We start from the raw sequence: 72,089 nt of genomic DNA, 5'->3' as shown, positions 1-72,089 counted from the left end.
GATCTTTCATTTGTTTTACTTTGTTAACAACATATCTTAACTCTTAACAGAAAAATATAATTAATTAGCTGTTGTCTATGTTAACCCCAAAAATGTTTTAACTGATTTTTTTCCATGAAATTATTCAAATTATCTGGATTTTCTTGACGTTATGTAGGCACAACCCCACAAACCAAAAGAAATATTTAAAGCCTAAATTTAACCTTGAGGTTTGTTCTATAGCAATCATTCTATGAAAGGAATAGTAAATTTTGATTTGTTAAGAGTGTAAAAGTAAAACCCTGAAAATGGGTGTGGTTTGGTTCTGAATTCAGGAAATAAATACAAGTTTTTTTTGTTGTTGTTAATATAATAATTACATTTGAGGACAGTACTTAAAAGAAAAAGAAGTTTTTTTTCCTTTAAATCAAATGTCAATTGCACAGAAATTTCAAAACAGGGATCATTTTGAATGCAGGGCAAAGAATATGATCATTTCTATGCTTAGCTAGTAAGATATTTGTTAATAACTCTTACAAATGGCTAAAGGAGAAAACCCCAGACAGTAAGGGAAAATGTGCCCATTAGTCAGCTAGCCCACAAGGAGTTTGAACACAGCCTTGCAGACATTCGGCAAATACACATTGCCTGCCCGATCCCCCTGCCCACTCCCCATTGAGACAATGTGTTCCAGGCATGGCAATCAGCACCACACTTAACCCAGTTGCGGCGGGGGTAGGGGTGGGGGATAAAACTGCAAAAAGATGTAATTTACTTAAAGCCACATCTACATGATACCAAAGCAACAAATCATTGCAATCAATCCAGTCAAAAGAATCAATCAAGTTAGAGAAAACAAATAAGTCAGATTTATTATTTAACAATGCTGACAAATCTAGTGAATTATCTGAGATATGGACTCCTCTTTGATGTTCTTTTTGCACTGTGTAAAGACAGAGATCCTTGATATACACGATGACTTCACTTATTCTCTTTATCATGCAAAGCACTACTTTCCCTCCTCCCTTTTTTATCCAGTATAACTTTTCCTAACTTTCAGGTAGACAAAATAACAGTAATGGAAATGACTTGATGATCTCTTTAATTTCTTAGGCTCTTTCAACCTCTGTAGACCCCACTTTAATGCAAATCAAACTTGGGTGGGTTGCACGTTACCTACTGAAAAATACTTTCAATTAGAAATTTAATTACACTGTCCTGAGGAAATGGAAACGACAGTTTCTTTGAATTTTATACATTGTGGAAACCTCCAAAGTGCTATAAGTCTGCTAATTGATTTCTGTACCTGTAATGTTTGATTAGGTGTATCTTATTGTCTTCTTGGTTTTAATTCACCCTGGGCTTGTCAAAATGCTTCCAACTACAAAGGATATATGATGAAGTGTGATAAACTCTATTAACAGAGGCTGACTTTTGTCAGTAATTGCTCTCATGCACAAGAGTTATTAGAAATTAACACACAGAAAAAAAGAAATTGTACTTTTGGTAGCAACTTTTATTGGCAGCCGTAAATCTGTGGATTGACCCCATGTGCCGATGATAAGCAAATGTGAATGACCATAGGGTCCTACAGAAGATCAATCACTCACTAGATATCATATAAATATTAAGAGTGACAAAATACAAAGACTTATGAAGTCTGAGTGATAAGAGCTAAAATTATATCAACATCCCTAACTGTTCAGATTAAGAAACTTGATCCAGAGGGTGGACATAAGTGTTAAGTCCAAGCTATTACCACTGCAGCAGACCCAAAGCAGATACTCAACAGGTATCTGTGCAGTTGATGTCACAATAAATTAATCAATGAATTTCCCAGGGCAATCAGCATAGTTTTTCATTCCAAAACTGTTTTAACCATAACTTCCTATCAAGGTGGTCAATACAGATCTTTCTGTTGAAAATGGAAATAAAAACAATTATATTCCACTAGCTACTGCTTTAGAAACATTAAAGAGGAGTAAGAGTTGATTTGTTTGTCTAAATGTTATGGGTAACTTCTGTATTTTTTACAATTTGCCATGGTAGTCCAGTAGTTTTTTTTTGCTTTTAATCTCTAAGAAACTAACAAAGGCACTCCTTCAGAAAAATATCTTATTAAAACTCTATTCTATGCTGATATCATGTCAGAGCCCTGAGCACCTGGATGTGTGACATAATTTAATGTAATCAGATAACTGCCCGGTCCGATTAGACAATTACTCATGCCATCTGGATCTTGGAAACAAGCTCTGGATTGAAAATCATTGTAGTAGGGATCCTGGTGTTGAAGATAATGTGGAGGGGAATGATCATAGGAGAAGAACTGCCTGATTACGCTGTCTTTAGGGAGCTTAGTCTTCCTGTAGAATGAACCCACAAGGGAAAGAACAGAGTGAACATGAACAAGTGGTGTTGGGACCATCTGGTCTCCCCAGCTCCTGAAAAACTGCAGAAGTATCTGGCATCTAAATTTAAAGAGCACTAGCCTTTGGAGCTGAGAGATGGAGAGCTGACTTGCTGGCCATTGTACTCCTGGTCCTGGTCCATAGGGATAGACATAACTATTTTAACATCATGACCAACACTGACCCCATGGAGAGTGCATAGTGGCTGAACCTGAGCCCCAAGATCTAAAAGAGCAATGACATAAAAGGAAATGGGATAAAAACAAATATTCAAAGAGAAGAATAACAAGCCAAGCACCCACACAAACTCCTTCCTAGTGAAGAAGAACTCTTGGAGGTGAGAGATGGCAATTTGAACATAATTTGAAAATAATGGTAAAATAATACTATGAACACTTAAGGAAAGTAAATTAAATCACAGACACTTCCTAGAACTTGAAATGTAAGTTGTGAATTTTAAAAGTTAGTAGATGCAACCCAAGAATTCTATACCCAGCCAAGATAGCAATCATCTATCTATCAGAATAAGAGAAAGATATATAAGAATTTAGAAAATATACCATTCACATACCCTCCCTGAGAGAAACATAAATGAAAGGGACTTTAAACTATGAATGAATCCCAAGAAAGAAGTTAAGTCAGGGGAAGACAAAAAGGAGAGGAAAACGAAGTGAGGGATGAAACTTGCAATGTGTATAATTGAATCTAAAAGAATAATGACAGAGTGATGATAATGAGCAGCATCACTGTGAAGCTAAAATTCTTATAATAAAAGGCACATGCTGAAAGGGAAAACCTAAATATAGCTTGAACTTAAAGGTATAACACTACTTCAGTAATACCTGTGGGTTATAGACTAGGGGGATGGGTTGAATGAATTAATAAGATATTATTCCCTTTTGGGGAAAGAGAGGAAGAAAATAGTCTGAAGGTCTAATTATACTGGAGTGGGAGAATCAGTGGATGAATCCTGTATGGAAGGAGGAAATAGTTGGCATTTTATTTTCAAAGAATAGTAAAGAAATACACTCAACAACTAATTGTAGGCATTTATTAATATTTGATGAAGTAATAAATTGCAGGTGTTGAGAAAGAGAAAAACACCATGAGTTGAATAGAAAATTATTTTAGAACTTCCAAACAAGAGAATAAGTGAATAAATAGTAACTTGATTCAACTAACATAAAAAATAAAATGCTAGGGCTCCCCTGGTGGCGCAGTTGTTGAGAGTCCACTTGCCAATGCAGGGGACACGGGTTCTTCCCCCGGCCCGGGAGGATCCCACATGCCGCGGAGCGGCTGGGCCCGTGAGCCATGGCCGCTGAGCCTGCGTGTCTGGAGCCTGTGCTCCACAACGGGAGAGGCCACAGCAGTGAGAGACCCACATACCGCAAAAATAAATAAATTAATTAATTAAATAAAATGCTAAATTATGCTAAATAAAGTAGAATGAAAAGATTAAAACCAAATATATTCCTTGTTTTTGTTAAATGTGAATATGCTGAAGTCCCTTGTTAAAATACAGAGACTGAGGTTTTCTTGGTTAAAAAAACGAAGCTCAAAGGAAAAATACAACAAAAAAACAAAGCTCAGTTGTAACAACCTTGTTACCTCAAGTGTGTAGAACCAGCAACATCAACATCGCCTGGACTAAAAATGCAAAATCCCAGGTCCCACCCTAGACCCACTGAACAAAAGCTGTAGTTTAAAAAGAATCTCCATGTAATTCACATGCACATTAAAGTTTGAGAAATATTATGTTACAAGACACATGTTTAAAACAATTTTATAAAAGGACATTGAAAATAGAGAGTTAGGCAAAGAGGTACCAGGCAAATGCAAACAAACAAAACAAGTTAGTATCAAGATTAATATCAGATGGGGTACTGTTTAAAGTTAATTAACAAATCAAAGAGTTGTTAACAAATTAACAAATCAAAGTTGATTTTTTAAAAGCCCAGTTTATTATTTTTATTTGAACCTGGGCTCACAAAAGTGGATTATTCATAATTCCTAGTTCATGATATATTCTCATCACCATTGGTCCATTCATAGCTTACTCTTATTTAGTTAGTTGAATGTTTTGTTCATTATTTTTAATTATGTTACAAACACCTGAGAAACCCTACCTAAAATAACTGGCAAGAAAGCAACCGGAACCTACATCTAACCACATCATCCTTTCCCTATCCTACCCTCCTGTCTTCCCCAGCCTGATATATAAATATCACTCTATGTAACTACCGTAAAACAAACTTTAACAATTCTCAGAGAACAGATTTTATAATCTATTTCAATACAAATAGAAATAAAGATGGCATAAAAATTTTAACTCATTAGAAATTAATAAAAGTAGTTCTATTGATACAAAGCCATTGATCCAAAAGGAAGTAAAAATTGAAATTACAATCTCTAGAAAGAAAGAATGTCATATTGTAACTTGTGAGAAATAGCTAGATTTCTACTCAAAGGAAAATTTCAGTAAATGTTATTTATTTAAAATTTATTAAAAATAAAATGTTCTTTTTAAAATATATAATAGTCACAAAGGAGCTTAGTACACAATTTAAGAACTTTATAAAGAAACAAATGGGTTCAAAAGAAAGTAGTAGAAGAGAATTAGTAAAGATAAATGCCACAATTAAACCCCAAAATGTTAAAGAATATTAATAACTCCAAAAGCTGTTTGAAAGAACAATTTTTTTAAAAATTCCACACAATCTTGTTTAAGGGGAAAAGAAAGAATGAGTAAAAATATAAAACTTAAAAAAAGAAGAAGAAATGAGGAAGAAATTTTGAAAATTGAAATAGAATATAACATGCACCTCTGTGGAGCCATGTTTGAAAACCTAGAGAAAATGTATAATTTACTAATAAAATGTAAATGAATAAAAATGACCTGTGAAGAAATAGAAAACTTGAAAAGGCCCAGATACCACAGAAAAATTTGGAAAATAATTAAAATTCTATCATTTATATTTGATATTGTTTAAACTGTTTTAAACCATAAAAAAAATTGGGGAAGTTCTATAATTTATATTATGGAGAAAGTATAACTTTAATACTAAAATCTGAAAAAAAATTATAGAAATCAAGACCTCAATATATTGTGGTAACTTTTTGAATTTAATGAAGAAATAACCCCATGAGTATCCAGTCAGGGGAAAAAAAGGCAAACACCTATAACCACAACAAAAAAAGTAAAGAAAAGCCAACAAACACAGGATCTCTCCTTCTAACAGTAAATGCCAGAAGACTAGAAGACAAGAGATCAGCAACTACTACATACAAAGGAAATAGCTATAACTCAGGATTCCATATTCAGTGAAGTTGTAATACCTGTGTTAAGAAAAAGATACTCTCAAATATATGAGGACTAAGAAAAGATACCATTTATGTACTGATCCTGAAAATGTGTAAGTCATTTGCTATTTTTTAAATTAATTTTTATTGGAGTATAGTTGATTTACAATGTTGTATTAGTTTCCGCTGTACAGCAAAGTGAATAAGTTATACATATATATGTGCTATTAATTGAGGAATGAATCAACATAAAATGAAAAAAGACGAGAAGGCTGTGAGCATATACTGATCTAAATGGTTATCAAAAATATGTTTTCAAAAAGAAAGGAGAAGAGAAATTTTTCTCATACAATTAAAAAAAAATTTGGGCAACAAGGAGAAAAGCTTTTTATGGCAATTTTACTTTCTTAGATAGTGAGGTTGTCAATTCTAACTACCGTGAGGATATAACACTAAAGAACCAAAGGTTTAGTCTTTGGACTCCTTTTCTTTTTGATCTATTCTCATTTCTTTGGTGATCTTATCCAGTCCAGTAGTTTTAAAAAATATCAATGTATTGCTGACTTCCAAGTTTATATCTCTAGCCCTGATCTCTCCCCTGACTTTTAGACTCATATATGCCATTACCTAATCTACATCTCCACTTGGATTTCTAGTAGGCATCTCAAACTTAGCAAGATCAAACGAAACTCAGGTCTCCTCATTCACAAGCTACATTCTCAATAAGTGACAACACCATTTGAACTGTTGCTTAAGCCAAAAACCCCACAAGTGATGGCTGACTCTTGAATTTCTGACACCCCAAAACTAATCCATTAGCAAATCCTGGCTGTCTCTATATTGAATATATCTAGAATCCTGCCATTTCCCACTATGTGTGCCATTACCTAGTTATGTCTTGCATCTATATTTTTACAAAAGACTTCTAACAATCTTCCTTCCTCCTATGATATTCACCACACAAGAACCAGTGACCTTTCTAAAATAAATCACATCATATCCCTGCTCTGCTCAATACCTTCACATCTCCCTCAGAGTTAAATTCAAGGCTCTCAGCAGAACCTTCAAGGTCCTGCACAACATCATGCCCCTCCTCCCACCTTCTCTGACCTCATCACCCACCATTTTCCCTGGCAGTCCTCTTGCTATCGCTATACTCAATTCTTTGCCAAATGAGTTCTCACCCCAGGGACTTAGCCCTTGCTCTTTGCTCTCAGGAATTCTCTTCCCCAGATAGCAGCACTGCTTACTCATCTTGGGTCTTCATTCAAATGTCACCTTACAGAAGATGTCTTCTCTGCCCACCTTTATAAATCAAAGTCCCATACCCTGTCCTCTTATCCTGCTCCATTCATTCTCTTCACACACTCATTACCACTTGACATACTGTTTACTTTTAGACATTTATTGGCTGGCTGGCCCCATCAAAAGGTAAATGACATGGGTACAGAAACTTTGCTGAATCCTCAGTGCTTCTAATCCCTATTCCAGGAAGATCCCACATGCCACGGAACAACTAAGCCCATGCACCACAACTCCTGAGCCTGCACTCTAGAGCCCACGAGCCACAACTATTGAGCCCACATGCCACAACTACTGAAGCCCACGTGCCACAACTACTGATGCCTGCGTGCCTAGAGCCCATGCTCTGTAACAAGAGAAGCCACCACAATGAGAAGCCCACACACCGCAACGAAGAGTAGACCCCGCTCGACACAACTTGAGAAAGCTCACATGCAGCAACAAAGACCCAATGCAGCCAAAAATAAATAAATAAAAAATAAGTTAAAAAACGCTAATATGAATTGTAAATATTTAAGAAGAAGCATTTCCTCAGTTTATTTGATTATGAAAACTACTTTTTGTAAAGCTTCTCAATAGGACTATTTATTCTACAGTACATATTTTGGGAAATGTTACACCAGAAAGAAAAAATTATCAGGAAAAACATTTAAGTAGAAAAATGAAAAGAAAGCATATAAAAACAAAATAACGTGAGACTATATAGTTCAGTTGGGACCATAAATACATATGGATTAAATTCTATTGTTATAAAGAAAAATGTACACATTGTTCCAAAGCCAAAATCTAAGTTTGTGCTGTCTATAAAGATTAATCTAATATAGCTACCTTAGGATTCAGTCTTTCACTCTTAATTATTTACCCTAAAGGAAATAAAACATATGTCCACACAAACACTTGTACACAGAAGTTCATAGCAACTTTATCTATCATAGAAAAAACTGTAAATAATCCAAATGTCCACTAACAGGTGAATCAATAAGCAAACTGTGGTATATCCGTACAATAGAATATCACATAGCATTAAATAGGAATGAACTATCGACATATAGAGAAACTTAGATAAATCTCAAAAATCATTATGCAGCTTGAAAGGAGACAAACACAAAACGGTGTATACTGTATGAGCCCATTTATAGAAAACTCTAAAAGATGCAAAATAACCTATAGTGACAGAATAGAGATCACTGGTTGCCTGGGACCAGGAGGATGAGATGGATTGCAAAGAGGCACAAGAAAACTTAGAGAAGGATGAAAATGTCGTGTATGATGACTGTGATTGTGGTTTCATGAGCATACACACCTGCCAAAACTCATGTAATTGTGTGCTTTGAGTGGGAACAGTTTATTTTATGTAAAATTTACCTCATTAAAATCTGAAACAGGAAGGATGTCTATTTTGGTTTCCACTATGAACCTGGAACTTCATACAGTGCCCAACACGTGGTAGATGCTCAATAAATAAGGAAATAACTTGATTAACACAAATAATGCATTGTTTTAGTGGATATATAGAAATTTGTATCTAACCGAAGGAGAATACACATTTATGCACACAAAGAAAGTAGACTCCAAAATTCTCTTAAGAATGATGCAATAAAACTAGAAAATAACAAAAAGACAATGACAAAGCTGTAACAACTTGAAAAATATATATAAACACATTTCAAAGAGGAAATAAAAGACAAGAAAAGGAGGGGAACAAAAATATACAAATTCAGAAAACAAAGTTGTTACAATTACAAATACAGTTAAATAAAAAAGAATTATTTAAAAATATAAAGCATAATAATTAATTTGAAAACTCTATATGACATAGACATATTTCTAAGAAAATAAATTACCCGAAACTTATTTCAGGTGAGATAGAAATTTGAATAGACCAGTAATAAGAGAGGATATTGTATACAATATCAAAGATTAGAAAAGGTGGAAGCAAACACAAAATAGAAATTAGAGACCAATAACATTTATGAATTTAGATACAAAAAATTCCAAATAAAACATTAGCAATGTCTTGCAATGCGTTAAAAAATTATTCATGACCAAGCTGAACTTATTCTGAGAAGGTTCAGTAAGAGCAAAAAGTAGCAATAAATGATATTACTTGTGTATTTTTATTAAATGCTTTAAAAAAATCTTAGTGTTCAGTGGTTTTTCACTTTAAATATGTTTGTTATTTAACAGAAAAAAACATTGAAAAATGACTGTTAAAAATGTACTTAATAAAAATAAACATCAATTCATTAAAAAAATCATAAGCAAAATAGTGATACAATGAAAATTTTTAAAAACAACAAAGAGCATGTAATAGAAATCAATAACAAACGTAAAATTACATAGTGAAACTGTGGATATATTTCCTTAAAGCCAAAAATGAGAGAAATGCCTACTGTCTTCACCAGTTAAACAGTATTTTGGAGTTAATAACTAATGAAATAAATGAAATAAAATGAGATATGTATATATTCCAAGAGATTTACCCAAAATAAAAATAACTTAGAACTAAGAGAATTTAGAAAGTGGCTGGGTATAAGATTAACATTAAACAGCTATCCTTGATATTAACAAATCAGGTGGTGGGACTTCCCCAGTGGCCCAGTGCTTAAGACTCGCCTTCTAATTCCGGGGGTGTGGGTTCAATCCCTGGTCGTGGAGTTAAGATCCCACATGCCTCACGGCCAAAAACCAAAACATAACGCGGAAGCAATATTGTAATAAATTCAATAAAGACTTTAAAAATGGTCCACATCAAAAAAATCTTTAGGGCTTCCCTGGTGGCGCAGTGGTTGCTAGTCCGCCTGCCGATGCAGGGAACACGGGTTCGTGCCCCGATGTGGAAGTATCCCACATGCCGCAGAGCGGCTGGACCCGTGGGCCATGGCCGCTGAGCCTTTGCGTCCGGAGCCTGTGCTCCGCAACGGGAGAGGCCACGACAGTGAGAGGCCCGCGTACCGCAAAAAAAAAAAAAAATCTTTAATAATCAGATGGAAAGTATAATTGAAAAGGGTATCCCATCAGCAGAAAAAAGATAAAGTATCCAGAAATAAATATGTAAGGCAATGTGCAGGATTAATGAAGAACACAGCTCGAGATTTGTAATTTTTTTTTTAATTCTGACTTTCAATGCTTTGTTCTTTTGACATTTACTTTTATGCAAGGTACAAGACAGGAATTTGGCTTTTCTGTCCTCAAAATAGATAAGTAGCCTCTGGTATCTACACCAGCCATTGCCCATCATTTTGAAATGTCACACTGATCATCTAATAAATTCATATATATTTCAATATCTTTTCTACGCTATTTATTTATACTATAGTATAATATCAGCTCAGAAGTATGCAACTAGATCAGCTCAATGGTATACCACTAAGCTGATCTAGTTGCATATTTCTGAGCTGATATTATATTCATTTTTAAGAGAAAAAGGTATTTGCTAAAGGATTCCGATCTACTGATTAATAACCCTGCTGTAAAACATAGAAAAAAAATGATTGGAGTATCATTAAACAGGCTTCAGAATTTTGGAGCCAGGTGGTCTTTTCCATTTGAGAAATCCTATGTGCATGCCCTCCCACCTTGTTTTTGAAACTCTTATTAAATATAATGAGAAGTTGATCTTAACAGAAAGTTCCCACCTTCTATGTTCCCTGACCTAGTTTGGAGCCCAGCAAGTTGTTGCTCAGCTTTTAAAAAACTGGTGACTCTCTCCAGGGGGTTTTAAAATACTAGTGCCAGGTGCTGCACATTTCTACAAAGGCACAGCTCAGCATTTCCAGGCTATTCAAACCCCTCCCTAGGCTGAAGCTAGCAGTTCTGTCAATCTATCCCCAAGGTTGCTAAACATCCCACCAGGAAAGAAAAGAGTGTTGCTTATTTAATTTTGATTTGCTTTAGAAAGCATATACACACAAATTTTAGTAAGCGCCTATGAGAACTCATTTGTTAACCTAGTAACTATTTCATTGTATAAATATATATGGCATCATCCTTCCTGTTTCCAAGGAGATTTCACTGTACCCACAGACAATATGTGTGCAGATTGGAAAGGCTCTCTTTTATGAATCTGATCAGAAACTTTTCTATTTTGACCAAGGATTTCGAAGAACTTTCACAGAAATAACAGGTATAATCTGGCATTCAGAAAAGTTACAAAGTCCAAAATTGGGCCAATTTAGGGTGAATTTAAAATTTAAAAGCAGTGGAATCATGCACAGTTTTTAAGTTGGTACTGTAAAACAAATCATCAGTTCAGTGTATCATTATGTTAGCTTAATATCTTCTTAAACATAGTTTGGGGTCTTATTTTCAAAGTGACCGATATATGAAAAAGACCATAAAAGTTGTGCACAGATCTTGTATTCAGTAACTATGTTTTGTTTTTTCCAGAACTATTTTTCAAGGAATAGTCGGATTGACTACTAACGATTTTTAAGGAGAAGGGGTAAAGTTACCACCAATGTACTTTTGACCAAATTCCAGTCATATGGAAGAGGATTGAGGAGTATTGTGAATGATTTTCTACCTCAGGTGATTTGGGATCGTAGACATTTGGGGAATGCTAAAACCCAATGTTATTTGCTTTCAATCATGATTATAGACTGTGGATCCGGCATCATTTGCTACCTGATTCTGGGAAAAATAAATTGACTAAGTAAAATGATCTAATGTAATCAGCCTGCTAATTTTATAATATCTGGTTGGGGATGAGAGAATTCTAATATATTTAATAGCCTATTAGACAAAGACTCTGGCCATCAAGTATCAGTGCCAATGTGAGAGCAAACCATTTAGTTTAACAAATATTTATGGAATGTATATTATGTCCAGGGACCATGTTAGGTGCAGTGGCTTTAAAGATATGATTCCAACCACAAGAAGTTTACAGTATAGTGGGAAAGACAGATGAACTTGTAAAGAGATAATCTCTATGTAATATCATAGCTGACAAGTTAGGACCAAAAAAAAAAAAATTCTTGCAAAATTGTGATGAACAAAGTGAAGTAGCAGTGTCTAAAGGTAGAAGTCAGACTCTAGAACCTGGATCTTCTATGTATAATCTTGGGCAAGATACTAAATTTCTCCAGCCTCACTTTTCCCATCTGTAAAAAAGGAAAATACTAGAATTTACCTTGAAAAGATTTTTGTGAGAATTTAGATGAGATACTTTATATGAAGTGTTTGCTTCTTCATAGTCATGAAATAAATAGTAGTAATTGGTAATATATGCTATTAATATATGGAGCGTACAAATCAATACAAAAAAGAAGAAAAATGAACAATGTGCATGAAGAGACCACTCACAAAAGAATAAATACAAATAGCTAATTAAAAAAAAGAACTTCAATCCAACTTCACTTATAAAATAATTTTTTAAATATAATTTAATGCATCTCTTGGCCATGAAAATTTACAATTTATTTAAAAGTAATATTTGACTGTGGCAAGATCATAGTAAGATGAGCTGTCTCTGGCAGCATCAGTGACTGTGTAGATAGTTGTAATCTTTCTGGAAAAAAATTACTCAATGTGTTTCAAGGGCTTTCAAAATGTTCATATGGCTTTTAGCCCAGTAATTCTACTTCTACCTTAAAGTTGTCCATTAAACTGCTAGCTATTATAAAAATAAAAAAATATATAGATACAGAATAATAGAAAAATGTAAGGTTTTATATGTTGCATTCAAAAAATAGACTATCATATAGTGATAAATATAATCCTTGGCAAGATTTTTTTAATGGTATGGTTTTAATGCAAATGTTCAGGGAGAGCGGGATACAAATTTGTTGTAATTGCTGTACTCTCTACTATGTAAATGTATATATGTATACATATGTATGTATGTATCAGTAAACTACTGTTGCATATATAGGTCCCTGTCCATATATATGTATTAGTAAGCTATTGCTGCATAACAAACTACTCCCCAAACTTAGTGGCTTAAAATAACCATTTATTTAGTTCATAATTCTGCAGTCACTTTAGGCTGGGCTCACCGAGGCGATTTTCATCTAGGTTTATCTCAGCTAGGCTTGTTTGGGCATCTTTGATTAGCTGGTCAGTTGGGAGCTGGCTGATGTAGGATGGCCTCAGCTCGAATGACTCATCTACTCTCCAAATGTTCTTTTAGCCTTCATCAGGCTAGCCTGGGGTTGTTCTCATGGTGAATCAGGATTCCGAGAGACAGTGGAAGTGTACAAGACTCAGAACTGGCACACTGTCACTTCTGTCATATTCTATTTTCCAAATAAAGTCAGGAGATCAGCCTAAACAGAACTGAGGGAAAATAGACCTCACCTCTTGACAGAAGGACCCTCAAAGTCACATTGCAAATGACAAGAATGCATGCAGGAGGGGAAGAATTGGGGAAATGTTTGTAATTAATGCATCACAAGGTACGTGGAGAGGAGTCCAAAAGGTAATACATCCAAATATTAATGCTGTTATTTCTGAATGGCAGAATTACTGGTGATTCTTAGTTTTTTATACTTTTCCATTTTCCATTTTCTACAAGCAAACTTTACTTTTAGAAGCAGATAAAAATAAATATTTTAAAATGTGAATCTAGTGTACATGCACCTAGTGATACAGACACATCAAAGCGATTGTGGGGTCACAGAGGAAGAGCACTTGGTACAGTCTGAGGGGGAAGATAGAGCCGGCTTCAGGAGGTGGTGCCCTCTGAGCTGGAGATTGACAGAAGTATAAAGGCCATTTGGCTAAACAAAGGAAAGTGAGGACATTCTAGGCAGGAGAACGGGTCAAGGGGAGAAGCCCTGTGCAGTTTGGGGGAAGAGTACCGAAATGAGGAGGGGCGTCAGTCTGGGAAGGTGGTACCAGGAGGGGTCTTATATTTAACTGATTGAAAGTGAGCTATGAAAATTTGAACCCAGTCTTTATAAACTCCAAGCTGGATAATTTTAAGAGGGGACTCTTTTTTAAGTCTTTAAAAATATTAAATGATGTTTATATGAACACATGTGCTAAAGAGGGTAGTTTGCCTTCAGCTGAGATCAAAACTCCCAGAGAACGAGGGAGCAAAAATAAAAGGATGACCATCTATGTTTTTAGCACTGACCACCCCCCATCCACCCACCCCCGCTTCTCCTTTTGAAGCACAGAGAATCTGGGCAACTGCCTTGCTATGGAAGAGTTTTAGAGCAGGATTAATCAGCACCTGCTGATTAAATTTGGGGTTATAAAACTGCAATATAGCTGTCACAGTTCTAGAGACTATAGTCTATGTTATGCGTTTTCCAATGAAGGGTTTAATTATAATGAATGCCTATATATTTAAATTCCTGGGACCAATCAATCAGCTAGTTGTTTATGATTTATCAAAGGGCCCCTCTTTTTTCCACTGTAATGTAACTGAGGTCCCTAAACTAAGAGAATGAGTCACCTTATACTCTTGAAAATTGAGTCCACAGCTTCATCAGTACCTGGCTTTTATCAAAGGAGATAAATGCTACAAAACACACCAATCTGCTTTGCCAACAGAGATACGAACAATGAAAAACCACGTGTGGAAATCGAGTCACCAGCTTCACAAATGCCACCTCCCTCAGTAGATTCTTAACTCTTCTCCCTTCCTAAGAAGTCCATGTAATGTAACATTTATGCTTCATGTGACAGCAATAGGCACTTAGTAAGAGCTCAAAGAACCTTCATTCACTTCCTTCTCTAACTTTCTGCGGTTTCATGTGGTTATGGGTAGAAAGAACTAAGAGGAACGGTATTTTCCTTTTAATGATGAATGAATTTTAATTAGGATTTCCTAGCAAATAAAAACAAGAGAATGTCCAGTTAAATTTGAATTTCAGATAAACAATAAATATAAATATGGAACATACTTACATTAAAAAATTACTCCTTGTTGGGCTTCCCTGGTGGCGCAGTGGTTGAGAGTCCGCTTGCCGATGCAGGGAACATGGGTTCGTGCCCCGGTCCGGGAAGATCCCACATGCCACGGAGCGGCTAGGCCTGTGAGCCATGGCCACTGAACCTGCGCGTCCGGAGCCTGTGCTCCGCAACGGGAGAGGCCACAACAGTGAGAGGCCCGTGTACCACCAAAAAAAAAAAAAAAAAATTCTTTGTTTACCTGAAATTCAAATTTAACTGGGCACCCTATATTTTATCTGTCAACCCTAATTTTAAGGTTTTTCTGGGATGGCAAAGGCTCTTCTTTAGAGAAGCTACAGGACTATTAATAGGCATAGGAGAACACGGAGGTGAGAGGTTGTGTCTGAATTATGCAGTTAGGGCAGAATTCCTGTTCTCGAGCCCCAGCTGCATTTTCTTTCATCAGTACACCTTAGAATGCTTTGGTTGGGCAAGTCATTTGATGGATTTCATTATCTACCAAATGATTCCACTGAATTTTATGTAGCTTACTCAGAGAGAAATAAGCTTGTTTAAGCAAAACTACAAATTACCTCATTTGCTCACTTGAGAGCCAGCATTTTGACTGGTAGAGTCACAGTAGCAGCTACCTGGTCTAAATGTACAACGGTATTGGAGTTTTTAAAAACTATGAAGATGTTATTTAAAAAAAAAGTATGAACTGCAAATGAAAATATTCACTTTAAGGAATATGACCAATTTAGGAAGAATTCTCTGTACATCAACCAGTGCAAACATAAAATAGGATTGGAACACTCCTCTTCAATTTGTTCCTCATTAAGGAATTAGAAAAAAATTATTTAGCTTGGTGTGGCCAAGAGAAGAAAAATAGCTCTGTTCTAGTGACAGCCAGATTCCTCCTCTTCTGCCTAGTTCTAATTTTGGAGATTCTGCCATCTATTACACTCTGTTCTTGTCCTACAAGTCTTTCTGGAATGATGCCTTCAAACAATAAGGCTCTTATTATTATGTGAAGATTTTTCTTAGTGTCTGTCTGCAATTGGTCATTGTTTGTTCTCAGCTTTAAGTTCTGAGCATTTTCCAAGAGTACTGCTAAGGATGTTTGCTCCTTCCAATACACTCTGCCAAGTGTATGCTAATCACTTACCACCCTAGGAATAGCTTCTCTATCTGTCTGCTTGGTGCTGCAGCTTTCTAATCTGAGTTGCCTGTGCAATCAGCATTCTGCCCAGTGGACTGTCTGCATGCTGGGATGACAGGAGAATATTCATCCACCCTCCTGGGAGGAAGCAGTGCTTTCTCTTTGGGATCTGATCTGAAAACACGGAGTAGAAACATAGATTTCATTCATGCATTCTTCCAGTCCCGTTATTACTGAGAGCCTATTATGTGCCAGGTACTATACTAGGCTCTAGGAATAGGACTGTGAACAACATAAATATGCCCCTTATAGTCTAGTGTGGAAGGCAGTTAATTCTTCAATTATCTCAATAGCGTTGAATGTCTTCAATAGGAAAAGTATAGTATGTGTGAGGATGCCACAGGGGGCCTTACCTAGGTTTGGAAAGTCTTCCTAGAGGAAATAATGTTTTTACTTTATTTTTTCTTCCACTTTTATTGAGATATAATTGACATACAGCACTGTATAAGCTTAAGGTGTACAGTATAGTGATTTGACTTACCCACATCATGAAATGATTACGACACGTTTAGTGAACATCATCATCTCATATAGATACAAAAATAAACAGAAAAAAAAATTTTCCTTGTTATGAGAACTCTTAGGATTTACCCTTTGAATAACTTTCATATATAACATACAGCAGTGTTAACTATGTTTATCATATTGTACATTATGTACATTATCCCTAGTACTTATTTATATAACTGGAAGTTTGTACCTTTTGACTGCCTTTATCTAATTCCCCCTCCACCTAGCCCCCGCCTCTGGTAACCACAAATCTGATCTCTTCTTCTATGAGTTGTTTGTTTGTTTGTTTTTGACATATAATTGACCTACAACACTGTTAGTTCCTGTTACATGACATAGTGATTCAGTATTTCTGTACATTTCAAAATGACCACCACCATAAGTCTACTTATGATATGTCACCATACAAAGATATTACTTAGTGATTAACTATATTCCCCACATTGTACATTTCATACCCGTGACTCATTTATTTTGCAGCTAGAAGTTTGTACCTCTTAATATCCCCCTTTCCCTCCACCCCCCGCAACTTCCTGTTTGTATCTATAACTCTGTTTCTGTTTTGTTATGTTTGCTCATTTGTTTTGTCTTTTAGATTCCACATATAAGTGATGTCATACAGTATCTGTCTTTCTCTTCCTGACTTATTTCACTTACCGTAATGCCCTCTAGGTCCATCCATGTTGTTACAAATGGCAAGATTTCATTCTTTTAATGGCTGAGTGATATTCCATTGTATATACATACCACACCTTCTCTTAACTTACTTCCATATCTTGTATATTGTAAATAATGCAGCTAGCAAGCTTAAAAGAAAAATGGGTGTTAGGCATGGGGTAGGGGGGTGAAATAGCATGTATAAAGGCCCCTAATGAGAGAGACAGAGTATGATGTGTCGTGGAAATAACCAGAACATAAAGCCGGCTTCAGAGAATCTACAAATATTTACAAAGTGTCTACTACGTGCCGGCACTGTTCTAGAATCTAGAGGTGCAGCTTTGAGTATGACAGGCATTGAAGAGGAGCTTAAATCCTAGTAGAAGACAAACAACAAACAGGGAAACATTAATAAGATAACCTCATGTACTGATAAGTTCATCAAAGGAAAAAATAATACAATAATGGAGACAGAGTTTGAGTGGGTTAGGGGCAGGGCTGCTTTAGCCAGGGTGGTCAGGGAGTATATCTTTGAGGAGATGACATTTGTGTCGAGATCTGCACACTGAGAGGAAGCGACCGCTTAAAGCTTGGGGAAGGCAAGAAGATCATGAGACAAAGAAGATCACCAAGGGCTCTGAAAGCCATGTTTGGGAGTTTAGGCTTTATCCCAAAGGCAATGGGAAAACATCGGAGCGTTTTAAGGAGATGAGTAATTTTTTTAAAAACAATGATTATTTTGGCTTTGCCGTAGGATGTGAAATGGAGAAGAGCAAGACAGAATGTGGCAGATGGGCCCAAGGGATGGGAAAAAAATATCAGGTTGGAAAAGAGAGTTGGTTGGTTTGTTGATTGGTTTGTTGTGGGGCATGAGGGAGAGAAAGGAATGAGGGAAGGCTTTTTTCTCCCTTGTCTTGTGCAACTGGGTGGCTGGTGGTACTGCTTGCTAAGAAGGGGGGATGAAAATGATGAGTTATATTTCAGGTGTGTTGGATTGAGGCCCCTAGGACATCCAAGTGCCCAGCAGGAAGTTGCATACATGGGCCTGGGGCTCAGAAGAAAGGTCTGGGTTGGACATGTGAAATTGGGAGTTATCAGAAGAGCAGACAAAGCCTAGGGAAAGTGCAGGGCATGAAATGAGGGCCTCAGACGCAGCCCTGAGGAGTGCCAGGCTGCGGCCACACAGGAGCATGGCGGTTTTTCATGTCCAATGTTATGTACTCTAGACAACCTCTAAACATATCTCCTGGTGGATGTTAAAAGGCCTGCCATGGTGCAGGATGACTTTCATTCTGCAAAATTTATTAAATACCCAGCATGAGAAAAGTCCTGTGCTAGGCATGGTATAATGCATTCAACATACCTCTTGATGAGAACTGTGTATAGGAAGACAAGGACGTGAATAGGATGCCACGGAGGCCAAGGATGTGGAACCCCTCTATTCCCTATTGGTTAATAACGACAGTGAACAGTAATCGAGTGTCTCTATGCCAGGCACTGTACTGGATGTTGGAGATTAAACAGTGAATAAGCACAAGAGCTCATAGACGGTGGTGAAGTTATTCATACAGGGAAATAATAATAAGCTACTGTGAGACATGAAGAGGTAGGTAAAGGAATTGCAGGACACAGAAGAGAGAAGTGGTAGTAATGGTCTGGAACACCATGGAGAGGAGGTGGTGAGTTTCATCCTAGGTTGCAGCCCAAATGCCTAACCCTGGGACAGGTTATATCAAGTAATTCTACTAACCCTTATCAGTACTTGCAAAGATAAAGCCCTTAAAACTCCTAACAGTTCAAAAAACACTTGTGTACTGGCGGGTAATTTGAACCTATTCTCAAACACTACAGTAATGAGAGCCATATACGGTACTGATGCAAAATAATTTGGTTAAATATCAGCTCACCATTACCTGGTGCAGGACAGCTGACTGAATGGGGTCTAAGTTTTAATGTAGGAAAGCCAGAGACTGCTACTAGGAACTGCTGATAATTTGCTCCTTGTACCTGGGCTAAATGTGTGATATTAAGCTGCTCTGACCCTAAGGTCCCCAGTCAGTAATCTAGTTAACGGCATGTGACACTCTGAATGTTTTGAGGATGAATGTCATGATGTCTTAGAAGCAGACCAAGCACTCAGGGGATGGCCCAAGATACCCTAAGTATTCTTGTTACACCTGGTGACACTAATATGTCTTTTAGATGTATCTTCAGGACAGGCATTACATTTGAAGTACATGGGACTAGGCTTTGCATCTTGGCATGTCCCTTGATATACCCAATTAATTAGCAACATTATCTGAACCACCCATGAATGAACTTACAGAATAGCAAGTAAAACCAAAATCACATTATTGGTGGAGCAGGTCAGAATCCTCATCTGATTGCTGTGGATTAAGACAAACAATATGTAGGAGGAGGGACTAAAATTGAAATTAATTAACAGAGATTATCCAGAATCAGGTGATAAGTTTGAAACTACTGGAGGGTAAAGAGCTGTTTCTAATGCTAACACTGTAATATTATTTAAATTCCATATCCATTCTGGCTGATGCCATGATTTCAACACTAAATATGCCTCCAGATGAATTTTCCAGTCCAGACTTTCCAAATAAATCAGGACATTTGTTGATTAACCTCAACATTACATTTTAGTTATTAGTTGCACCAATATCCTGCTCGAGTCAATGATCTTAGTCACAAAGACAAGGAGATATTGCCAGCTTTGAGCACATTGAAAGGGTTGATGAGGCACCAGCCAATCTTCATGGTGTCAGGCAATGAGCCAAGAGAAGAAATGTGAGACTGAAAGTTGTGGCATTAGGTGAAAAGTCTACAAAGCATTTGGGACCTAAGTTCTGGACCTGCTCTAGCAGTACCTACCTAGAAGATGTCCATAAACAGAGATTGCCCAGCAGAGACAGGAATCTTCTGCAACTTTTAAGGCAGAGGGAGTTCAGATCCATCTGTACCATCCTATGGAGTGACTAATAATGACCACCCATGTTCCACACCTAACTTAAAAGAAAACATTAGCAATACAATTGAAACACTTTCTGTAACCCTCCAAGATGACAAGCTCCCCCACCGCTCTCAGGTAAACTTTACTATGAAATTAAAGTTTGAAACAGGAAAGAGGGTCACCGGTCTCTGCGGGGGTAGGATGTGGTATGAAAACTTGACAGCAGCCATAGTGCAGGGGCATAGTTTTCCCTGAACCCAGGCCCCCCGAAGGCTGGTGGGATCCCCTCCCACCTCTGTGTAAATCCCTGTTGCTAAGTAATGCCAATGAATTTCAAAAATCTGGAGCAAGCAACTGTAGTTTAGTACATTTTAAAAAATTCAAATTCATTACCATAAAAATGAGCCTCTTCTCTGTCACAGCTTGCAATTCTCTCTGACATTCAATTGACTGATCAGCAGACCTGGGCTTTATAGTAGGAGACTTTTTGCAATCCTCTTTGATCTGATTTCCCCCTATTTAATAGACAATTATAGGCTCTTTAAATCCCAAAGGTTCAGAGACAGCAAATAATTACCAGTAGCAATTTTAGAATAAAGCCAATCTAAATGAGTTCAGTTAAATTATGCAATACTAAGCAGTGGCGTTTTTTATTTTAAACAAGGACAGCAAACCAAAACCCCAAACAATCGTTATACTGCCTCAAATTCCTCCTGACAGCTGCCTGTTAAACTTCTGACCTGTTTGTAAAAATCTGCACACCATCTACCAAAGGGATACACACATGATTGCAAACTTCTGTTATAAGGACATTAAATAAATTATTTCTTTAAGATCGTATAGCAGATCTATAATTAATTAAACCCACCATGATATTATGGCAAAATAATTTAGCTTTTCTAAAAAGGTAAATGTAATTTGCCGATCTGGTATTTGGAAGAATGCTTTGCCCAAAATCAATTCCTTTAGTTTCTAGAGAATAGAAACTAGAGGCAATCTCGTTTTAATTATATCTCTTTATTGCTAACAAAGGAATGATTTATGCAATTAAATTAACTGGCTAGAAAATTATTCTCAGCTGGGCTGTCCTAATTCTTTGCTTTCTGAATTGCAGGCTCTTACACTTTCCTATGTAGATTAATTTTTCTGATATGCAAACAATGCCTCTTGTGTTCGTCTTTTCCATTTTTTTTTATTCAAAAGTCCCCTTTTCTTCTTGCCATGACATGAGTAATATTTGTTGAACTGCTGGGCTTTGACTAGTTTTTTTTTTTTTAATGTTAAAAAGATGAAAAAGATCTTTTCTTTCCAATCTCATTATTCAAGAACAGAGCAAGGTTTGAGGGTTTCTTATCTGTGGTACTAGAACAGCAGCAAAGACATGGAAAAATTGCAAAAATGTCAAAGGCTGCAAAATTTGAAAGTGGTTTCAGCAGCTCCAGGAGTTGTAAATTAGCAAATGCTTTTAGGACTTTCTCCATTGCTTCCCTCTGTCACTTTGCCTGCCCGACACCCATCCTACACCTTGTCTGTCTGCCACAATTATTTCTTACAAAGCACAACAAGGTAAATAACCCACTGTAACATCACCAGTCACAAGTCAACATTTATGGACTGACCTCAGGGACCAGAACACTGAATGAGGTGCCAGGAGAGCAGGACAGGGGGAAGGTGGATTACAAAGGAATCCAAAGACATTCCCTCTGTCCTTGAGTAGTTGACGATCCAGGAGGCAATTTTTGGTAAAGATTCTTATGAAATAAGATCCATCTCTGTAATGATGGATTAAAGATAGAATGATGACATTATTTGGGGGCTGATGGCATTATTTGGGACCTACATTAATCCAGATTATTTTAAACTATTCTATATAATTTGTTATTCATTCTTTTAAGGTAGGATGAGGTAAGAAGTTGCAACATACATAGTCTGGCAATGTAAAGAAAGCAACAGAAAAGAGATGAGGTGTACTTTTTCTTCTGAAGCCATAAATATGTGATGTAAGCATGCTTCCCAGTGCATCCACCTTTATCTACTAGACCAGGCTCACAACCTTCCTCTGTGAAGGGCCAAATAGTAAATATTTTTGGAACTGTGGGTCATATGCTGTCTGTCACAACTACTGCACTCTGCCATCTTGGCATGATCGCAGCCATAGACAATATGTTAGCAATGAGCTTGGCTGTGTTCTAATAAACCTTTCTTTACAAAAGCAGGGAGCAGGCTGGTTTGGCCCATGGGCTCTGGTTTACCAAACCCAGCACTACCCCTACCAGCTACTTTTCACCTTGTCTGAGGAAAAAGAGCCTTATTCATTTCAAAAATCAAAACTCAAAATCAAAAAGCATTGATTGTGTCCCAGTAAGTACAAGGCATGGTGCAAGGTCCTCAATCATAATTGATAAATAGTTGGCTTTCAAGGATCTCACAGTCTAGTGGAGTAAACTTTTAATGGATTTAATAGATGTAGTGAATGAAAAAATTACAATTCAGTGGAACAAGTAAAACAGTGAAAGTTTTTAAAAAGTGTGTGGGGCTTCCCTGGTGGCGCAGTGGTTGAGAGTCCGCCTGCCGATGCAGTGGACACGGGTTCATGCCCCGGTCCGGGAAGATCCCACATGCCGCGGAGCGGCTGGGCCCGTGAGCCATGGCCGCTGAGCCTGCGCGTCCGGAGCCTGTGCTCCGCGACGGGAGAGGCCACAGCAGTGAGAGGCCCGCGTACCGCAAAAAAAAAAAAAAAAGTGCTGTGGGGAGAAGAACATGAAAGACCAGCCACAAATGGAAGACATTTGCAAAGCATACAACAGACAAGATGTAGTATCCAGAATGTAAGAATATGTATCCTTGAAAGCAATAAGGAAAAAACTAAGTAACCAAATAGAAAAATGACCAAAATACATGAACAGGTAGTTCACCAAAGAGGAAACTTGAATGGTCAATAAATATATGAAAGGACGTTCATCCTCACTAGTAAACAGGAAAATGGAAAATGAGTGCTAAAATGAAATGCCATCTCACATTCATCTCATTGGCAAACATTGGGAAGTCTGATTATACCAAGTGGTGATGAAGACATGAAATCTCTGGCAGACACAAATGCTGCGAGTACTCATGAAAAATGGCAAACCACTTTGGAGACCCTGGAATTCTGCTCTCTGGTATATATCCCAGAGAGATGTCACCATGAGTGCATAAAGAAATATGTAAACAAATTTTCTTAGTGCTTAGCATATTTACAATAGCCAAAAAAAAAAAAAAAATGTAGGAAGTAATCAAACTCCTGTCCCTCAACAGGAGTGTGTGATATAGCCATGCAATGAAATACTATACAGAAGTGGAAAATGAAACAAAAATAGCTACATATATAAGTACGAACATAGCTCAAAAATAGAACGCTTATTCATTCAAAGAATATTTGCAGGCTTCCTACGTGTCAGGCACTGTTCTAGGAGCTATGGATATGGACAGCATTGAACAAAAAAGTCATCACTCTCAAGTTGTTCCCTTTAAGTGACGAGTGAGTTACAGGAGAATATAGAGTATGCCATTCAACAATATGCCTACATATTGTTAGGGATGCTTCATCTAGGCTGTAAAAGTATAAAGAAATTCATGGAAATAATAAATATCAATTTCAGGATAATAGTTACCTGAGAGCAGTGACTGGGGCTTGTCATCATGGCGGGCTATGGAAAGGGCTTCAATTATATTGCTAATATCTTTAAGTTGGGCGATGGTCCATGGATGTTCATTATTATTCACAATATAGTAGCCTTGTATGTTTCTGAAATATAAAACCTTTCTTAAAGGAAAACAAAAACATCTTTATGCTCAGTCGTTATGTAAAGATTTTGATTATTAAATGTTACAACCAAATTTTTAAAAAACAAACTAAAGAGTCTGCCTGACATTCTGAATATCCAGAATAGATTCCGCCTGCTGATGACAAATTAAGCACATTAGAGATTTTTCGTTACATTGAGAACAGTGCTGGTGACTGTGATTTGGTGAAGTATGAATTAAAACATAGCCTTCATTGATGTTGTGTCAGGGTTTCTGGGCTAGGGCCCCGTGTCAGATGATTATAATTTCTTAGTAGAAATTCACTTTTAACCAGGAAAAAAAAAAGATGGTGACCTTAGGGAAAATAGAAAATTAAAACTAATTTTGTCCGGAAGAGTTAGGGAAAACTTCTCAGTGGATACTTACAAATGTGACTATGATTCCTCGTCTTCTTCCACTATAGCAGTGCCACCTAACCTCGCATGGCGATGACCTTTTCTAAAGACTTTGAGGGGACACGTCTCCTGGGGTGGATGAAGGCAGGACTACATTGGAGGAACTAGTTTACTCTGCGATCACCTTTGGGAGGAGTCACTCTTTGGGACCTGGTATGTAGCTATCAAATCATTGGGACTAGTGTAGGGCAGGCTGGTCTGGAGTCCTCAAGGAAAAAGTGCAGACAACCAAGACATATATGGGACATGGTAATCCCAGACTGCCACAATAGAAACAAGGGTGGGAAAATATCCATATTTGTATCTTATAAAGGCATCAAACTGGGCATCCCCAAACCATATTTGTGTTTCTTATATAGGCACCCCAGCTAAAGAGCCAAACAGAGCTTCCCAAAGTTTTCAGATCTAAAATTTCTGGAATTTCACCTGGTTTGTAGAGTTCAGGCTATGGGTTCCTAAATTCTAGAAATATGGCTAATATGAGTTTGCTTTTATTAAAAGTTCAAAGAAGATCAGATCCTATCTGGAAGCAAGTTTTTTAAATAACTAAATAAATCTTTAATATTTCTAAGTGCAAGTATAGAGAATGTACAGTCACAGAGGGCCTTAGAACATCAACTATTTCCTCCATACATTGTTACATAGTTAAAAGTCACAACTGGGGGAACTCAAGCCCAAACCCCATGGTTTGCTTTGTTTTTCCTTTTCATATACCTACAAAAGGGGAGGGCTAAGTGTGACTTTGGGGCTAAGTTTTCCCTGGCTTCTGCAGATGGCTGGGGAGTGAGGGAAGGAAGCATACCTCTGGGCAGATGCCCTGCAGAGGCATACCTCTGGGTGGGTAAGGCATGTGGAGCTCTGGCTTTTGTTCCCCACCTGCCTTTCTGAGCAGCTGGAAAAATAATCTTCGCTTATAGAAAGTTTGGTAGTTTCCTTCACCCTGAACATAAAAAGTAAGCAAAAGAAGAAGAAAAAAAAATGTCAGCCTTCTCTGTACTGGTAGAGGATGGGAGACATTTCTCCAGAAGTGTCTGGGACCTGGTAACCTAATTTGTTACACAGCAATGGATAATTAAGGATTTGGGCAGAAAAAGACTAATAACATTTGGATGGAGAGAAAGTCCTTAAGAGAAAGTCCTTAAGAGTTGACAATGTCCACGGACACTTCTTGAGAGCAGGAATTATCTTTTTCACTTGACTTCTTCCAGTGTACATACTCATATGGCGTCTGGTATAAAGTGGACTCTTAGTAAATGACCATTGAGATATTGATTGAAGATGAGACCTAAATTCTGTGAAAGTAAAGGGAGTCCAACCATGGATACGAGTAAGGGAGCAAATAGGGCTTCATGTAATATATATGTCTAGGGAGACCAACCATCTGGGTTCTCTCAGAAGCCGGTTTCCTGGAATGTGGGGCATTCAGAGCTAAAACTGGGACAGTGAGAGAACTAAAGGAACCCTTCTAAGAAAAATTGAAAATTAATAGGAGAACTTAACAAGGGACAGCCTTAGCACCTTTGAATACAGTGGGGTTTCTTCATTCGTTTCTTCACCAAATATTATTTTGCTTCCATTGTATGCTAAATTCTGTAGATTAAAGATAAATTACGGGGCTTCCCTGGTGGCACAATGGTTGAGAGTCCGCCTGCCGATGCAGGGGACACGGGTTCGTGCCCCGGTCCGGGAGGATCCCACATGCCGCAGAGCAACTAGGCCCATGAGCTATGGCCGCTGAGCCTGCGCGTCCAGAGACTGTGCTCCACAAAGGGTGAGGCCACAACAGTGAGAGGCCCACGTACCGAAAAAAAAAAAAAAAAAAAAGATAGTCTCTGGCTTGAAAGAGCACTGATATAAAGTTGCCTTGATTACATGAGCACAAATTTGCCTCTGAGATAAAATGCAATTGATTTCTGAGAACTTTAAAAAAGATATTAATATTTCTATAACATTTTCTTCTTCAAGTCTAGTCTAAAAGATGGTTTTAAGCATCTCAGTGTTTTCTGAATCCTTTCTGAGGTATGCCTGGTGACATACCTGAGAGCAATAAATAAACATTACTAGTGGGTAGGTCATAATCATGAGTATATTGTGTTTTTTTTCTGATTAGATTATATTTGTTTCAAATCTCACCTAGCATCTGCTGCAGCCATTTTTGTCACATCCATTTCTTGGACTTCACTCGTAATAATAGCCATTTACAAAGAGTGCTAAGTAGCTCACAATTATTCTCTGATTTAATTCTTACAAGAACTTTGTGGAATAAAGACTACTATAATCCCTAATTTATAGTTGAGGAACTCAAGGCTCAATGCCATTCTGTAACATGACCCAGTTTACACAGCTGGTAAGTTGCAAACATGGAATTGAAAGTCTCTCCAAAACGCACATTCTTCACCACTGCACTAAATACCTCATCCTAATAATTGCTAACACAATGTAAAGTGCTGGGCTATGCACTGGGTGCTGTGTCAAGGATTTTACATATACCATCTCTTTTGAAGGGCAAAGAACTTGGTGATATGAATGTGGAATCAATGAGGAGAGACAGGAGGGCTATTGACTTCGGTATTCAAAGTGTGGTCTGTGGTTCAGCAGCATCGGTATCACCCAGGAGCTTTTCAGAAATGCAGGCTCTCAGATCCCACCCAAACCAGCTGAACGAGAATCTGTATTTTAACAAGATCTCTAGGTGACTTGTAAGCACATCAATGTGCTCCTACTGCTGTGGAAGACCTATGAAAAAAACCTATCCCCAACTGTGGGTGGATTTCTTTACTGCAGTGGTTCTCTAAGTGGGATCCCCAAACCAGAAGTGTCAGCTTCACCTGGGCTGACACTTCATTTGATTGAAATGAACATTCTAGAATCCCACCCCAGACCTTTTGAATGAGAAACTGGGGCAGCAATCTGTCTTAGCCCTCCATGTGATTCTGATGAAACCTGAGCTTTGAGAACCCTCCTCCAAACGCCACACAGTCCTCACTCACACTTATGCTCAACCTGGAAAGAGGAGTCAGCAGTGACACCCTGTGGAGCCAAGGGAAGCTTGCACGTTTTCTGTGAGTGTACCTGCTATCTTCCCCTGGTAAGATAAAACCGTCATGATCTGTGTTTTTTGCACTGAAAATACAAAGCTGATTTCTTTCCCTGTAAACTATTTGCTTCAGGATTCTGCATTCATTTTGGTGAAGCAGACTACAGTTTTTAATTCAGCAAACATTTATTCATTCATCACCAAGTAGGTGTAAAGGACTGCCAATAGAGGTTGTGCAGAAAACATATCAGATTGGCCCCTGGAGCAATCTACTACCAGTTATGTTTATAACAGCACCAGCTACCATGTGAGTATTCGCTGTGTAGCAGGCGGTGTGCTGTTTCATAAAACTCACTCAATCCTTACGAGCTATAGATGTATTTATTATCCTCATTTTATAAGAAATGTACATACTGACTCTGAAGTGTATGCTTTTAATCAAACAGCAGAGCTTCTTAAAGTGATCTCCAAAGATCATTGTTACAAGAACTTAGTGCACTTGTTTCAAGTGTAGATTCCCAGAGACCCACCAAATCAAGGCATGTTTAACAAGTATCCCAGGCAAGTACTACACACACTACAGTTTGGGAACTACTATACCACACCACACTGCCTCCATCAAAGTATTGGCCTTCAAAGTATTACGGATCTTACCCTGAAATGGGTTAGCATCAAAGATTTGTAAAGCAGTGGCAAAGAGATGATTAAATTTGTATTTTAGGGAGATCTATGGAGTGGCAGTATGAATGGATTAGAGGAGGATGGTGGTAGTAGAGACTGACTTTATCATCTTATCAGAAAAAAAGCGTGTCACACTGAGACATCAATGCCAGGTGGTGGTCTAGGGTTCATTCCCTAAGTATCTCAAATTCTTGTCTCAGGAAAGTTCAGTTTTAAGAGTTGCATGGAATCTGAGCTAGATATCCTGAACGAGTACTAGGAAGATAACTTAGACAGGATAATCTAAAAAAGATAACAAAATAGGGTCAGGGATGGAGCTTTGGCCTAAGGAACATCCTTTTAGCAAACTTTTAAAATAATTTTAAGATACTGTTTAGAACCTATTTCAATTCTATAGATTTCAACAATCCAATAGATTGTCTTTAAGTTCCTTTTGACAATTTTTTAAGTTACTATCACTTTAAAATTTTTCAGCTTTGATGCTTCAAATATTAAGATCGAGTTATTCTAGCATTGGTTATACAAGTTGTGTTATGCCCCCTGGTGGCAATATAGATAGGAAGATGAGAAACATATTTCAATCAAGAGAGCCAACTTAATTAAAATACGTGGCAGGCCCTGAACCTGAAATGGAATTTCATATAAAACTTTTCTGGTCTTACTAAAAATAGGAAACATCCCGTTAAACTAAAATCAGATGTATTAACTTCAGTCTTATGAAGGTGCATATTTCAATTTCCCTTGCTTTGTCATAAAATGGATTAGCTCCTTGAAATATGTCAGTTGAACTTGAAATTAAATATTTGCTCTACATATAGCTAATAAGTAGCTGGACTCATAAAAGATAACTAAAGTCTATATAGACAAAGAATTTCCTTCAAGATCAGGCCTCAGCGTATGTCGCATATACACGATGCCACTGCCTTCTTTCGGAGCATTCATTTCCCTATATTAATAAACTTTTAAAGGTTACATAGCCCAAATAGTCATTTCCAAGAAGGTGTTAGAAAAAAAGTTCTAAATTTTGTCATTTGTTCTCCAATCAAAACAGCCAAATATAGGTTTTAATGTGGATTATACTGAGGGCTTCTTAAGGCTTTTATCTGTTTGGGGGCAAAAAAAGATGAGTGAAGATACTGAACTACTAGAAGGTCTGTTGATGTTTGATGTGAAAAAAAATGCATGAAAGATAAGTATTTCTTCTTGGATTAAGATAACTTGGCCTCAATGGCTATATTATTTGGTCACAGTAGAGAAAAATGGCTATTCCTTAAGTAAACAAAGTGGCTAACCAGGTGCCTGGCACTATGCTATACTATTAGTACTAAAAAAAGAGACACAGTCACTGGCCTCAAGAAACATGAAGCCTAGCACAGTGGAGGATGTGTAAAAAATTATAGTATAATGATACAAGTTATAGTGAAAATAATAACAGAAGAAAAGGAAAACCTGACATTTAAAAAGGTATTACACCTGTAGTTCGGGTGGAGACTTGAAAAATGCATATTTTCCAGTTGGACATACAAAAGAAAAACCGTGAGAAGAAATGTGAAAACACACACAAAAGTGTGAGGTGCTAAGGAAGCTAAAACAGTTCAGTATTACTTGAGGATAAAGTTCAAATGAGAACTGGCAAGAGAAAAGACATGAGAGTGTAGAGCATGAAGGGTCTTGAAACTCATGCAAATTTCTCCTGTAAGTGACAGGTCCCAAGACTTCCTCAGTTCATAAAACCCTTAATGTATCAGAAATTCTTTTACTGTGCCCCTTGGCCAAAAATATCAAAAAACAAGAAACTTAACAGTTCCATTATCAAGCAGTTTCAAGTATCAAGTTGAACCTAAGTTCAAACAACTTAGTAGGCATTTATACCCTAGCAACGTGTATTTAAGAAAGAAAAACACACAAACTGAAAGAATATTTTTATTCTACTCTTAGATAGCCGATTATTAATTGAATGTACACGTCTATCCGGCACTGTACAAATTCTCAAACCCTGAAATCAGATGGATATTGCCACCCTCATTTCTTATTCCATAATGATTGTCATGTGATATGTGATTTGTATCACAGCAAATGCCAAAAACCCAGCTTCATAAAGATATATCATTGAAAGGAAGGTAGTGTGATCTAACATTGAAACGGTGAACTGCCTTGAGCTAGTAGTTTGCATTGGTGTCCAACAGATAGCAACTATCACTGTTTTCTTTGCAAATTTAAATATTGCACGGTTTCTCTGTGAGTTCACTACGGCACCTAAGCAGCACAATTTGAAAATCTAAAAATCTTTGTAAAAATGACTGACACAATCTAATTTCCTTGTTTGGAATAACTTAATATCTTTGTAGAGGTGGGTTAGAGACTGGAAGCCTGGTAACAAAGATTACTGCAAGTATACCAGCTGAGAAATGACGACGATGTAAACTGCAACATGGGCAAAGATGTGAGAGAAGGAGACTTGGGTACATCAATGGAGCGCTTGCTAACTAAATGGATATAAAGGAGTGAGGGTAGTGGCATAAGAAGGAAAGTGGGTGAGTTCCTTTTCCATAACATGTTTTTAAGTATTTCGATAATCATACTTGAATCTAATCGCTTGCAGTCCTGTGTTTTATTTCATGCATGAAAAACATGACCCTGAGAAGGCCCATTAGGCTTCACCAGAATGCCAAAAGGTTAAAACCATTTACAGTCCCTCAGTGTCTGCTGGAGATTGGTCCCAGGACCCACCTCAGATTTTGTCAACTTATGCTCTGGTCCTCTGTATCTGTGGTTCTGCATCCAGATCCAACCAACCGTGGATCATGTAGTTCTATTGAAACAAATTCACGTAAAAGTGGACCCTTGCAGTTCAAAGCAGGGTTGTCAAGGGTAAACTGTACTGGCTATTGGATACCCAAGTCTGAAATTCCGGAAAAATATGACAAGTGTAACTAAATGTATATAATGCAGTAAAAGTTGCATGGATGTTTAATTCGTGATTGAAGTGGTGGGTGTTGATAAAAGTTTTCAAGGAGGGGTACAGAGGTTGAGAAGAGAAGGACGGTCAAGGGCAGAAGTCTAGAGAACACAAACACTTCAGAGAAGAACAGAGAATGAGGCCCTCATGGAAAAACATTTAAAAGGAACAGACAGAATTAAGAGAACCAAGAGAGCAGTGTTACTGAGACAAAGGGAAAAAAGTACTGGACAGGTAGAATGTAAGGACGATAAAGATTAAAACACATCCAGGGAATCTTGATAACTATTAATGTGATCTTAGAAAATTCAGTGAATTAGTATGGAGAGAAGTAAGAATGCGATGATGGGCAGGGAATGAAGTAGAAGAACATGTATAGATTAGGTTTTCTAGAAATTTGGTTGTGGAAAAAGAAAAGAGCAAGAGCTGAAGGTGGAGATGGGTCCAGGGGAGTTAAACTTTTTTAAATATAAAATGAGAGACATGGTCCTGTTTACACCCGTTACCTAGCCTCATAAACAGACCTTTCTATGGATTAAAATTCTATTTTAAAAAAGCAAGAAAAGGATAGAGCAATAGCTTAATTTTTTTGTCCCAACTCTTCCTCCCTGGACACCTAGCTCTTTCCACTCCTCCTATTCCAAGGCTTTTCCTGTCACTGAAAGCCTACTCTCTACTTACCGTAGTATTTTAGTATTTCTGACAAAGAGAAAAGTACCTGGAACTCCAAATACCATACTTAACATACACATATGTCTACCAGACATATATATGTCTACCGTGGCACTGTTCTAAGCAGTTTGCACATTGTAACTTATTTTCCTCATAAAAATGCCATGGCATCAGTGAAGAATTAGACTACCACACTCATACTTTCTCTTTTAAATAATTACATTAGAAAGTGTGGTACAGTAGAAACATTCCAGACCTCAGTCTCATACAGAGCACGGTTCAAATTTTGGCTCAGGACCTTCATAGTTACTTCATCTATAAAGTAGTTACAAAAATGTCTACCTAGATTTGCTTGAGTGAAGATCAAATGAGATCCCACAATGCTTAGTGCAAAGTCAGGGCTCAATAATACTATACCTCTGTATGTCGACAAACAAAGCAGCACCAGCCATGATAATAAGAGAGAAACATTATATATTTCAAATGCAATTATTTCTGTTTTACTCCAACCACCACTTACAACAAGGAGCAGAGTAGAGACATGAATGGCTGCACAAGCCATTTTAATTGTAAGTTCACAAAAGTCTACATTAAATGCATTATCTTACAAAATAATAACCTATGAGAGTATATAAAAAATAACTGAGCCAACATTATTTGGTACTTTTGATGCTTCCATTAACTTAACTATTCCCTTTCCGAATATAAAATTAAAAATTGGCAAGCTATTTACAAAAAGACGTTTAATTCTGTTAATCAGGTTGATATTCTGAACATCTTTTTCTTCAGTTCAGCTGTTTTCTCATCTATTTTAGTGTGACAGTCCTCTGTTGCCTTTTCAATGCCTTCATGGTATTTCTCCAAAGCAGCTTTCAAGCTGAGAAATATTTCCTAAGTAGAAAATGAAATATAATAAGAATTATTCCATGCAACGACCTAAACTAAAAATGAGTTACAAGAATTCCAACAGTCTCATTCATATTTATTAATAATATTTTAAAGCCTAAAGTACCCTATGCACATGTACACACTCGTATGCCTACTCTTATTAAGCTGTGCAGATGCATCAGAAACTCGGCTACTTAGAAAGGACAAAGCAGAGACATTAACAATGGCTTGAATCCCAAGACATTAAGAACATATTTTTAATCATCAAAGAAAAATTTTTACTTTGGAGCTTTTCAGGTTTACTTGGCAAATACCTAGATTACTGTACTCTGCACTTAACCCTGATCATTATTTAAATGATATGTAAACAGATTTAATAGGTAATCTACAGGACTGAGAAATATAGGAATACCTTTTAGAATTGTTTTAACAAACTGATCAGGCAGTCCTACTATAAGCAATAGTGAGTTTTCATATAAACCTATATGGATGTGTTAAGAATTAAGAAAAAATTACAAAACAATTTCTGTAGACTGAATGAAATAATAAATGAACCACTTTGCATACATTTTATTCTATCTCATACTCATCAAATGCAATTTTGATCCGCTTATTATTGATTTTTCTTAAACAAAACAATTCTCAAACCTTGATACAAGAAAAAGTAGTATTCTGAAAGATTATAAAAGGTGTTTCACCACTGAAATAGAATAGCAGGCCTTTTCCAATGGAAGGAAAAAGCAATAAATGGGTATAATGGGTATAAATGTTCTCAATTTTAAATGCTGCTCCCATTAAACTTTTCTTAAACCCACAGTTTGGCTACTATTTATCTTAGTTTAAATTCTAGTGTAGATACTGTCTGATTTTGAGCAAATTATATAGATTATAATTTAATATAGTATGGATTCAAAATGTTCCAAAAAAGAACAACACTATTTCCAGAGACTGCCACCTATGCAAGTTTGAGAACTACTGCTCTAGATTAAGTGAATATAAATGTTTAGCTTAAGGCTAAACATTTTCCCAAAATCTAAACATAGATCATTAAATCCTAATACAAAAATAGAAGAGGGTATTTAGATTCCCAAGATCTAAATCAGGCATCAAATTACTACAACTATGATGGAATATTAATCATTAGGAAAATAAATCAAAAGTTTTTGATACCTTTATTTCTTAAATCTTGTAGGAAAAATAAGGTGAATTAGTTGCTATCTTATGTAAACACCATTTTTTAAAAAAAATCAGCACATTTCAGCAGCCACAGATCAATTTAATTTCCTGGCTCTACAGAGATATGTATTTATTCATTCCAAAAAGAAAGCTGAATAAATTTGGTAGAAAGACATTACTCATGAGAAACTATTAAAATGAAGTGTGGTTAAATAAAGATATACAATCTGTAAATACCTGAACCAACCATTTCAACACACTCAAAGGAACAATTTTCTCCTGAGAACACCTACATTCTCAAGGAGGAACCAAATCCTACAGGTAGAGCCACAATAAATGAATGAAACATTAAAGCCCAATTCCACTGGCACATCCACAGAAGCAAACAAACATTTGAAGTTCTAAGCCAACCGTCACAGGATATTAATAGCAATAGATCACAGCCCTCATGAAAGCTATATATTTCAATTTCCAATTAAATTCTGTATCCAAGTGGAACTTTATCATATTCATTCAAATAATAAGTAAGTCTTACTGTGATAGCTTGGCTGAAGTTAAATATTTTTAAACTCAAACTCTAGCTCTACAGTGCCTAACATGACAACCACTAGGGACACGTGATTATTTAAATTTACATTTAAACAGCTACATGTTCCTCAGTTGCACTGGCCACACTTCAAGTGCTCAGCAGCTACGTGTACCTAATGGCTACTGTACTGAGCAGTACAGAACATTCCCAGCAGTAAGTTCTTTGGATAGCATTGGTCTAGGTAGTTATCTCACTTTTCAAATCAGAGAAATTCAAGATGACATAACAGCCATGGAATTTTATGGCCAGTGTAGCCATTTACCCACCAAGTCTGTATTAATTTATCAACCACTATATTACTGAGTACCTTCTACAAGTAGCACCGTAAATAGTACAACAGTACGATGGAACATGCAATTATGCTTTCTACCCGAAAAAACCATACAATCCAGACCAGACTGGATACTGAGCACTTAAAATAGAGCTGGTATAAACAAGAAACTAAATCTTAAATTTTATTTCATTTTAATTAATTTAAAAGTAAATGTAAATAGCCACATGTTGCTAGTAGCTACCCCATTGGACAGCACAGATCAGAATAAGACTAAAAATGCTATAGTACTTGAGAAGGAGAGAAATCAAAGATATCTGAAAGGAGCCAGAGAAAGTTATATTGAGAATACACTTTTCATTAAACCTTAAACAATGAAAATGATTAGCTTAGATACAAAACTTTAAAAATCCTAGAAGGTAGGAATCATGCCTTCCTTGTTCATACTTACTCCCTGAATCAAATATAAAGGCTGGCACCTAGTAGGTGCATAGACCATTTGTTGAATGACTGACTAAATGCATGAATAACTACAGGAGAACAGGGAGTTCCTGTTTTAAACGAGAAAGTGTAGTAATAAGAGTGATATTTTAGCAGGTTAAATTTGGCAATACTTAGGATTCAGGGCAGATTTGATGCAAGAGGATCTTAAGTCAAGGAAGAAATATAGCCAGTTTTTGCTGGAATTCATGAGTATTAGAAAGTTATGTGATAGAAGTATGATTAGAAAGGGGTTGTTATGAACAGTATCAATGACATTATCTTGGTGATTGGATATCAGGATTATCTAAAGAAAATCCAAAAGTGCAATTCTTTGTGATATTTTGAAAATGATGATGCCGCTGAAGAATATGAAGAAACTAAGTGAAAGAGAGAGGGAAAGGGAAGGGGAAAGAGAGACAGAGGGGGAAGGAGAAAGTGAGGAAGTGGAAAGACACTAGAGATGTTGAATGTAATTTAATAATTGTTTATTTTTGTTGTGATAAGCTAATCCATTGAAAATATCCATCAGGCAGGTAAAATAAGGAGTAGAGTTGAGGAAGACAGAACAGGAAACAGATTTTTGAAAGCTATCTAAATAAAGATGATGATTGAAACTAGAAGAGATGAAATATCTATGGAAAAGAATAATTAGTGAAAAAAAGGATATGATGATCATTAGGGTCCAACAGAATTACACAAAGAACAGTTTGGCAATCTTAACATAGCCTTCTTTCCTTTTCATGAAAGATGATTATGAAGTAAGTTAAGGAGGCTTCTTTGACAAAATATATTTTGATTTCACCAGGGGACTTACAGACTCTCCCAAGCTATTTTGGAACAAATGGATACCACAGTGTTGTCTGGGTAAAGGTATGGTTAGAACAACTTAGGAAATTGAACAACTGTATCCAAAGTTTTGATCAGTAGTTCTATGCCATTCTGAAGGAAGAAATACAACACAGCAAAGGGCCCAGTTCTACTCAACATTTATCTCCCCTGGAGCAAAAGGCATGCTGGTCAAATTTGTAGGTGATGCTAAGCCATGAGAAATAGTTAATGTGAATGATACAGAGATTTAAACTGACCTTGACATTTTGGAAATCAAGGTGGAAATAAATAACATGAAACCTAAAATAAATAACAGTAAAATCCAGAATTAAAATTTCAAAAAACTAGTTGCATTAAAGTGTGGTGAAAAAATTTTAAGTTGGCAGAACCTCATATGAAAAAGACAGAGGTCCTTTAATTGATCACAAGCACAGTATGAGCCAAGGGCAAGATGCTGCTGTTAAAAATCCAACCCAATATTACGCTTCATTAACAGCAGCCTTGTGCTCTGGGGCTGGTCACACCATTACTTGGAAGACTATGTTTTGTACTGGGTTCTACATTTTAAACAGAATAAAAAAAGCAGGAAACAGAGTAGAGAGGACAGAAAACAGAATAATGAATCTGAAAATTAAACTATATAAAGAAAGGCTGGAAAACTAGGGCTAATTAACCTGGATGAGAAGGCTGAAAGAACCCATGATCTTTACCCTCAAATGTCTTAAGTACAGTTTTATTCAGTAGAAGAGGATACAGATTTGTTCCAGAGAGGTGATCTTGGTTCACCAGAGTACAGAAATGAACATTTTTAAACTCAAAATAAGTAACATTTTAATAACTATAGCTGTCCTAGTAGAACAGCTTGGGTAGTGATGAGCTCTGTAATATTGAAAACAATGAAGCAGAACACATCAGTGGTTCTCAAGAGCCATGCTAAAAAATTTAGGCTCATGGGCCCCACTGCTGGTAATTCTAACTCAATATATTTTCGTGGGGGGTTGCTCATCTTTAAATTCCTCATTGAGTTCTACTACATGGCTAATTTTAAGAAACAGCATGCTAGATGGCTTTCCAATTTTACAAATATTTATGGAAAGCATACTACATATAAGGCAGCATTCTAGGCATGGTTTGACAAGACATACTAAGGTAAAAAATAAGATTGCTATTGTTGAGAAACTTAAAATGTTATTGGCAAGACATATATGCACAAAACTAAAAGGAATTTAAGGCAGGCACGGGCACCTTTTATGACCTATAGACAAAAGGTACTTACATTAGTAACTGGTTCATTAATTGTATCTGACCATGTGATAACAAATAAATATCTGCTCATTTGATTTGGTTAAGAAGTAGGATTAAATATCTCCTAAGGTCTTTCTAACCCCCATTCTAGAGATAAACAGAGGGCCAAAGGCTTGGTAGATATCCAGTTAAGGGACAGAAAAAAAAAAAAAAGTGGTTGGAATGTAGAAAGAAAAGGAAGAATAGAAAAAATCAGGACAGTGTACTGGGCAGACCATGGGAGGGGAAACCCAGCCATTTTCTTTTTCTTTGTTCCCTTCCTTTTAAAGTAGCCTTGAGACAATCCTCACTATGTATATATACACTTACATGTGCACGTGCTAACAATCTAATATTTCAGAGGATAAAAGCTCCTGAGAACAAGAGAGGGGATTGACTACTGTGGTTCTTGTAGTATTAAGAATCCTTGCAAATTAAATGTGAATGGTGAAAGGTAATGATAGCACGTTTAAATATCTTTCAGGTTTCAGAGGTTTAGGATAAGATATCAATGTAGGCAAGATGAAGAATGAGAAAAAAAGAGGCCAAGGGATTTTACATGATAAAGGGCTGTTTTTAGTGACCTCTGGTAGAGCAGTTTGGGACAATCTTGAGGACACTGAACAAACTTTAAAGGCTAAGGATAGAATGAGATGTGATAAAGGTAGCAGGAATAGACTACTTTTTTGGGTCTTTGGCAGTCAACAAAAAAAAGAGAAATAAACATAATAAACATACTATGTTTGGCACTATACTGACTTTTTGGAAGATAAAAATGTAGAAGACAAGATGCCTGTCCTCATTAAACTTGAGACTGTGTATGAAACAATAAAATAAATATACTTGAAACAAGCAGAGTAACTTTAGGTAATTATGATAAAGTTATCATTAAAGAAAAAATCTCAAAATACCGGTAACAACTCAAATACATTAACACTGATGATAAGAAATACTTTTGAGATCCTTTTATCAGGAAAAAAATGCAAAACTTTTTTAGAAGACATTACTTTAAATCACCATCTAAATTCATGTATCAAAAAAATTCAGAACCTTTATGGAGCACCTACTCGCATTGCAAAGCACGATTCTAGGTGCTAACAGGGAAAAAAGGCAAGGAAAAAAAAGGTATGCAAAGGTATGCAAGGAAAAAAAAGGTACGCAAACTATAGTTGCATACATGCAAACTATCCCAGGGTAATGGAAAAGGTGCTATAAATGGAAATAAAAGCAACAGACCTGAGGGGTCAATTTCTACTCTGGAGAACTGACAAAATCTTCAATTTACATTGTAAACTTGTGAGATTATCTGAAATTAATTTCTTATGAACATACACTCACCTGAGACTTCAGTTTCTCCCTTTCAGCAGCATCTTTTAGTTGTTGAATTCCAAATTTAATTTTTTGGATTTCTTGATTAATTGTGGTTACTCGCTCATAGACAGCACCTCTTTTTTCTTGAACTTTATTGCAATCTCTAAAGGAAAATAGAGACAGCTAAATTATAATTCCTCTTAAGCATCTAAACAGTCAAGCATTTAACTCTAATTTTGATTCCAAAGAGACTGTTTGTATTTGACTGACACACCTAAAACTCTTCTCAAGATACGAAAGCAAATACGCGAATCACAGCGTGGCTCTATGTTCAGCTCATGGCATAGAGTAAGCTCTTCCACACAAAGCTGTTATTTAACATGGAGATCTTAAGTCACATCTCCCCAGTTGTGCTCACTCATGTACTGTTGTTAGCAGTGTGAATCAGCACAACTTTCCTGCAAGGCGTGTAGCAACAAATTAAAACCCTCAGGTTCTGCACTTTTGGTTCATCTGCATGAGGAGAGCAAAGGAAATCTTCAGACCATCCTAATACACCTTTTAGAGGCTGAAATAGTGTCATCTCATAGACATATCTGGGGCATTTATTCTAAAGACACATTTTTGGAACTGATGGGAAGAAGACTCTACCAATGAAACACCCAAACATACTGGCCAACAACAACGATGACGACAGCCATGACAAAATGCTTAGCAAAGTACTACTTCGTAGATGAATAAAAAAATAAGACTTTTTCTCAAAATATGCTATGTTACAGACCAGCTGGACAGTAAAATGAACCAGTTGATTCACTCTAATACAACTCTAGACCACTGTCTCTAAAGTGCACTGAAATAAGCAGTAGCACCAGAACCCTTCTGAAGAATTGTGCAAAGGATTTGGAATTGTGATATCAGGAAAAGAAAAAAAAAAAACTGGTACCTAAAACATCTCTAACTCTAGATATAGCAACATTATGAGATTCATAATTAACTCATCTGTTTTAGCCACCTAACAGTGGAATACCTTTTTGAAATTATAGGAGATTTGGAATCTTAGGGAAAAAGTGAATTAGGTTTTTCTAATTACTTTCTAATACATTAAATTTAAAATAAGTTCATACTCAATCACGGTGCGTTTGTACTGCTTGACATCCTCATGCTTCTTATTTATTCTGAACTGTGCTGTGGCAAGTTTTTCCTTCTTCACAATCATCAGTCTTTTAAAGGAATTTTCTTCAGTCTTCAATTTCTTCAGTTCTGACTCATCACTCTCAATTTTGTCCTCCAAGTTCAGGCTCTGTATTTTATGAGATGTATTTAAGGTCAATACAACCAATTAGGATTTACAAATAAAATGAAGGACTATTTTCTAGGATACGCTGTAATAAAATACAATTTTAAAATGTGATAAAACTGTTTAAACACCGAAAGCCCAGCACAAGGATGCAGACTGAACGAAACAGACAACAGGAAGGCACTAGGGATACTGAGAAAGAACCTGACACCAAAAGAGGTGTTATTTCTCATGTCATTTTATCAGCAAGGATTGGAATAGAGGAACACGTTAATAAGATCAGCCAACTAGCTAAGTTGAGGGGGTGAGGGTCTGAACTAAGGTAGCAGGAATAAAGAGGAAAGAGTAGACCCTAGAAACAAAAGCAGTGGCTCTCAATCCTTTTTTGTGCTGACTCTTGATGGGAGATAAGGGAAGTGTGTAGCTGGGAAAGAATATCTCAGGCTACTCACCGTTCAACCCCTTCTTCCCTCAAGAAAGAAATCTTTCATTAAACGCTATGTCAGTGATCCCGGGGGCAGTCTGGATTAGGCTAATGAAGTGAAAAGGATTTTCAAGTTTCTAGCCTAAGAAACTTAAAAAACGTTGGCCTTAGCTGTCCATCTTCACTCAGGGCAGGGTCTGTGTCGTAAACTTTAAATCTCTTTATAGATACTAGCTACAGTGTTAGACAGTAAGTTGGGACTTTATGCTTACTGATTAGAAGATCATTTCCAACTGTCAGAACAAGTTTAAAATTCCATTACTTTTTCCCAAAATATACATGGTAATATGCTATGTTAATTAATTTATTATTCATTTCATCTGAAGGTTAAAATGGGTCTACTATTGCTATATTTAAAAAGAACACTGTTTTATCCTTGAGCACACATTGCCACATCTATTATAATGTAGAATGACCCAGCTTTTCTGTAGGAAAACAGCAACAGAAAGTAAAAGCAAATTCAAGGGACTACAGTAAACTATTACATAATAAAGACATAAAAACTCCATGCAATACAAACCTCCTTTAAGATAGTGGTTAATTTTTCCCTATTATCTGCAAGGTCCTGTATTTTCTTTTGATATAGCTGCACCTCCAGCTGACATGAAGGCAGGCAGTCAACAGAGTCTCGATAGATTTCATACTTTTCCATCACCTCTTGCTTTGAAAGAAAAAAAACACAGAAACCAGGTTGGCAGTCTCCTTTATGAAACTGCAGTAATGTCAATTTGTTTGCTCTTAAATAATTTCTGTACTTGATACTGAAAGCTAAAGAGCAGAGAACAATTAAGTTTCTAGGTCAGTAGCAAAGCACTATTACTGACATGTGTCTAAGCACATATAATTATGCTTCCTAATTGCCAAATATCCTTGAACAAAGAAAAACTACCATAATTTTACTAAATCACTCATTGAAGTACCTTCCAAAGGTTATTCATAACAATTTTTAAAGAGTTCATTTCTGCTAATACTCAAACTACTCCTGATTATTCCTGGGCAATTATATTACCAATTATAATCTTCCTATTCATTTGTATAGTAACTATTACTACACCTAATTCTTTCAAAAAGATTAATTCTTCTCCTAAAATTAGGAAATGAGCATATGTTTACCACAAGCACTGCAACAATACAAAGGCTTCTTTCCTTTCCCCACTAGTCTATCTCTCCTCCCACCTTATTAACCAGTTGGATTTTGTCTTCAGTGAAATGCTTAATCATATTTCAGCTCATTTTTCCATTAAGTTGTCTTTTTCCTACTAATTTGTAAATACTCTTTTGTGTCTTTGCATATCATGGATATAATCCCTTTACCTGTCATATGCACTATATATATGTTCCACACGTCTACTTTTCTCTATAGCTTTGGAGTTTCCAATCTTAATTTAAAAACTCTATCCCAGTCCAAGACAATACAAGTGTTCGCCTAAAATTTCTAAACTTGTTAAATTTTCAATCCAATTAAAAATTATTTTTGTAAATGGTGCAAGGTATGGACCCAACTTGCTTTTCGTCTAGATGAACTGCCAATTGAATCAGAATTGCTTATTAAATAAACAGATCTCATAAATACTCAGATCTATTTCTGAGCTCTCATTTCTGTTCTAGTAATCTTTGTCTATTCCCGTGTGATAATTCTTAATTATCAGGAATGACTTGAATAATAAATTTAGAGATAAACCAGAAATGTTCTTTTTAATTAACAGTTTAAAAACCTTTCCTCATAAAGGATGCTAAATTGTCTACCCACTTCTACTTTTGTCCCACATACCTCAATCCATCTCCCAGAGTAACCCATAATCTTTTTAAACTTAAATCATACCATGTTCCAACACTACCCTTTTAAACTAGCCAGTGGTATGCCCTTGCTTTTAAGGTAAAATCCAGCACCCTGAATAATCTGCCCGTTGCCCATTCCATCATCATCTCATGCCATTCTCCTTCTTATACATCATGCTTTCTTCCTTGAATATAACTTACTCTCTACTACTACCTCATAGAATTTGCATATGCTGTTCCCTCTGCCTTGAATGCTCTTTCAATATCAATTTATTAATATAACCTCTGTTCATCCTTCAGATGTCAACATAAATTTCCATTCCTTCCCACCTCCACCTCTTGATTTCCACAATACTAAACTAGGCTACTCTCATTATGTTATTTTGAAGCACCCTAACCTATTTTTTATTTGTCTGTTTCTCTCTTTGGTGCTTTATGAAAAATAGACTTTATTTTTTAGAGCAGTTTTAGGTACATAGCAAAATTAAGCAGAAGGTACAGAGAGTTCCCATATACTTCCTGCCTCTACACATGCACACCCTATACTTTTTCATAATACATATTATAATTTATAATTATAGAACTGATTTTAAAATTGTTTAACACCTTTCTCACTTAAGATAAAGTAACTAAGTCTCATGAGGACAGGTCATTTCTGTTTTGATCACCCAGGGCAAAAGTCTCAAAAATTTGTTGCATAATTAAACAAATGTCTTGAAATTATACTTCTTTTCCTACATCCATTTTAGAGAAGAGCTAAAAATTAAAGACAAGGGCAAAAAGCCTAAGAAGAAGAGATGTATAGATAATCTGGAAATCAGAAAATTAACACACAATTAAACAAGAGTTGCTAAAAAGAAAAAGAGAAAAGCATTAAAATAAAAAGGAAACTCACTCTGGAATTCTTAAGCTTCTGGACTGTATCTTTCATTTTTTCTTTATAATTCTTAAGCTTCTCTGGAGAATCCACAATTTTTGTTTTCAAACTCTCTTGTACTTCTTTCAAAGAAACCACTGACAATTTTAGTTCATTCTGTTGAGAAAACATTTTTATATGTTAGATATAATAATAAAACTGGTGATTAGCCACTACGGTAATGGAAAAGAACAAAGAAATGGGTCTGTGTTTGTTGTAGTGGGGGTTAAATTAAATTTTGACCGCATCACTCCCCTGCTTGATTGCTCACTTTTGTCTGCAGGCCAAAGATCAGGCTCCTTAACACACCATTCAAGATCTTTCATTATGTAGCTCTTACTCTCCCTTCCAGTGTCACCTTCCACCAGCTTCCTACTACACTCTACAATCTGGTAATATAGTCAGTCTTATGTCTGGACAATTATAAGTGATCTCTCTCTGATAGTATGGTCCTCCTGAGTACCATCATCCCATTCCTGTACTGCAAGTGAGTTTCTATTAATCCTTGAAAATCCTGTTCCTACTTCCTCTGTATTCCTTCTATAAACAGTTATTGTACATGTGATACTATAACTATGTATTTAATATGTGTTTCTGAATTAACTGAGCAACCTGGGATTGTGAACAGTTATCTTTGCTTTCCCAGAACCCAATGAAAGTAATAGCACTGAGAAGGTACTCAGTACACAGTTACTAAACTAAAACAAATTTCCTTCTCCTGAATTTAAAACCATTGGGGGAATTAAGATGAAGGGTATCTGAGAATTCTCTTATATAACACAAATCCATTCCTATGAAAACAGAACAACAAAACAGCAACAAATGACTATATAGACCTATATCTGTGCATGTAACGGCACAGAAAAAGGACTGGAAAAGTGTAACCTCTAGGTACAGTTGGCAGAGAGAAGAGGGCCTTTCATGTCTCTCTCTCTCTCTGCCTCTCTCTCTCTCTCTTTATATATGCATATGTGTGTTATCGGAGTATTTTACAATAGGAATGTATTACTATACAGCCTGTATAATTTGCCTAAATTATTTCTAACTAAAAAATTTTAAAAAGTTCTTACCTTTTCATCAACTAACTCAGAGGCCAAAACTGAATGTTTGAAACAATATTATTTACTTTTTTCTTAGAATTTAGCACACCACCACATTATCTACTCTTTTAATGCCCTACAGAATTAGAGATCATTTTCCTTACATTAGCATTGACTTTCATCAACTTTCTTCCCTCTACAAAGAGCCTAAATTTGCTATTTTAACTACAAAGTGATTTTGTTTTAATATAGATTTAAATGGGACAGAGAGAAATGAATAATAAAATTGAACCATAGTCAATATTACTCTGATGAAAACATCTGCCAGTAAGAAGTGACAGAAAAATAAGGAATATATTATACCAAAGTAAATTTCAGATAGCTATAAAGTATAAACATTAAAATAACAGGGGGACTTCCCTGGTGGCGCAGTGGTTAAGAATCCGCCTACCAACACAGGGGACATGGGTTCAAGCCCTGGTCCGGGAAGATCTCACATGCCACGGAGCAACTGGGCCCGTGCACCACAACTACGGAGCCTGCGCTCTAGAGCCCGCAAGCCACAACTACTGAAGCCTGCAGGCCTAGAGCCCATGCTCCAAAACAAGAGAAGCCACCGCAATGAGAAGCCTGCGCACCACAACGAAGAGTAGCCTACCGCTCGCCGCAACTAGAGAAAAGCCCACATGCAGCAACGAAGACCCAACGCAGCCAAAAATAAATAAATTCATTAAAGAAAACAAAAAAAAATAGGGAAATAATAAAAGTACAAGAGAAAATATGGGATTAAAAAAATGAGGAATGAGATAGGCCTTTCTATGTATAGAGTTAAACCCAAATGTAGAACACTGTACCTATCAATTTTACTACATAAATACATAAACCTGCCAATAGGAAAAAATGATGAATTTGAAAGACAAATAGAGTTAATACCTCTAATTCATGGACTTAAAAAAAAATGAAATAAACAAGGAACATATACAGGTAGTTCACGAAGTAAGAAATAACAACAAATCACTGAATAAGGTGGTCTAAGTCACTAAAAAAAAAAAAAAAATCAAAATTAAAATGAGGTGTTTTTTTTTCCCCTATAAGAATGGCAAAGATAAAAAGAAAAATAAAAACATCCACTTCTGACTACAATGTAGGGAAAAGAATACTCTCATATTCTACTGGTAGAAGTGCAAATTGATATCTTTTTAGAAGACAGTTTGGCAATGTGGGCCAAATTTAAGTGTGATTTCCTTTAACACAGAAATCCTACATTTAGGAATCTACTGTATGATAAAAAGCAGCCTGGTGCACAAATATACAGGTACATGTGTAGGTGTGTAACACACATGTGCTATTGTTCAATAGCAAAAAATTAGAAGCAATGTGAATGTCTATCAATAGGACACTAAAACAATCTACATTTAAGGTATATACATAGAATGCACAACTATATGCAGTTATTAAAATAATGAGGCTATATATTGACGTGATAACTATTTACACTATACTGTAAAATGAAAAAAAAAGCAGGTTTGAGACATGTAGAGAGTAATATCATTTATGTAGAATTACACATATATGTGTATATTTGCACAGAGAAATGTAATCTATGACATGTATCTGATTGCGTGGTGAGCTTTCAGGTGATTTTCACTTCTGTCATACATTTTTGTGTTTCCACATTTTTTAAAACAATAGTCAACTATTATATTTAAATTGTAAAAAGTTAAATTAGTTTCACTTTAAGGGAAAAAGAGAGAAACATTTAACAATAATAACACACAGTTAAAATACTCCTCCAAACAAAAGATTCAAACCTTAAATGCTAGTTAAATGAAAAGATGCTTACCAAACGCTTGGTTTTTTCTGAAATATCTGACTTCTTTTGTGAATTTCCCTCTTGAAGCACTATCTAGGGAAAGAAGCAAACAACTGCTTTATAATGATTCAAAACAGATTTAAATTTAGTCAATGCTTTTTAATAAAATAAAAGTAAGAAAGGACAGGAATTAAATGGATTAGACCAGATAATCTCAAACTTTCTGTTCATTATGACCCTAAGGCCAAAAGAAACACCTATCAGTTCCTTTATTAAGTAGTTAAATCCAAATAACTGAATAAGTATTTATGTCCTAATAACTTAGTAGCCCTTTGAAAAAGTAATACATACAAATTGAAAGAAAAATACTATTTTTATTTTATTCTTAAACAGCCACAACTACTTCCAAATTGGATGTATGTACTGCAAAAATTGGGCACTACACAAATTCACACATCTTATAATCACTGGACACAGACAATTCTTATTTCTTGTTGCACGATGATTTTCGCATAGCACTTGCTTTTTATCATGGCAAAAGCCAAAAACCCATGTTCACAAAGATACGAAAGGAAGGTAACGTGAGTTCATGTTGCAACTGTGAACTACCTTGAGCTAGAAAAGTTCAAGCAGTGTATGACAGATGCTGAATGTTGTTTCCCTTTAAAATTTAAAATAACCTGAAGCACACTTGAGGGTTTGCTGCAGTATCCAGGGCGCCTCAGCACACAGTTTGGAAACATCAGGTTTAGACACAGAAAAATCTTAAAAAATTCTAGTCAACAAGATAGCATATACCTTTGACAACATCAATAAATAATCATGGTTTGACCTGGACAACAGAAGTATATATCTGTTATAAGGTGCACAAATGGACACAGCGATATACCCCATTTCTTTAGTAATTGAAAGCAATGTGATCTTAGCTCCTCCACATCTACAAAAAAACTTTAAAAAAGTTTAAGGTGTCCAACAACAGATACCGTTTTTTGACGAAACTCTTGATTCAGCGACTGCTGCAGCTCCTGAATATCATCTGAAAGCTGCTTGAACTCTGCTTGCTCTTCAACTGGAACAGAACTGAACACAGCAAAATAAATTAAAATAACGTATATCAAGTTCTTAACCTTGAAAGGCCAAAAACAGTCTCTTCCCTCCAATAACCTAAATGAAAAAAACTATCTGCTTTCATGTTTATGAGTTCTCATTCTTCCAAATGACAGTAATTTAAAATCCATGACCTGGCTGGCCTCTACTACAAACAGAAAATAAAAATCAGATGAGCTCCTTCAACTTACTGCCACCAAATCTCTGTGTGGACTCAGCTGCATACATACCTACCCTTTCTAACTCCACTCCTAATTTTAGTGCTGATTCCTCCACCTCTGCTCTGGCTCTCATTTTCTCACATCTCTCTCCTGTATCACCCATTTCTTCTGCTCTACTAATCCTTCCTAATAGCACTTACACATGTTTCAGTCTCTTCCCTATGAATGCTCTCAACTTTAGTTTTTAAAACATGGTATAGAATTGTTACTTTAATTTTCATTTCCTCTACTGTTATTGAGTTTAACGATCTTTACATATTTTTAATTAACTATTTGTACTTAATCCTCTGTAAATTCCCTGTTTATAGCCTTTGCCCATTTTTCCATTATCTTTTTTCCTATCAGTTTGTAGGAGTTCTTGGTATATTAAGAATATTACATGGCCTTTGTTATTAAGATAGTAAGGCTTTGCTGCATATGTTGCAAATATTCTCTTCCAGTTTGTCATTTCTCTTTTGACTTGGTTTATGGTGAATTTACCATGTTAAATTTTAATATCTGCCTCCTACTCCCAGTCTTTTCAGCTTGCTGCTGTCTCTAAAGGCAATTTATGCCAGGACAGGCTAAAAAAGAGCTCTCACTTGAAACAGAAAAATCCAAAGACATCAACATATTAGAAGGGATAAAAATAAAAAAATCCTTTTGTTCAAAATCAATACATATAAAGCCAAGAAATCATAACCCTTGAATGATTCCTTCTCCTATTTGACCTTTGAGTCAAAAAACAAAACAAAACAAAACAGCAAACCTCTGTGGAAGGAATAAAAATTTTAACAGAATTAACTGATCTGAAGGAAAAAAGAGAATCCTGTCAGTTACTGCTCACCTACTAAGATAAATACCACTAGATATAATTTAGGAGAGTAACTAAGTTAATGGCTTTAAACATGTCTGGCTGACGCATTAACAACAAAAAAAAGTAGAAGAGTAAATTATGCACTAAAAGTTAGAAGAAAAGCTAGTTTTTCTTTTTCAAAAAAGGTAAACTTAAACACTCTGCTATTTAATAAGGAAGATAAAAGAGATGAAGTAGACTGTAGACTGTAAAATACTACTTACATTCATTTTGCATTTTGAAATTGCATTTATTTTATTTGTAAATCTCCTACTTACTCAAGTCTCTCCAATTTCATTATTGCCTCCTGGTGTGCAGTATTTAACTGCTGCATTTTGTCCACAGAAGATTTCTATTAAAGCAATTTTAACAATTTCATATTAGTGTTTTTCAACATAATCAGAGACATGTTTAAAAAAATATCTACCGGTACTGGCTACAAAATGCTTCCTCACTCTACAAATTTCACCATGAGAAATAAGAAATTTAAGAAAGAATTAGGCATTTACGACAAGTGACTTAGGAATTCCTTTACTTATTCAACACACAAATGTTGAGTTCTTACTACAGTCAGGCCCTGTGCTAAGTACCAGGAATAATTCCCAAGAAGACTAACTTATAGTTCCTCGACTTAAGTAGTTCAGTCTCCTTGATGAGTCAGAAAAACGAATATAAAACTACAAAACAACTTGTCATAGAACTGATTATAATGACAACCTATCCAACCTGGGCAATGTCTGGGAAGGTGTATCACAGAGGGTTCATAGAAATGATAGATGTCTGAGCCATGTCTTAAAAAAATGAAGTGAAATTAGCCAAACAAAATCGTGTGCTTGTATGTGTTGGCACATATATCTGTACACTTTGGAGAGTATGTGATGTTTAGGTGGTATAAGCTGAACATGATTTGTACAAGGAAATATTTATCAATGTAGCTCAGTCACTAAAGGCCTAATTCTCTGGTGTTACTCCGGTGCTTTTCTAAAAGTATGGTACCCTCAAACTGTGGACAGATGGGAACAAATCACACAGATGACCCATAATCTTTCCAAATTCCCTAAATTGTTGATGAAATGAGTTTCTATCTGTTAAAGTGATTTACTTGAACTGAATCTTATAATGCAATGTCAAGTAAGCATGATAAACAGAACAAAACACCTAATTAGGCTATTATTTAGAAAGCAAATATAAACGTCAAATATCTCAATTATTTAAAGAACACTACATTATCTATTAAACTTCAAAGAAAAGGAATGGGTTATCACTATTCTCTTCCCTTACATTTCCTAATAAAGGAAAAGGAGTCTCAGCTACAAAATTTAAACAAAAACCCCCAACTTCTCCCTAATGATACCAAATATAGAAGAAAATCTCATTCTGAGATCAGCTTACTAAAATCTGCAATTTCATATGAATATAATATTGATATGTAAATTTAATTCTAATGGCCATAAAACAATTAGGTATCTGTGACAACCATTTCAAAATAGATTAGTGGTGCACAAATGATGTTATTGATCTGGTATGTGACCCAAAAAATACACTTAAATCTTACATATTGCCAAAGAAACTCCATGTATGTCTCACGGCATGCTTCTCTGAAGTGAATAAAGTTGATAATGCCACTTAAAAACCGACTTGTCCGTTTTGCCTCTAAAATACAAAGAAAGACTCCTTAAATAAATCTTTGAAACAATATAATACAAAAGTGAAAATTTATCCTTTTTCCACTATATATTCCGCTCATAGTTACAGAACAAAAATATGTGTTTGCTAATTAACCAAAGTGAAGAACTGCTCTAACTTGATGATCAGAATTATCTTAACCAAAAAAAAAGCACTTTGACCATGAAAGAACAACAGAGACCAACCAGATTTACTATCCCATCTTAAACAACCAGAAAACCGGACAAAATATATAAAACAACAAATTTTAGACACTGAACAACAAGCAATATAGGACAGCAATCCACAAGAGAAGTAAATGAGTTGAACCCTATTAATGAATGCACTAGCCCACCACTTAAGGGAATTTTCAGGCTGTAAACCAGGGAGGTAGAATATAAACAGAACTCATGGGTTTTGCTGAGTCATGAAGATAGAGTTCAGAGTTTGGAGAGACCAAAGCAACTATAATTTTTAGAGTCTGAAGAGGCCAAGGCAACTAGAATTTATAAAAACTCTATCTTCTTGATTCAGCCTTTGAATCCATTCAGCCTATGAATATATTCTATAAATATATTCCATTTGTTCAGGAAGGTAGAGAAAAGCATTAGCATTATAAGCAGAGAAAGGGAAAACCTGAATCAAATTTTACAATTGAAAAATAAAATACCTGAAATGAAAAATGCACTAGATAGGATTAAGAGCAGATTAGACATACAGATGAAAGGATTAGTGAAACTGAAGACATAGCAATAAAAGCTATCTAAAATGAAGGCCAGAGAGTAAAAAAAGAATAGAGAACTTATGAACTGAGGGACAATATCAAGCAGCATAACAAATGTGTAACTGGAGTCCTACAAAAACGAATGGCAGAAAAAACTTTTATAAAAGCTAAATATTTTCCAAATTTGATAGAAACTATAAACATATCCAAGGAAGTGAGCAAATCTAAGTGGGGGTAAAAAAATAAAATAAAATAAAATCACCAAAGGCACATTATAATCAAATTGCTGAAAACATGTTATAAAGAGAAAGTCTTATTAAAAACAGCCAGACGGGGACTTCCCTGGTGGCACAGTGGTTAAGAATCCACCTGCCAATGCCGGGGACATGGGTTTGAGGCCTAGTTCAGGAAGATCCCACATGCCGCAGAGCAACTAAGCCAGTGCGCCACAACTACTGAGCCTGCGCTCTAGAGGCCGCGAGCCACAACTACTGAGCCTGCGTGCTGCAACTACTGAAGCCCGCGCACCTAGAGCCTGTGCTCCACAACAAGAGAAGCCACCACAATGAGAATCCCACGCAGCACAACGAAGAGTAGCCCCTGCTCGCCACAACTTGAGAAAGCCCACGCACAGCAACGAAGACCCAACGCAGCCAAAAATTAAATAAATAAATAAATTTATTTAAAAAAAAAAAACAGCCAGAAAGGAGGAGAACCAAGAGAGAATAACTCCAGGTTGAGTAAGCAAGTGGTTTAGATTATTAACTTTCATATAGAAACAGTTGATGATGCCTTGGACTCACATGACACAGGGCAATGGAACTGAGATCCCTATTAGACGTGGGACTCTAGAAAGGCTACATCCTTAGAGAAAAGGTAGATTAAGGAAAGTAAAATTTCTCATAACAGTGCAGGGAAATGACAAAGTTACTAGTGGCTCAGCCTTGTCTCTAGTAAGGAAATAGTCTCCTCTGAGAATTCTAAACCTTGGGCCCATTGCCATATGGGTTTTTGGTTTAAATTAAACTATATATTTGACCCAAGAACTATCGAAATTAGGAATTAAGATAAAAAGTGGTCTTTAGCCAATGATAATCCTGGAATAACTTCCAAAAGCAAAAGATATCTCAGGAGGGATATGGCCTCAACCCCAGAAGCCAAAGAAGCACAGGACTATCCTGCTGAAGATGAGCTTAAATTTATAATCCAAAATGCACGTGTGTGTGTACACATGTGCGTTCGCACACACACACGAAACCGTCTATAATCAGTCTGTGGGGCACAGCTAAAGCAGGGCTAAAGGGAAATTTATTAGCACTAAACACCTATTTAGGAAAGAAGAAATATCTCAAACTGATGGCCTCAGCTTCTAACCTTTAAAAAACTAGGAGGAAAAAAAAAAAAGAAAAGCAAACCCAAAGCAAGCATGAAAAAAGAAGGAATAACAATAGCACAAAAACCAATAAAACAGAAAACAGAAATAAAATACATAAAATTCAGTGAGACAAAAATCTAGTTCTTTTAAAAGCTCAACAAAATTGATAAATCTCTAGCCAGACTGATCAGGGAAAAACAAAAGAGTGAAAAAACAGATTACTAATGTCAGAATGAGAGATGGGACATCACTACTAACCCCAAAGACTATTAAAATGATACGGGAAAATTAGGAGCAACTTTATGTTAATAAATTTGCCCGTTTAAATGAAATGGATAAACTTGCTGAAAAAGGTAGCCTACAAAAGCTCATTCAGTAGCTTTGGGAATAAACAAACAGCGTAGCCCTTCATTTATTAAAAAAAAAAATTGAATTATTAATTAATGTAAAACCTTCTCACAGAGAAAACTCCAGTCCCAGATGGATTTACTGGTGAATTCTACCAAACATTTAAGGAAGAAATAACACAAATTTACAAAATTATTCCTGGAAATGAAAGAGGGAATCTTTCTAAACTCATCCTAAGAGGCCAGCGATACCCTGATATCCAAAGTCTGTCAGTGCAGTAAAATTACAAAAAAATTACAGACCAGTAGCCCTTATGAACATCATCACAAAAACACAACAAAATATTAGCAAATCAAATCCAGCAATATATTAAAACACATAATGTATCATAATCAAATGGGGTTCATCCTGAATACAAAGTTGGTTTAACATTCAAAAATCAAACAATGTAATCCACTAGACTGAAAAAGAGAAACCACTTGATTTTCTCACTAGATGCAGAAAAGCAATTTAAAACAAGTCAACACCCATTCACGAAACAAACTAGGAACAGAAGTTGCTTACCCTGATAAAGGCAATCTAAGGAAATCCTAAAACTAACATTATACTTACTGGTGAAAGCCTAAATGCTTTCCCCTTAAGATCAGGAACAAGACAATGATGCCTGCTCTCACCATTTTAATTCAACATTACGCTAGAAGTCCTAGCCACTGCAGAAGGAAAGAAAAATAAGTAAAATACATCTAGACTGGAAAAGAAGTAAAACTGCCTTTGTTCTCAAACAATATGATTGCCCGTGTAGAAAACCCTAAGGAATCTATTTTAAAGAATCTACTAGAAATAAGGTCAATATATAAAAATCAATTGTTTCTCTACACTAGCAATGACCAATCAATCAGAAATTTAAACTAAAAGAAGTTTACAATATCCCTTAAAATTGAAGTACTTAGGGATAAATTTATCAAAATGTATATGACCTGTACTCTGAAAATTATAAAACACTGTTGTGAAAAATTAAAGACAACCTAAATAAATGGAGGGATATACACATGGATTAGAAGACCCAATATTATCAAGTTGTCAATTATCCCCCAAATGAACTATACATTCAAAGTAACCTCAGTCAAAATTCCACTAGGCTATGGGGAGTGGAGGGGGGTTGAAAGTGACAGGCTGATTCTAAAATTTATATGGAAATACAAAAGACCAGAATAACTAAAACAATTTTGAAAAAGTGAACAAAGTTGCAGGACTTCCACCGTCTGATTTCAAGCCTTACTATAGAGCTAAAGTAATCAAGGTAGTATGCTTGGTGTAAAGACAGACATATAGATCAATGGAGCAAAGAGTGAAGCCAGAAATATACTCATATATATATATATATATATATATATATATATATATATATATATATATATGATCATTGACTTTTTAAAACAGAATTCTTAGAGCACTTTAGTTCACAGAAAAATTGAGCAGAAAGTAGTTTCCATATACGCTATGTCCCTGTACACGCACAGCTTACTCCACTATAAACATCCCCCACCTGAGTGGTATATCTGTTACAAAAGATGATCCTACACTGACACATCATTATCAGCCAAAGACCATAGTTCACATTAGGGTTCACTCTTGGAGTTGCACATTCTATGGGTTTTGACAAATGTATAATGACACAATAGTATCATACACAATAGTTTCACTGCCCTAAAACTCCTCTGTGCCCTGGCTATCCATTCTTCCCTCCCCCAGTCCCTGGCAAACAATGATCTTTTTACTATCTTCATAAGTTTTGCCTTTTCCAGATTGTCATAATTGGAATGGTACTGTAAATAGCCTTTGCAGATTGATTTCTTACACTTAGTAATATGCATTTAAGATTCCTGCATGTCTTTTCATTGCCTGATAGCTCATTTATTTATAGCACTGAATATATTCCCCTGTCTTGATGTACTAGTTCATCCATTCACCTACTGAAGGACATCTTGGATGCTTCTAAATTTTGGCAATTATGAATAAAGCTGCAACAAATATCTGTTTGCAGGTTTTTGTGTGGACGTGAGCTTTCAACACTTGGTATTTGGGTAAATACCAAGGAGCATGACTACTGGATCATACAGTAAGAATACATTTAGTCTTGTAAGAAACTGAAAAGTGTCTTCCAAGGTCACTATACCACTTTGCATTCCCACAAGCAGTGAATGAGAGTTCCTGTTGCTCCATATCCTCATGAGCATTTGGTATTGTCAGTGTTTTCGATTTTTGCCATTCTAATAGATGTACAGTGGTTAATCAATTACTTTTGACCAAAGTGCCAGGGTAATTCAATGGGGAATGGATAATCTTTTCAATGAGTGGTGCTAGAATAATTTTATAACCATATGCATAAAGGAAAAAAAACGAACCTTGACCTTTGCCTCAGATGATATACAAAAATTCAGGCATTAAACAATAATAGCTGAAACTACAATACACTTACAGCAAAATATAGGATAAAATTTAGCCAAATAAATCCTTGAGGCCAAGATTTCTTGGTAGAACACAAAAAATAGTTTTATGAATGACAAAAGAAAAACAATGATCAATTAGAATATTCAAAATTGAAATATATTTTGCTTTGAAAAGACATCTTTTCAAAGATGTCAGGGAACTTCGGGGGGTCATGATTGTGGCACTGGTTATATAACTGTATATATTTGTTAAGATTTATTCAATTATGCATTAAAATTGGTGAACTTTTGTGTAAATTATATGTCAATAAACAACAACAAAAAAAGGAGATCCAAAAGAGGATAAAAAACAAATTTTTAAATAGCACACCTAATATCTTCCAACATAAGATAACCTGATATATAAATACAAAAGGGTCAAATGAATAAACGGACACAAAGTTAGGAGAATTTTACATTTTAATATAATATCACAGCTATTATCAGTGTGAAAAGGTACTTTCTTCATGGTAAAAAGTAATTACTACATTTGATAAAACTGGTATAATTAACCCACTATGCAACATCATAGCTTGCATATTATTTGTATTCATATTCTCAAATTTACAGGACATTTTTCAAATGTAAGGAGTTAAGAAAAACTAATCAGAAAAACAGCTTTTCTGTGGCTTTACAAAGGAAAAATTTCCAATAATAGGATATGAAAAAATTCATCCTTGAGAATCAGATATACTTTCTAAATCCAAGTTCCTTGAAGTCTTTTCTCTCTTTTTTTTCACATTTATTGATGGAAAGGTAAAATGTTAGATTGAAGCCAAACGTTAAAAATTGTTTTAAATTCTCACTTACTTGGATATAGAATATCAGCAATCTCGAAGTCATTCACCCGACAGATGGGCAGAAATGAGTCCCTTGAAGATAAAGTGGAGCAAGCATATTGAAAAGTGTACTGTGAATTACATACTAAGCCAAAGGGCATAAACATCTTATTTTCAAAAAGATTTCTGGATATATTTCTCAGTATCAAAGGACCAAGTCAGAAGTCTACTACAATATATAGTCCTACAGCACTGAAATCTACTTTTTCTGTATATTACACAAATATTCATGTAATACCAAGGTATCGTTATAGATTCTAATAAACAACTCACACTCTTTGAGGTACTAGGACTCTCTAAGAATGCAAAACCCTCCAACAATTTTAGACTCACAATATCTTAATACATCAGTTGAATGAACTGAAGGTGCCACAGGTGGAGGCAGTTAGATGTGTTTGCTGAAAATGTACAATCTTGGATATTTATGGGATGGATTGGAAAGAAAAATAGTAGAAATTCCCTCCCAAAGAAAATCATGTCTTTAAGAAAGCTGAATGTAATGTAAATACGAATGTGGACTAAGAAAATAATGACTCTTTACTCACAAATTAATAAACAGATTGCTGACTGGTAAGAAGCCTTCCATTATATGTGGATACATGACTTCAGAGTTCACTGGCATCTAAATGTAATAAACCAGAAGATCTAAGTTACACATTGATTAGACAAAATGAGAAAAATCTTCAACCTCAAGAAATCTTAATCATAGATTACAATCAAAATATATTAACTTATTATCATTAATTTAAAACAAACAAGCAAACAATACAGATCCTGGCACAAAACTAGAGTTGTCATTAATATTAATAATGCTAGGTTCACAGTCAGTGCTCAATAAAGACTTTTTAAATGAATTAAAAAATAAAGGGGTTATACTCCAATAAAGATGTTAAAAATAAATAAATAAAGGGGTAATGGTTAGCATTTACTAAATATCAGGTACTATGCTAAGCATTTTCAATATATTCTTTCTTAATTTTTATAACCACAGTAGGACAGAGTACTATCCCTATTTTATAGACAAAGAAACTAAGCTTTAGCAAGGTTTCATAGCAAATAAGTGACAAACCCTCTGATTTTTAAATAATATATAATATTGGTGAGACTCTACAGATATTACATTTTTGTACATCTTCAGATGATGCCCTGATGATTTAACAACAGCAGCAAAAAAAGATTAAGAAAAATAATCTTCCTACTAGAAATACCTAATTTGCTAAAAGCTCAATTGCCTTATTTCAATTGTTTTCAATCTTAGTGTGTATCTCCTACTCTAATTTGGGAGTCCTTACTGAGAAGAGAACAGTATCTGTAAAGACTTCGTTGTTGCTTACTATAGTCTCTGAAGACAAACTGTAAATCTGTCAATAACTGCATAGCATCAATAACTTGTGTCATTTAGGTCTTTAGTAATAGTTTTCATCTTACTAAAGCTATCAGTATAGGCCATTATTATGCCTAAGATTCCCGTGTAAGTGACATTAATTTTAAATAAGCCTTGATTTTGTTAAAAATAAAGTCAATAACTTCCCGTCCTGAAAACCAGTACTCGATGTGAGCACGAGAAATGCAGCAAAAAACAATTTTGCCTCATCTTAAACCCACCATGTAAAAATGCTCCAGTCGAATTCCATATACTATCTGTAAAGCTCTCATGTAGATCATATGCAAGACTTCAGGCTACAAGAGAAAAATAATTTTTAATACTCTGTTGCACCACTATCACCATTACTGTCCAATATTCTAGTAAATGGATACAAAGAAGAAAAGAGTGATAACATTACTCCATTCCCCTTGAAATATTTCTTAATTTTTCCAAATTTTAAAACACCTTATATACTTATCAGTTTGCTCACATGTGATAAGTGTCAATAAGATCAGTTGTTTAAGCTTATATACAGAATGTTAGCAAGTATATTCAAATCCAGTCCAGGCAATCTATCCACATTAGGGAATGGAAGATGGGTTAGTCTTTCAGAACAGGTTGTCAGACATATGACAAAAATAATGAGGGTGTATTTTTTTAAAAAGAACATGGGAAACCTTGTTTGATGCCTCAGATGTTAAGGCTAAGATGCCTTAGCTGTTAAAGTGACTACTATGATCCAGGAGGTATAAATTTAATAGGATAGTATGGGATTTTTAACTTTCATCTTCTAAATCAGTGGTTCCCAAATGCTGGCCTATACAACCTGTTCTCATCCATATACAAGTTCATTTATTCTGAGATTATCTGTTCTATTTTAAAGAATTAAAGAGGCATCAATATCAAAAAGTTTAAGTTCTACATCATTAAACCAGGTTTTATTATGTTATCACTTCAAGATGAACACAGGAAACTGGAAGGAGACTTTGGGATTTTCTGTGACACATGAATAGTTCTTTTTTGCATTTAATAACTAAAGATACAAAGAACAGTGTCTGTCAAAACAAGTCAATTCCCCCTTGGGGCACAATGCAAGAAAATTAATCTGTAAGCTTCCAAAGAAGACTGTTTCTAAGCACTTTTTCTGATTGGAAACCACTTGTGGAGTTAAGTTCCTTCAAGCTTTACCAATAAATGATACCCTCAGACCACTATTCCGATAATGAAAAGTTTAATATACTTTAATATGCCTATGGTTTAGAAGTTTTTTTTTCAGGGCGGGGGGGAGAAAACAACCATATTAAAGATTTGAATTCCTAATGGGAATGTAGAAGTTGCCCCACATATAAACTTAATGTTATTTTAAAATTACACTAGGTGAGAGAGTTTCTCTGGATTAAGATGACTAGTCTATATCAAATAGTAATATACATGTCTTTCTCCACATTCTATAGACCTAGTAGTTTAATTTCTTTTCAAATAACATTAACCACATGCAAACACAACCACATTTTACCTTGGGATTTGGAGAAAGATCATTCTTGGAGAGGTTTTTACCATCAGCTCCTGTTAAGATTTTGTTTCGAATATGAACCACAATTTCAGCTACATTATATCTGGGGAAAGACAAAGTTTCCATCTTGGGAGTCTCCTGTTAGTCTGAAGGAATTGAAAACAAAGATCAGAAACATGGCACAACTAGCAGTTTTCATTATCTAGAAGCTGATAAATATAAGGACAAAATTAACAACCCAAGGTTGAACTATATTCATAGTAGTGTTAACTATCACCAAATCATCAAACATCCTAGTAAGATAACATTAAAGACAAATATATATATATATCTATATATATATATATAGATATATATCCTAAAATAACTTTTATTCTAAAGCAACACAGTCATTTTCTAGTTTTCCTAATGCTGTTTTCTTTCACATGGGAAAGAAGACAGGTTGAACAGACAGATGAGAAACTTCTTTAAATCTGGGGGGCACAGAATTTAATAAGATCTATCCTGAGAATTAATCCTCAAAGCAAGATATATAGGCAACACTATCAGCAGAATCTATACACAAACAACAGCAAAACAGCATAAATAATAAAACTGTACTCTGATTTAACATTCTATTCAATGTACACACAGTGAGATGATTAATAAGGTTTGAGATGTAAGTAGGAAGAGAGAGAAAAAAAAACAACTGTAATTGGCAGGAATTCCAATCACTAGGGTGAGAACTTGAAAAATAAAATAAAACAAAAAACCATTTCCCCTAATGTCCTTAGATAGTAAAATATTCCCACCTGTGTTCTCCTAGAGCAGTAGTTCTCACAACTTTGGAGACACTTTTGGTTGTCAGGACTAGAGTGAGGATGCTACTGGAATCTGGTGGGTAGCCGGCCCAGAATGTTGCTAAACATCCTGCAATGCATAAGGGGGCCAATCAACAGCGAAGAATTACTCAGTTCAAAATGTCAATAATGCTGAGGTTAAGAAATCCTACCCTACAGCTAGCACTGAACTCTGTTATAATACCTGCCACAGTGTATTGTGATAATGTTTATAGAACTCTGGCACTGCACTGTGAGCCAACAGTAAGCTAAGACACTTTCATTTTCTCCGTATCTCTAGCTATGCCTAACAGAATAGCAATAGTAACAGTAGTAGTAGAAGCAGCAGCAACAGAAGCCACTTTCTCCGCCACTCAGTTAACAATACTTGGTTCATTACTTATGGATCTCCTACTCTCTAGGGAAGCAGTGTGATCCCAGAGATACAAAGTGAATACACTCACTTTTGCAAACAAACTGAAATGACCCACAATTCTGGAAATCTATTTCTTTAGGCTCCTAATGTTTCTCCGAATGTCAGGGTTAAAAGGCAGCCTTGTCAACTTTAACCACTGACAAATGCAGGAAGCCATTCTAAAAGATGATTAACAAATAACTTCTCAGTTCTGCTTAAACACTTGCAAACATCACAGAATTCACTGTCTCAAGGAAACTTTCTGTCTACCTTAGTATGTCTCTAATAATCAGATAACTCTCTCTCATACTGTGTAGAAATATGTTTGTTGTAACTCTTACCTTCTGGTCCTACTTCTAGTCATTGCAACTACATAGAATATAATAATCCTTGTTTTTATGACTCCACTTTCAAAAACATGAAGAAAGCTATCATATCTCTGCTTAGCCCTGTCTTGTCTAAGGTAAGTATAATTTAAGAATAGCCACTCCTTTTACGACTTTGTTTGAGAAAGTTTACGATTCTACTCACTTTCCTCTAAAACTGTTTTGTCAATGTCTTCTTAAAGTGTAATGCTCAAATTGAACACAATACTGCAGATATGGTCTGCTTAGGGCAGAATATCAACACAGTTGATGATGGTCACTGCTGATCTTCTGCTACTATAACACTTACAGACAAATATATATATGTGTGTGTGATTGACTGAAACTCCCAGAACTTCTTCAACATAGCCTGCTTCTCCATGAATTCTTACATCACTTCGTAGCCAACAAGCCAGGACTTCTCCATGTTCTTTTTACATAATTGATTATTTGAACCTTAAGCAAGGATTTGCATTTCCTATTATTGAATTTCCCATTATTCCTATTTCCTATTATTGAATTTTGTAATTTGCATTTCCTATCATTGAATTTCCTATTATTCCTACTTCCTATTATTGAATTTCATAATTCCAAGCTTTCCTTCTACAGCCAGAATGTTTTTGGATCCAGATTCTCACACCTCATATATTATATGTCCTTTTCAACATAAATATGCATTCTATGTTTTCACCTAGGTCATAGATTTAAAAATCATCAATTGCCCAAAGACTGCAGAAAAAGTCAACTTTCCAAAACAAACTATATCTGGATCAGAGATGATCACAATAGAGAAAGAGGTCTAAAATATCTTCATTAATTATTATCGCACATCCCTCTCTTCTAAAGTCTTGCACACTGTGCTATCAGATGAATCTGTGTAGAACACCAAATGCATCATGTAACATCTTTACAAAAATACTTTAATTACTCATCCTACCTACCACATCAAATAACCTAATGAATTTTCTGTTACAAGTTAGTCTCCTTCAAGACGTTTCCCAAACTTCCAATGTTTCCTTTTGGAACCACCTCCTATATCCAAATTCTATCTTTCTTTGATAGTACAACTTCAGTTCCAATTCATTCACGTGTGTGTGTAGAGAGGGAGGGAGTGTCGGACAGAGGAGAGGGAGAGAAAAGGACAGAGGGGAGAGAGGGAGAGAGAGGCCTTTCAATACAGTTTGAGCTCTGGTGGGATAAAGTATGTAAGTGACCTAGTATATGTAAAGTGACCCTCAGATCGCCTACCAAGTAGCAGGCACTTACTACTAATTACCCCTCCGTTCCTCATTTATTTGCAACACCATGATCCTGTACACAGTAGGTATTGAAAGAATACTGATTAAATTTCAGACACTTCATTTTTCTAAAATAAACTAGATCGTGGAAATCAAAATCCCAGGAAGCAGAGGCTAAACAAAAACAAAGAGAAAAGACTCAAAGACTCCCAACATCAAAAAATTAAGTAAACAGTTTCCTGAACTCATCAGGGAAAATGATCGTGCCACGCATGCAAAGCGCCATGCATACACCGCTCTCTTCCTCTGACTTTTGGATTAAGTATGATATTTTTGCCTTTTGATTTTTGGGTTTGACTTTAGTTAAGAGATGTTTGAGCAACGGAGACTTACCTACAAAGACAGTGGACCAGCATCTGCAACCCCATAATCTTCTAAATAACTGGGTTAAAAATATACACATACAAGATTTAACTAACCAGCTGCACCTCGTTTCTTTTCCCGTAGTCTATGTTGTACCAGCAAACACCCATTCGTTTCGTAGCAACTGGGCTCAGGTTGTTTGGGGGACTAAAATCCAATAAATACGATCTATGAGCTTTCCCCCACCTCCCAGGGGCTGGCTTCTCCAGCATCCTCCCCAGCTCTGCGCGTAACGAAAACACTGCCAGGCTCCGCGTCCCAGCTCCGGCCGTCCTCTGTCCGCGAGTGTCTGCGCTCACCTACCGCACCAGCCGCCCACAGGAAGGCTGCGAGTCCGCGGAGCAGCTACAGACGAACTCAAAAATTAGCGAACACCGACCGTTGTCACTTTTCAAACCTGCCGCCTCCTACTGGAACTCCCGCCCCGTTCCGCCCCGCCCACTGCCTGCCCTCCGCCGCGCCGGGTGCCGGTTGGGCTCAATAGACACGAGATGGCTGGTGCTGGAGTTGCGAGAGAGGACGCCGGGCTACGAGCGGAACTAGTTTTCGCGGAGTTGGAGTCTAGTCGGATCTAAATTCAGCAGGAAATGGGAGCGCCGCGGTTTGGGGGAGGAGTCCGAGGCTAATACGAAGTTTCGTGAGACCTTTGAACGGTTTTGGCGTCCGAGGTGAAGAGCGGAAGTGAATAGAGGGTTTCTGGAGACGAGCTAAACTCAAGGTGACAAGGGAAAGAGGACGTGGGGCAGTGGGGCCGGGTAAGTCATAGAGTCTCAGAGTAATAACACCGATATTTTTTGAGCGTTGATTGAGACGCCAGGTTCTGTGTTGGATGCTTATAGGCATTATCTCATTTAGGCTTCATTAAAAAGGGAAAGGGGGCTAATAGATACTATCATCAAATGAGGGATTAAATCAGGGAGATTGTGCATCTGGCCCAAAGCTGTGCGCAGTAGTTCACAAGTAGCATAACCAGGATTTGGACACAGATCATCTGATTCTGCGTTGGTGAGCCCAACTTCAAGAGGTCGGAGCAGTCTTAACAGTTCATCTGGTCAAATCCTTTCACATTTACAGGCAAGAAACCTGGGGCCCAGTCCCGTGTCCTTTGTTCTCCCTCCCTTCATTCATCCCTCTACAGGAGCAAGGCACTCCCGGTGCTAACAACATTGAACTCTTCCCCAAATTTGCACATCCGCGAGTGAGTTGGATTCTTCAAATGATGCGTGGCACTTCATACCTGATCACAAGTCTGGGTCTTGCAGCAGAAGATACGACTGGCCTAATTGTCAGCGGGGGGAAACCATTTAGTTTTATTATGGCTTGGAGCCCTAGAAGCCGTAGTAGGACTTGCTTCTGACTGCAGTGTACAGTATTATCTAGTGAGGGTGGTGTATTGGATGGGAAGTCTGCACTGAATCAAGTGAAAAATATACTGGAAATACTATTGAAAGTACAAAAATTCTGGTGCTTTGTTGTAGGGGGGTGGTGGAGGCTATACCTATTGATATAGAAATTTATACCGATTTGAAATAAAAATACATTTCATATTCATTAGTTTAGGGCTTCCTTTTCCCTTTTCTATGTCCATTTACCGATGTAATTCTCAAAAGTCAGAATCTAGTAAAACTCAAAAGTGAGTTAGAAAATAGATTTTTAAAAAAATACTTGGAGTGAGGAGAGGAGAAAAAAAAGACCTTTCTCATTGGCACTTAACCAAATCAAACCGATTACTTGTACATGCGCATACTCCACTAGGCAGTATCTTCTTAGAGGCAGGGTAAAGGACCATAGCTAGCGTAATGACTGAGAGCTCAGCTCTTGAGTCAGAAAGAGCTGGGTGTAAATCCCTCATCACGGGGCATCCCTGGTGACGCAGTGGTTAAGAATCCGCCTGCCAACCCAGGGGACACTGGTTCGAGCCCTGGTCCAGGAATATCCCACATGCCGCAGAGCAACTAAGCCCGTGCGCCACAGCTACTGAGCCTGCGCCTTAGAGCCCGCGAGCCATGACTACTGAGCCCGCGAGCCATGACTACTGAGCCCGCGTGCCACAACGGCTGGAGCCCGCGCACCTAGAGCCTGTGCTCCCCAGCAAGAGAAGCCACAATGAGAAGCCCGCGCACCGCAGTGGAGAGTAGCCCCCGTTCACTGCAACTAGAGAAAGCCCGCTCGCAGCAACGAAGACCCAATGCAGCCAAAAAAATATAAAAAATCCCTCATCACACTGCTTACTATCTGTATGGACTCAGGCAAGTTGTTTAACCTAACTAAACTGGTTTCTGCATCTTTAAAGTGGCGATAATATCTTATTTATAGGGTGTCATGAAGGTTAAATGGATTCATTCATGTAAAGTGTCTGGCAGAATTGTAAGCACTCGATAAGTATTACCTGTTATTTTGACTATTATTATTTATACATTGTCCTAGTAAAATATCTTGCAAATGGTAAGTGCTCGACAAATGCCTGAACCATTGTTAAGAGTCCAGACAAGGAAAGCGTGACCTCTATGTACCAAGAATAGAATGGACCATATGGAGAGAGAAAAATGAGGTGAAGGAAGAGCAGGATGACTGTATTTACAATAAAATAATTGTTTCTTTGGTGGATAATTTTGCTGTAGATATTGCAAATTGATAGTTATATTAGAAGTAAAATTAAGAAAAAACGAATGGGTATTTATTCAGATTGGCTCGATTATAAGGGTAGATTTGATTTTTCAAAATTCAGTTGTCTGTTACTGGTCATTGTGAATTAGAGGGCAGAAATCCAGAAATCCCAGCCTAAACTTTCTAGAGTTTTGTCATTATCCATAAAGACATTAACTACAGCAGAAAATTAGATTCCAGTACTCTTTATGGCTGTAGCATCTTTTTTCCCCCGGACCTATATACCCTCACATGCTCTATATCTGCTCTTATATTTCATTTTCCCTGTCAGCTCTCCTGCCATTACCTCCCTTCCCAGCCTAGACTGCATGGCTTATCAACATCCAAACTCCCTGCATCCCTTGCCTCTGACCCCAGTGCCTGTCAAAATCCCCGCCCTGAATCTGTCCCATAAATCCCCAGCTGGACACTCTGGAGAAAATCACACAAAGTGATGTACAACAGGTTCTTGGTCTGCAGCTTCAGCTCACCCCCAATTCTTGACACTCCTTTATCATTTGTCAGTTCCCTGTCTTATAACTTGCAGTGATTTCTCATAACTACCTTCGTCCTCAGTTTCAACTTCTCTTTTTATTCGAAGGTGACTAGAGTAGTGTAAAAGATATTTTTCAAGCACTTAACACACATTCACATGCATCTGTGACCTTTATGCCAGTTTCTTTTCTAATTTTAATTCCATGTTCCTTTTCTAGATTGCACTTTAGATCCTGGATGACAGACCTGTAAGGACTGAGCAGACCTTTGACTGACAAGATGGGATGCTCAGTGAGACCATGGCAGCCTGCAACTAGGACTTTATCTTTAATTCAGGTGGCGGTCCTGTGGTAGCTAGTGCTTTGGGTTAAAACTTTTTAAATCTCTTTTTTAAGTGACAAGAATTCCAGATTGTTGTTTCTGCTTTGTTTTAAGTGGGTCAGTGAGGATGAACAGTTGATTCACTTGGTCTAGTGTGGTAGGAATAGATAAAATACTCAGACTGGGTCCTACACCCTCCTTGCCATCAAGAACCCACTTATTTGAATATAGAGATTTCCCAGGGGCCACAGACATTTCCAGCAACCTCGTTCCCCGTTAACTGAGAAAATTCAAGCCATCATGCAGCATATTCCTTAACTTCCTGCCCACCCATTTCCCTTACCACCACATTTATCTGCCTCTCTCTTATTGATCTCAGAAGATGAATAGTGCCTACTTCTCCTGTGCTATTGATCAGTGCCTCTTTCTAGACCTCTCCGCTACATTTGACACCATTAATCAGACCCTCCTCGAAACCTAAGTCCCTTTGCTTCTCTCCTGTATCTTCTGCCTATCTCGTGCTTCTTAGGGGGCTCTTTCTCTGCCTGCCCTTTATGCAGTATAAGTTTCAACTTTGAGTTTTCTTTTTTTTTTTTTTTGCATAAATCTTCTCCTTCAGAGTACCATCCATTCTCATTGTTTTAATCTATTTGCTCAAGGATCCAAAAACTACTGCTATCTCTGACTTCCTCCTTGAGATTCAGATTTTTATTTTCTTTCCTACTAGCTAGATGCATTTGGGAGGGCTCGTGAGCCATTCAAATCCTAATTTATCCCTTTCTTTTTTTCAACTGCCCAATCTATCTCACTGTTGTCTCCAGCCTTACAACCCTTACCTGCATCCCCCGCTTTGTCTTCTAAGTAGCTGCTGTAATGATCAGTCTTAAATGTAAATCTGACTATTTCACTGGTCTGGTTAAACTTCTACAACCCCTCCCCCATCACCTCCAAGACAAAGTCCAACTCCATAGCCTGCACCCTGGGACCTCCATGATCTTGCCACTGTTTATGTTTCCACTGTCATCTCCCATCACACCCATTTCCCATTCATGAGGCTGTTTTATACTTTGAGACCTTTTCTTATTCTTGTTGACTCCGTCTGGACTGTCTTGATTTTCTTTGCCTGATCCCTACTTTCTTTACTTACTTTTCAGATGTCTTCTAAGAAGCGTTTCCCTAATCCACAGTCTGAACTAGTTGACTTTCCTTCTGACTTTCTAGGTATAGATTTATTCATTCAAAAATATTTATTGATCCTCTTATTTTATGCCAGACACTAAGCTAGGTACTGGAAGTATAATAATGAACAAGCAAATGTGATAATAATCAATCTAATAATTGACCTAATAGATCTTATATTCTCATAGGGAAGAGAGAAAAGTAATTAAAAAAAAAATTGTGGTTTAGTCTGAGTGGCTCCATGCAGGAGAATAGCTAGGAATTGGCCAGGTTAAAGGGTGGAGGGCAAGAAAGAGGTAACAACTGTGAAGGCCCAGACATAAGAGGAGAGCACAGCCTAGGAACAGAGATTCTAGACACAGGGCTGGGGAGGTAAAGAGGCACCAGATCATGAAGAGTATTACTAGTCATGTTAAGGCGTTTGGACTTCTTGAAAGTAATAGGAAGTTTGAAGGGCTTCAACAAGATTAGGTTTGTATTTAGGTGATGACTGGCTGCTATGAGAAAATAGAATTGAAGAGTGGCAAGACTGAAGGAAGGAAAACCAGTTACGACCTCATTGTAGTAATCCAGGGGAAAGAAGACAGTAGCCTATACTAGGGTATTGCCAGCATGGATGGAATTCAGGAAGTAGAAGTGGCAGGACTTGGTGACTGAATTGGGAGGGCAGAGGTGAGAGAAATCAAGGATAGAGTTCCATAAACAAGTTTTCGTGAGGACCCTATTTGCTATCATATGTTCATGGCCTAGACGTCGTTAGACATTGTAGATGCTTGATAAATATCTGCTGAGTGAGAGTTTTCTGGCTTGAGCCCCTAGATAAATGGGATGCTATTCTCTGATTTAGGAAATATAGAGGTGAACTCATTTTGGGAGGTGACTGATGATTGAGTTTTGGACATGTGTAGCTCAAGATGCCTGTGGGAGATACACATGAAAATGATAGATACAATGCGATTGGGAGAGATCTCACGTGTATTCTTTGTATACTGAAAAAAATAAAAGTTTATACTTTATTGAAATGATCAGTTTTGTGTCTGTCTCCACTATTGCACAGGGCTGATGCTAAATGACTTGATTCCCTAGCACCTAACACTTGTGTCTAGCACAAACTGGGTACCCAGTCAATGTTTTTTATTGAATTGAACTACTCCTTTTTAAACATGGTCCATCTAACAGGAGAAATTAGTAATAGTAGTAGCCTCTGAGGAGGGAGACTGGGGCTCAGAGTGAAAAGATTTTCTTTTTATTGAATATACTTTGGTTCTTTATACTTTTCCCCCATGTGCTTATATTTCCTATGAAAAATAAAAAGATGAGAAAGAAGTGTTCTATTTGTATGAACTTTATACTGAAAACTACTCCAACTATGATCTGATTGGTATAGAGTAGAATAGTAATGATATCTAAGGTCATACTAGCATTTTTTGACGACATCACATTATCAGTTGGTTTACAAATTTGATGACTATCATTGATGCCATTGTTCAATTCACTTACGCAAATAATTAATATTTATTCATGTCTTAAAAATAATGACCAACCATGAGTAGCAGGCTAAAGTGAAATTATGAACACATACTTTATATTAAGGGCATCAAAAAATCTTTGAAACGATGTATCGTGAGGGATAGGTAAAACCTACTAAAGCAACTGAGTGGCATAGTTTTACATCTGCCTAACAATTCATGTGAGAGGAAACAGCATGCCTGTTTGACCTGGCAGCTAACATTTATTGCTTGCCAACATTACAAGTAGTATCTAATATGCAAAACCTTTATTTACAAGTGTTGGAATATCCTTTACACATCTTAACTGTAGTTAATTATGAATGAATAGGTAAAAATGCTTTTATATATTTGTGAATTGACATTCTAGTGTATAATTTTATTTAAAAGGTTGGGGTTATAGGTATACTGAAGATGCACTAATATTTAAAGTGGTAAATTCTAGTAACATTTTTATTTGCACAGCATATTCACTGGGTGGCGCTATTGTATTAATGTTAACCTTACACAATTTGGAAGTTCTGTTTCATTTTCCTTTACATAAGTAAATAGAATTAGAGTGATAAACATTGAACACAATGTTCTAGGTGGAAAAAATTAGATTCTGAATTTATTGGCTTTAAGATACATGTTTAGAGTTCAGGCTTAAGACGACAAGCAGCATTGAATTCAAAGTAGCTGTCTGCTTTTTATTACCTTTTAATCATTCTAGACCTGTTAATCTACTTCATTCCTCAGCTGTGTTCATCTTTGTTAGTAGATTTGGAAACTGAGCTATACATTTGAGGTACTGTAAACAGTATCTTTGTTTTGGATTCAGATGAAATTTTCAGTTTGAAACCATAAAATATATATCTTTTGTTAATTTGCGATGAACTCTAAAGCAGATTTAAGGAAGCAAAAATTTGGTATGTTATATTCTAACCTCCTAGTATCCTATCCCCAGCTTTCACATCAACCTATATTATTTTAACATAGTATGGAGAGCCTTAGGAATTAATAGCCCAAAAAGTTGGATATTGATAAAAATATTTGTCCAATGTGACTTTTTAAAATGTAATTTTTATTCCCTGGGTATGACCGATTTTGGTATCATAATATTCTGTGGTGTTTCCAGTTATTTCAAAGGAGTTTAAAAGATTCTCATGGGGGAAAGTGTTAATGAATGCTTATGTTAAAATTAATCATTTATAACAAATTTTGGAAAAGGAAGTTAAAAACAGAACCAATAATGACAGAGTATCACAAATCAGAAAACTCTGGAGATAACTAGTTTTTTTTTTTTTGTCTGAGTGTTAGTGTCATGTTGTCATTCCTATAGATTCTTTTTTACTAGTGATTTCTATTATCTAGAGTAAATCTTCTAGTATGGACTTTATTTAATGAACCCTTAGAAGGAAATAACTTCTGAGTTCTCAATATCTTTTCATAGCCCCTAATCCCGTTTTCTCTCAAAAAGGAGACTGTATCTGAGTGTTTTATCAAAACATTTCTACATTAAGTACCAAGTAAGAGTATCTAATTTCATCATTAGTATTTGAAAAAATTACCCTTCAGTTTTCACTGACTATTTATTAAGCAGGCAACCTGATAAACAGGTTGACCATATAAATTCAAAATTGATACCTGAATATTGCTCCTAAGATAACCCATTATGACAATTTCCATTTATATACCTTTTGCCTACAGTACTTAAATAATAATTCACATTCATAGAAGATATTCTAAGTGCTAGGTCCTCTCCATGTATTATTTCATTAATTCTCACAACTGCATGAAGTAGTTTCCATTCCCATTTTTCAGATGAAAAACCAAAACTTAACTCACTAAAGAAAACTTAATTTGCTTATAGTCATATATCTAGAAAAATGGAGCCAAAACTTGAACCCACGTAATCTAATTGGAGAAAGCTCTGTCTTTATCTGCTGTACTGTGCTACCTAATCTTGAACCCTGTAACTGGTAGGGACAGTGTTAATTTTGGTGAGCAGTAGACCCCTTCTTTTTATGTTCCTCAGGTTGTATCCCTGGGTCCTTCTAGGAAAGATTGTATCCCTAGATACCTTCCACCCTTTACCACCCCCCTACAATACTCACAAAATACCTATGAAGCCTTGAGCAGTTCTTTGGGATGGGATTTAGTTGATTGGATTCTTTGATCTACTTTTCCCTTGTGTTCTAGGGATTATGTCCCCTTGTAGGCTTTTGGGTAGACTGGCAGCCTGCCTCACAAGGGCATTCCAGGCCTTCAGAGATGTCCTATGTAGGTATTCTCACATTTCTAACCCTCATTTCCCACAATTTGGCAGCTTCCAGGGTCTCTCCCAGCCCTTATTTCCCTGGGACCTATGATCATTCCAAAGAAAAATAATAAAGTTCCAGGCTTTCTGTTTCTGCCTTTGTCTCAACAGGAAATTTCACAGCTATAGCCATTTGTTGGTTGTCATTTGCTTCTGGTTCTGCTCATTGATGCGGGCGCCACCAAAAGCTTTTTCGTGGAGTTAATATTAACTAAAACAACACATTTAATGCATTTACTCCACCCCAATGATTAATTTCCTTAGGAAAACAACTATTTGCTCTACATGAGAAATTCATAATCACAGTATTAACATAATTTTGACTTATTTCTTAGGAATAAACCAGACTATATTATGCTAGCAGATCATTCCCAACTTGAGTGACAATGAATTATCTCAAAATCACTTTATTTCTTCCCTAACCACAGTGGGGGTGTGGTTGTTTGGGGGGAAGGGTGAGGACATTTTATTTCACTGTGTTATGTTTTCATTTTAGACTTGGAGACAGAAAGCAGAGTGGCAAACCACGTAGGGTGGTAGCTTAGTAGGGAATAGAAATTTAAACTAAGATTCTAACCCCTAGGTTAATCAGAATTGACAAGATTGTGAAGATTTTGTCTAAATTGTAGAGATAACGGCCATGATACCATCAACAGGAATTCATTGAATATTTGTATGTGTCAGACACTCTACTTTCAGAACCCAAAATTAGGACAGATTGCCTACAAGTGCAAAATAACGTTTTAACTTTGTATTCTTCTCTAGGTGAGTGAAAAGGAAAATCTCTGTTTCTACTCTCAACACTGTTTCACTTGTGGTCACCAAATGTGTGGGGTTTTTCCCATACGGCCAATTCTCTGATACCAGCATCCGTTCTGACACTATCTGTTGATAGCTGGAGTTAGTGTCAGAGCCCACAAGTTAAGGGCTCAGTCCCACAAGACAGCTACCACTTCAGAAGCCAATTGCAAGTCCCAGGTTGTCACCTGTACTTCTGACTGATGGACTAAAAATTGGAATTCCCACGGCCTCCTCCTCAGGTTCAGTAATTTGCTAGAATGGCTCACAGAACTCAGGAAAACACTTGTGTCTACCGGTTAGTTATATAATAAAGGATAAAGAGGAACAGCCAGATGTGAGATACATAGGGTGAGGTGTGGAAGGGTCCTGAGCACAGGAGCTTGTGTATGCATGGAGGTGGGGTGCCCCATACTCCTGGCACATTGATGTGTTCACAACCCCATACTTTAGGGATTTTTATGGAGGTTACATCCCATAGACATTATTGATTATTAACTCAGTCTCCAGCCCCTCTCCCCTCTCCCCTCTCCTCTCTCCAGAGAATGGGGGTCAGGGCTGAAAGTTCCAAGCTTCTAATCATGGCTTGGTCTTTCTGGTGATCAGCCCTCATCCTGAAGTTATCCAGGAACTCAGCAAAAATTGCCTCAGAACAAAAGATGCTCCTATTACCCAAGGTATTTAGGAGCTCTGTGTTAGGAACTAGGGTCAAAGACCAATTATTAGAACAGAGGATGCTCCTAGCACCTTTATCAGTTTTTTAGTAGGTTTTTTAGTAGCTCTAGCCAGGAGCCAGGGACTAAGACCAAATATATATTTCCTATTATATCACAATATCACAGTGAGAAACTGCAGTGCCCTTTTATCTGCTCAAATTTAGACTCCTTATTCTGGTACTAGTCTATTTCTCACATCATCCAATCCACTTTTCTTATCCAACTTAATCTTCCACTACATTTTTGTTGTTGTTGAAGTATAGTTGATTTACAATGCTGTGTTAACTTCTGCTGTACAGGAAAGTGACTCAGTTACATATATATACATATACATATACATATATATATATATATATATATATATATATATATACTTTCTTTTTTATATTATTGTCCATTATGGTTTATCCCAAGACTTCAAATATAGTTACCTATGCTGTACAGTAGGACCTTGT

General features: G+C 36.4%; 1 protein-coding gene and 1 long non-coding RNA gene across 6 annotated transcripts; one reads left to right on the top strand and one right to left on the bottom strand.

Annotated features, from left to right (window-relative positions):
• Positions 1–32,229: 32,229 nt before the first annotated feature.
• On the bottom strand, positions 32,230–62,118 carry NUF2 (NUF2 component of NDC80 kinetochore complex). 5 transcript variants are annotated; one of them, XM_067728485.1, is made up of 15 exons: positions 61,976–62,118; positions 59,205–59,322; positions 58,417–58,559; positions 57,140–57,214; positions 56,080–56,156; positions 55,506–55,567; positions 49,650–49,747; positions 48,373–48,446; positions 46,915–47,011; positions 45,962–46,024; positions 43,058–43,195; positions 40,904–41,044; positions 39,727–39,902; positions 38,630–38,765; positions 32,230–32,663 (listed from the first exon to the last, which is right to left on the bottom strand). In XM_067728485.1, the coding sequence occupies exons 3-15, from the start codon at positions 58,537–58,539 to the stop codon at positions 32,529–32,531; spliced, it is 1,395 nt and encodes a 464-aa protein (XP_067584586.1). In that variant the 5' UTR covers positions 58,540–58,559; positions 59,205–59,322; positions 61,976–62,118; the 3' UTR covers positions 32,230–32,528. The 5 variants fall into 5 exon arrangements, with proteins under 5 accessions (XP_067584586.1, XP_067584587.1, XP_067584589.1 ...); XM_067728486.1 differs by having other exon boundaries at positions 61,972–62,117; XM_067728488.1 differs by having other exon boundaries at positions 61,859–61,986.
• Positions 62,119–62,171: 53 nt separating this feature from the next.
• On the top strand, positions 62,172–67,338 carry LOC137219619 (uncharacterized). The gene is made up of 2 exons (XR_010941182.1): positions 62,172–62,427; positions 63,989–67,338. It is a non-coding gene; the product is annotated as an uncharacterized lncRNA (long non-coding RNA).
• Positions 67,339–72,089: the final 4,751 nt, after the last annotated feature.

Source organism: Pseudorca crassidens, chromosome 2, assembly GCF_039906515.1.
Source record: "Pseudorca crassidens isolate mPseCra1 chromosome 2, mPseCra1.hap1, whole genome shotgun sequence".
NCBI classification, from domain to species: domain Eukaryota; kingdom Metazoa; phylum Chordata; class Mammalia; order Artiodactyla; family Delphinidae; genus Pseudorca; species Pseudorca crassidens.
This window is presented reverse-complemented; position numbering and strand designations above follow the sequence as displayed.

What these genes read in the sequence shown, in the direction of transcription:
- NUF2 (XM_067728485.1), bottom strand. Translation starts at nt 58,539, where the DNA reads ATGGAAACTTTGTCTTTCCCCAGATATAATGTAGCTGAAATTGTGGTT. An exon ending in GACTGGAGCATTTTTACATG is followed by an intron (nt 56,157 to 57,139) that starts GTGGGTTTAAGA and finishes TATTACATTTAG; the next exon opens with ATGCCAGTGAACTCTGAAGT. An exon ending in TGGAGTTTCTTTGGCAATAT is followed by an intron (nt 48,447 to 49,649) that starts GTAAGATTTAAG and finishes TTGCTTTAATAG; the next exon opens with AAATCTTCTGTGGACAAAAT.